At 41.9% G+C, this 60,948-nt stretch overlaps 2 protein-coding genes across 3 annotated transcripts in view; both read right to left on the reverse strand.

The window, feature by feature from the left end:
- Positions 1 to 7,808, reverse strand: part of mthfsd (methenyltetrahydrofolate synthetase domain containing) — an 11,182-nt gene extending 3,374 nt beyond the window's left edge. The window contains exons 1-7 of the mRNA XM_079466208.1: positions 7,698 to 7,808; positions 7,512 to 7,615; positions 6,958 to 7,071; positions 4,551 to 4,664; positions 4,161 to 4,251; positions 1,252 to 1,364; positions 997 to 1,122 (exon numbers count right to left, since the gene is read on the reverse strand). Coding sequence (XP_079322334.1) covers positions 997 to 1,122; positions 1,252 to 1,364; positions 4,161 to 4,251; positions 4,551 to 4,664; positions 6,958 to 7,071; positions 7,512 to 7,615; positions 7,698 to 7,725 — 690 coding nt within the window. The 5' untranslated portion in view covers positions 7,726 to 7,808. The remainder of the gene's footprint in view (positions 1 to 996; positions 1,123 to 1,251; positions 1,365 to 4,160; positions 4,252 to 4,550; positions 4,665 to 6,957; positions 7,072 to 7,511; positions 7,616 to 7,697) is intronic.
- A 12,119-nt stretch (positions 7,809 to 19,927) lies between these two features.
- On the reverse strand, positions 19,928 to 44,059 carry def8 (differentially expressed in FDCP 8 homolog). 2 transcript variants are annotated; one of them, XM_079466398.1, is made up of 12 exons: positions 43,890 to 44,059; positions 38,117 to 38,236; positions 33,767 to 33,864; positions 31,995 to 32,144; positions 31,552 to 31,693; positions 29,907 to 30,071; positions 29,446 to 29,573; positions 28,815 to 28,928; positions 22,422 to 22,502; positions 20,840 to 20,980; positions 20,631 to 20,740; positions 19,928 to 20,538 (listed from the first exon to the last, which is right to left on the reverse strand). In XM_079466398.1, exons 2-12 carry the CDS (start codon positions 38,220 to 38,222, stop codon positions 20,454 to 20,456), a joined length of 1,320 nt encoding a protein of 439 aa, XP_079322524.1. In that variant the 5' UTR covers positions 38,223 to 38,236; positions 43,890 to 44,059; the 3' UTR covers positions 19,928 to 20,453. The 2 variants fall into 2 exon arrangements, with proteins under 2 accessions (XP_079322524.1, XP_079322525.1); XM_079466399.1 differs by lacking the exons at positions 38,117 to 38,236; positions 43,890 to 44,059 and adding an exon at positions 34,223 to 34,321.
- Positions 44,060 to 60,948: the final 16,889 nt, after the last annotated feature.

A 60,948-nucleotide genomic window follows, 5' to 3' on the forward strand; every position in this document is an offset into this window, starting at 1 on the left:
TTCTAAATAATTGCACAAAAGCAACTCCCCAGATGTCAATCCCATATAGAGAACCTGTGGTCAATCCTCAAAAAGGGAGTGGTCAAGCAAAAGACTCAACATTTTGATAATCTCAGAGCACCAATTAGGCAAGAAAGGTTCGTCATCAGCGTACGCAGCGTGTCAGAGAATTACAGAGTTTATGAAAAACAAGGACCAACACTGTTTATATTGAATAATTGAATACATTATTGTTTTTACCAATAAATGCCTTTAAAATTTAAGATATGCTAATTTAAGATATCCAGTACAGTTTAGATACATCTAAGGTCTACAATACAGAAGCAGCTGTACAGTAGCAGCATTTTACGTATGTAAGTGCACGTTATATTTTTGACTTTGGAAATGCATTTCCGGTTCATGGTAGTACACTGGGGTTCAGGTGTGTAATTAGCGGACTTCATTATCAGGGTTTATGGACATGTGAAGATGGGGTGAGCAAGAGGGAATGCTCACTTCGGTTGACCGTATCACTATGTATTTGCTCTTAAATGTCTTCATGCGATTTGTTTAATATTGGATGTTCTCCGTCTCAATAAATGTGGACTTTAAAGCATAGACGCGTAAAAAATTATCACCCCTGTTACTTAGCCCCTCAGCGGATATAGGCTGCCACTAGAACATATATTATTGCCCGGTTTCACAAACAAGGTTTAGCATGTCTCAGTCTTAGCCTATTCTTATTTTCCTCCACTGTCCTGTATTTAACAGTGTCTTTCCCATTGTGTCCGATAACCCGTGACGTAATTGTCAGCAGTACTGCAAACCAGGTGCGCACCGTGGGACCTTAGCGGAGACAAGGATGTGATTGAGCCAGAACACTATCAAAGGAGTAACAATTTATTCTGACCTAAAATTTTAAACCAGTTATCAATATTGTATCCGTAGTACCTCATTCCACACCATGATAATACACGTGCTATTTCTCATAGTGACAGAAAGAATACACAAATATACCTTTGACCAAATGATGCCCTGAGGTTTGGGCCGTTTACATTCAGTTTGGATGATTCTCGATGGCGTTAGAATAAAATCAACTGTGAGGTCATGATCTTCAATGAGTTTCTCTGGAATGTCCATGACCTTAAGAAATTAGGCAAACACATCACAATCAATGTATTGCTTGGTTTAGATGTTTAAACTTTGATTGTTTTAAACAATACTACTATTACTCTTTTATGATTTATGACAGATTAAGGATACATTACCAACCTGGCAGTCATGAACCATAGTGACGATCATGGTGGAGTCACATACAGATCCCATGCATGCCATCATAGCATATTCCATGTCTGCGAAACCCTCACCTTTTCCAATTCTGTAACCTGACAATATTGCAAAACTTCCATCAAGATATACACTTAATAGCAACTTACTGAATATAAACATTGAGTTATACAGTGACTTTTGGGTAAAGCCTCCTAATTTAACTGCCTTGTGTTTTATTTTTGACCACTGAGACAATAGTATAATTCGGTATACTTTTAATCAAAAAGTTAGGAATAGAATCTTTAAACACGTAGTACAGCGTTTCTCAAACTGTGGGGGACTAGAGACGTGACAGGTGGGGCGCGCCAAACGGGAGGAAATGTTCCTTTTTATGCCTTATATGGAAACGTGAGATCAAATCTTCCGGAAGTTTGTATTCATGGTTACAAATGAAATTGTAGTGAGGTAGGCGGGGCGAGAGACGGGATTCGAGGCCGGTGCGTGAATGATTGTACGCGCACCGGTCTGGTATCACGGAGGAGATTGTGAAGCATAAGTGGACGAGCGACCGGACCGTCAGTGAGAGAGGACCGGGCCTCGAAGTTGTGTTTGTGTTTTGTCTTTTACATCCTTGTTTAAGACCTATTTGATTTGATTAAAGATGTTAAATGTTCACCGGTTCCCGCCTCCTTCCTTCCTTCCTTCCCTTCATGGAACTTACACTGGTGCCGAAACCCAATAGTATGGTGCACGTACTGCTGACGCTCGTTATCATTCACGCACCGGCCTCGAATCCCGGCTCTCGTCCCGTCTACCTCGCTACAGAAATTAACCTTTTGAGCGGTATCCGGTTTGGTCCCATATATGGGATATTATTTCCGTGCCCCTGAGAATACGGTCCCAGATATGAGATTTAGAATGTTCAGTGACTGCCAGATTCAAATTGTGCTTTCGCGCGTTGGTTTGCGCTGAGCCAGAGACGGACGAGCTCAGCGCTGTCATATATCACAACTATACAGTGTTTTCAACCTAATAATGTTTATTTTAGGTTTCAGCCATTTAAATACACATAAGCACAAGTAAAACAATACATTTGGAGTTTGTAAGATACACACTCATGTCTGTGGAAGCAGCAATAACAATCTATTCAAATATAATTTGATGACGTGTGTTATTCACATCAGACAGACATAGTGGAAGTAACTATAAAGTTTACAAGAGTTAAAGTTCTCGGAGTTCACCGGCCACTTTCTTGCATGAGAAACTGATGACAGACAAAACTCTCTGAACTGCGTCGTAAAGAAACATGGTGGCACCCGTCTCACGTCTAGATCAAGATTATTTATAAATGACCAAACACACTCACTTACACATTTTTGAGAATCGGAATATCAGATAGTTGATGACGTCGTAAGCAAGTTTGTGAACATTTTGAAATAAAAAAGGAAATTAAGGCGATCTGTCATAAGGTGTGGCTGCGGTGTGTCACGTGACAAATATGACGCGTCGCCATGGAAACATTAAGGGGTAATCATTACTAGTCTACATGGAGTCTATATTAAAAGAACATTAGATATGAGACCCCGAGAAAAATATAACCTGAAGCCGAAGTACCAAAATAACGTGACATCGGCATATTAATTGTAACGGAACAAACTTTCACAGCCATATTTAAATGTTTTTTTACAGATTTCAAAATGGCACTTTTATATCTTTTCTATTTTTGAAATTAGTAGTGCACAGCTGCACTTTTATTTTCTCTATTTCTTTATTTCATGAAAGTTATTATGACACAGCTTCACTTTTATTTTCTTTATTTTAGAACTTTCTGTTATTTGATGTATATTTGTATTTTAGATACAACTTGTTACTCTGATACTACTTTTTAGTTCAATAAATTGGAACATGTTAAGCTTGTTGCGCATTTTATTAACATTGTGTTGGGGCGATGGGGGCAGGTGGGGCTTGAAAATTCCCCCTTATCTAAAGTGGGGAATGACCAAAAAAGTTTGAGAACCACTGACGTAGTATTACAGATAATTTAGAGTTGCAGTTGAGTTAACAAATTCTACAGACATGAAAATTGTGAAAGGACATTACAGCAACAATGGCCTGTAATAAATTACGGTTCTAAAAATCAATTCCAAAGGGTCCTATCTCTGTTTTCACTCACTTCAAAGCAAATTATTTTACTAAATTGGTTAAACGAGTTGGCAAATTCTGAATGCTCAAACACACACGGAATCACCTGTTGTTTGGAACAGAAAACACTGAATAAAGTGAAATATTGCATCAAATTATTTAAAACCAAACCTGCCTCTGCTCTTTCATCATTTTCCAGTGACGCAGGTCTTTACGAAGTTTGACACTGAAGAAATAAAACACTACCAGGAACAGATTTGGGAACCACTGACTTCGGTCTAGTCCACACGGGTATTTTCATAAACTGAGTTTTTCCTTTCTCGTTTAAAAAAAGATCCGCATCTACACGAAAACGTTGTCAAAAGCATGCCAAACCAACAGGTGGCGATAAAACCCTAACCATAAAGCTGTGGGGGCCAATCAGAAGCCTGGAATCTGATGTCAAACGAGGGAGATAGCAGCACGCATTCCAACGTCACACACCAAATCTCAGTTTCTAAAAATCTTGACCCTGGCAGGAGATTTCAAAAAACTTGCTTGCGTCCCTTCCTCTCCTCCTCCTTCCTGTTTAGTTTTTTGTAAATATAGTTGTAAATACTGTAAATAACTCTTGCACATGTGTCACTATCACTACAATAATTACTTGTTTTGCACCATACCATTGTCTTTTTTACTGTCTGACACGTTAATAAAATATGTCTTTAAAAAAGTGTTATTATTCCCATAACCTAGGAACATCTGGGACATAGGACAGATATAGTTAGATTGACCTTTTTCAGATACAGCAACTGATCCAACCACGACAAGATTCACCTGAACACTGTCCTCCAAACCAACAGGGACACTGAACTCTTTAATGCCCTTAAATCACAGAGAATATTTTGATTAAAACATCAACAGATAAACTAAACATCAGGGATCTCCAATCCTGTTCCTAGAGGGCTATAGGCCCTACCATCCTGCAGACTGCGGCTCCAACCCCAATCAAACACAGCCGAAGCAGCTAACCGAGCTGTTCAGGGCGGTTTATTACAGACAAGTGTGCTGAAGCAGGGTTGGAGCTACAGTCTGCAGGATGAGAGCCCTTCAGGAGCAGGGTTGGATATCCCTAATATAGATCATCCAACCTCAGTGAAAGCATGCATGTGTAATGAAGTTACCCGTGAAGTCGAACAAACATGCAACACTTGTTTGGTTGCACCTTTTGGAGGAACAATCTTGTTAAACAATCCCATTTTCAGACGAGGTGTTGGAACCAGCAATGTTTTTCTTGCCTGTATTTGAATATAAAATGGGATATGAATTAATTGTGATTCAGTAGCTCAACTGATAGAGCATTGCATTTGAAGCGCAAAGATCATGCCGTCGATCCCCTGTGAACACACGTACTGGTAAAACGTATAGCACTGTCACTTTGAACAAAAGCATAAATCTTATAATGAATCATCTCTAATGATTATAACATGCTCTGTTTGAATACTCGATTCCGATTGGCTGGAAGGCGTGCATTTAAAGCGCTTATTGCAGGGGTCGTTCCAGTCAGTTTGAGCAACATCTGAAATTTACTGACACAAATAACATTTCACATATTATATCAAAATGGTAATTTTCACCTGTCTGATCAACATTAATAACAACTTTAACTTGGCAAATGACCATGGTATAAGCAGGATAATCCATGTCTAAACTTGCATTAAACAAATATAATGCACTTCACGGAGGCAAACCCACTTATCGTCGCGTCTGGTGGTTCTTGGCCTCCACGTCGTGCATTAAAATGCGTTAATTCAATTCAATTCAATTCAATTTTATTTATATAGCGCCTTTCACAATTTGCATTGTTCCAAAGCAGCTTTACAGGGGAAAAACGAAAAACCCAACAAAGGGTAAAACACACTACATGGTGTTTTATATAGTAAATCCAACTATTCTAGTAAATAATATCTAATGTCAGCATCTCCTGGTGGTTTATTTAGCATATTTGCATTAAGTGAATGCTTGGCTGAAAAGATGCGTCTTTAATCTAGATTTAAATTGGGCGAGTGTGTCTGATCCTCGAATAATATCAGGGAGGCTATTCCAGAGTTTAGGTGCTACGTATGAGAAAGCTCGACCCCCTTTGGTGGATTTAGTTATTCTAGGTATTATCAAAAGTCCTGCGTTTTGAGATCTTAGAGAGCGTGATGGGTTGTAGTATGATAGAAGCTCTGTTAGGTAGGTAGGGGCTAAACCCTTTAAGGCTTTATAAGTGATTAAAAGAACTTTAAAGTCAATACGATACTTAATGGGTAGCCAGTGAAGGGTTGATAACATTGGGGTTATGTGATGGTATTTTCTGAACTAACTGTAGTTTGTTTATTGATGATGCAGGACAACCACTAAGTAGAGCATTACAGTAGTCAAGTCTTGAGGTCATAAATGCATGAATAAGCTTCTCTGCGTCAGCAACACACAGAATATTTCGTAACTTGGCAACATTTCTTAGGTGGAAAAAGGCTGTTTTTGTGACATTTGAGATGTGATTTCGAAATGCAAGGTTGCTGTCTAATATAACGCCTAGATCTTTTACTGTATTTGTTGGAGTAACAGTACATCCTTCAACTTGCAGTTTATAATCAGAAATATTTGGTTTGCGTGTCTTTGGTCCGATAAGTAATATTTCTGTTTTATTAGAATTTAAAAGAAGGAAATTATAGGTCATCCAATGTTTTATATCTTCAATGCACTCTGCCAATTTGGGTAGCTGGGAGGAATCATCTGGTCTTGATGAGATATATAGCTGAGTATCATCTGCATAGCAATGGAAGCTAATTCCATGTTTTTTAATAATGTTTCCAAGGGGAAGCATGTATATGGAGAACAGCACGGGTCCCAGAACCGATCCCTGAGGTAATCCATAATTTACTTGCGTTAAATAGGATGATTCCCCATTTAGATGGACAAATTGATGTCTGTCTGACAAGTAAGATCTAAACCATTGTAGTGCCTGTCCCTCAATACCGGTATAATTGTGTAAGCGATCTTGAAGTATGTTATGGTCTACGGTATCGAACGCAGCACTAAGGTCAAGCAGGACCAGGAGTGAGATGTGACCTTTATCTGATGCTATAAGCAGGTCGTTTGTAATTTTAATGAGCGCAGTTTCAGTGCTATGATGCGATCTAAAGCCTGACTGAAATTTTTCGTGCATGTCGTTATTTTGTAGGAAAGAGCACAACTGAGTGCACACTACTTTTTCTAGAATTTTAGACAGGTATGGGAGATTTGAAATCGGTCTATAGTTTCCTAGTTCATTTGGATCTAAGTTTGGTTTCTTGATTAGAGGCTTAATGACGGCCATCTTAAAGGGACCTGGGACATGGCCTAGGTTAATTGACGAGTTAATAATGTTATAAATGGGCTCAATTAATGCTTAGATATCCGTGGATAATATCTTACTTATATTTGAAGTCAACGGGAAATGCTTTATAGAGAACTATATGAAACAGCACAATAGTGTGAAGGCTGTCTAGGCTACGTTAAATTAACCTTGCGCTCTACGTTTATTTACCCATCCAAACAATATACCTGCAGAGCAGCTAATCGAACCCCTTCTAGTGGTTTATCGGGATCCACCTTGACCACAGTGGATTTGGTAAAGGCCTCCAAGTGTGACACCCCACTACAGGCCTCCAGAGCCCCCTGCAGAGAAGGTTGACATTGGATTAGATCTTAACTGCACTTACACATAAAGTAATGAAGCGTGACTGCTCCTGAGGTCTGTCCGGGTTCACTTTGACCACTCTGCTGGACCTGAACTCGTGCAGATCAGTGAGTCTGTTACAAGCTTGAGTCGCATCCTAAACATACGGTCCAAAACACTTTTGTTATACAACAGATCTCTACAGAAATGATCAAATGAACAGAAATACAATTTATAGGCAAAGAGAAATATCTGAATTGTAAGAAGAGACCGGAGCTTTTAGGTCGGCCACGTAGGACTAAAAAGTGACCATTTATTTAGTGGGAAAAAAAATCTAATTGTAACTTGTCCTCTTGAGTTATTCTTGTTGTAACCTATTAAAAAATATACATTTAAAACGATTCACTGTAGTATAAATGGAGACAACCTTTCCGAGTACCTTAAAGTTGGGAATTCTGTTGTGTACAGGTCGAGGGAAATTTGCCAGATTTTCGTTCTCAATGTAATCCCACACTTTATTGCGAATGTCCCCTTTTTTGTCTCCTGTGAGGTAAAAGAAAACAGCATTTGAAGACAAACTAAATAAAATATAATAAAGAACACAATATATTTCTTTGCGATGGACCTTGGTTAATCTGTATTACTGGCTGCATTATCGTTCAACGCTGAGCCAATCGCAGACACATTAAACTTTCTGTAGGTTTCTCGTGTTTGCGCTGAAGCAACGACGTACGGTGTCCCTACAGAGACAAACCGCATCTCTCTCTCTCTCTCTCTCTCTCTCTCTCTCTCTCTCTCTCTCTCTCTCTCTCTCTCTCTCTCTGTCTCTCTCTCTGTCTCTCTCTCTCTCTCTCTCTCTCTCTCTGTCTCTCTCTCTCTGTCTCTCTCTCTCTGTCTCTCTCTCTCTCTCTGTCTCTCTCTCTCTCTCTCTCTGTCTCTCTCTCTCTCTCTCTCTCTCTCTCTCTCTCTCTCTCTCTCTCTCTCTCTCTCTCTCTCTCTCTCTCTCGCACGCACGCACGCACGCACGCAGACGTCTGGGCAATTAGAAACCATTCTGAAAGAGACTTATCGATGTTTTGTGAGATAAAAAAGGTTTACAAACCTCACACAATTCACAACCGAGCTCTCAGATTGAGTAAAAACACATTTTAAAGTGTGTTCTTTTTTATAAATGTATTTTTTGAAAAAAGTCAGAGCGGTTTTTGTTTTACTGTGTCTATATAATACCTCATACAGATTCTTTTCTGTTGTAATTGTTCTGATCGAGGTCTGAATGGGGTATATACTACGTCTGCCCATATGATGGCGCCAACCACCTGTCCAATTTTCTGAGCTTGTTTCTGAAACTGTCATTATTTCGGAACAGTTATTATTGCTGCTCTAGAAAGTGTTAGATTTACAGTTATTCATTTAGCGAAGAATCATGTATAGTAGACTATACATGTTTTCACATTTTGTCACTTTGAATAGAGGCATGTTGTCGAAAATGTAATGTAAATGTAATGTAAGTCAGTTTTCCCATCTTATACACGTTTCCAGTAACATCCTCCTATAAAGAAGATCAATCTTGTAAGCCTCACCGAGGCTTTGTTCTGTGTTTCCCATGATTCGCATCAACTGTGGCAGTAAAACGCATTATTGCACCTATACTGATTGTTGATGTATGATTAGTATGTCTAGTAGACTATATCTGGCAAGTTTGCATTATCATGTGATATAGGTCTGTTGTCCTGTAGTGTAAAAGCTGCCATAATTATTTACTCAATTTAACATTTACTCATTTAAACAAAGCTTGAAAATGCTGAGAGACGGTGTACTGGTTTCAAACATTCCAATGTGCCATTGTTTCTGGAGGTGGTGTATGTACTGTAATTAACCGCTGTGTACGTACGACAGCTGTGACAAATATATATATATATATATATATATATATACACACATACGCAATATATATATATATATAGATAGATACATAAACTGTATAAAAACAACATTGCTTAAATGTCTTTATTTTGCAACTGTAAGAGATATACAAGGGCCTTTGAAAGAGATTATTCACAAGATCATTTTAATCAGGTGGGTTTAATGGATTTTGGTGCGATTCAACTTTCTAGTTTGAATAAAGTATAAATGGATAATCACAAGTCTTAACCTATTTCATCACTTAAATTATATTATTCATGGTATGTGGGATGAATCCGGTAGTGAGGTGGCAGTTGGAGCTTGTACTTGCCCGGGATGATCTGCTAGATGATGGGGAACGGGCCAATGAACCTGGGACTCAGCTTCTTGCATGGCTTTCCTGAAGATCTGTGGTAAGAGCATTGCGTTAACAACGCAAGGTTGTGGGATCTTCCTCTCCGTTCGACTGGGGGTGGTATCCTGATGATAGGCTGATGGTCACACCTTGGAGCTGAAGAACAGCTTTCCAGACTTTATAGATGAACTGGGGACGCCAGTCTGAGACGGGAGACATGGTTAAACATGAGCTCTGCGGTAAATAAAGCAAAACAACAGTTATTTCTGTGGAAATGAAGGGTTAAGTCTTTTTGCATTTTGCCTTTTTTGCGAAAAATTGACATTTGGCATTTGATATTTTATATAAATATATTTCATTTTTTTTAAATATTATTACTTTATTGATTTTTATGTAATTACAAAACATGCTGATAACATCCAAAATCAATTTTTGATTTAAATGATTATTTGATAATGTTTGATTGGCATCTGTGTCGGGACTGTGACATTCCACTCACTTCTGTTGTGAGGTCTCAGCTCAGCTGTTATTTACATTATTGTTATAGCATAGTACATCACTATTGAAGCATACATCCAGGGCTTAGTGACATTACAATCATTTATTAATAATTGAGTTTAATATTCCAATTGTGCTGTATTCGAATAAACATATTCACATTGGATGACACAGGAAATACACACTATTTAAAGTATTTTGTATGTAATTGTAGTGAGGTAGGCGGGACAAGAGCCGGGATTTGAGGCTCTCGTATCACGGAGGAGATTGGGCCTTGGCCGTCAACATACGTAAGAAGATATATATCAAATGTGCCTGCTGGCTGGAGTTTAATGTCATCATCCCAGTAGATGTCACTGTCCAACTACTTATGGTGAGAAACAAAGTTGTTTTTACGGTCTAGGTTCAAAACTCATGACCCTGCGGCCCTGTGAAATCATTAAGACACTGCTCGTTGACATTATGCTGTTTTGAATTACATAAAAGTATTAAAACGTCCGTCTAAAAGCTTTCAAGCTAACGTGGCAATACCTAAAACTAATGGGATCAAGTGGCAAACCGGAAGTCTTAAGCATCAGCCCTGCGCGCATGTGCAAGGCATAATGGGTATTTTGCACACATCACGAAAAAGGTGGATACTCGGAGTCCAGAGTATACTCTGTGAACCTGGTCGGGAGCTTCTTTCGATCTCCTCCCCCTTTTTAAAATACAATTGGTGTCCCTAATTCATTCATTAACGATCATTCAAGGCACACTTTTTGATCAAATAGAGATCATCTCATTGACAAAATGTGCTTTTATAGAACATTATAATCTTCTTATTATCTCTGTTGTTTAATCCAGTTATTCATTCATTCATTCACTAATTTATTTGTTCGTTTATGGGTACATTTAAACACGATATTTTCAGATCTAACTCAAATCAGCCGCTGAAAGCAAAAACGTACAGTTTGGCAATATACTCAGAGTTCACATTTGAACTGGTCGTTGGTTGAACCTGCTTATTGAAACGGACCCCTGGCTTTTAGCTGGGATTGTGTTCGTACAGTGTGACAGAAAGCAACAATCACAGAGGACTATTCAAAACCACATAGTGTTCAAACACATGAACTCCAATGTTACATTTTAAAATGACACACAAAACAATTATACATTTGTAAATAAAATGCAATTAATGTAACAATTACATTTTGTTCTCAAATGTTACATTTATATTGTATTGTTTGTTTTACTTACATTATAAACTGTTACTACATTATGAGTTACTGACGTGTGCTCATAATGTTAACCATTGCTCATTATTAACCAGTATAAAGAAGAATTTTGCATAGTCGCAGTATAATTTCAGTTCATAATGCCGATAGAATATATGATGATTTATTGTTGAGGCAACCGCGTTGAGAGGAAGTTTGATATTGCATTATTGTTCTGAGCCAGTAAATCAGTGTGTTGGATTGTATCTCTAGATGAATTGCTGGTCTGTACTGATTTGCCTGCTGCTTTACAATACTGTTTACAGAGCAGAGCGGTCTCTGTCTCTCCTTCCCCATCACACTGTGTCCAATGCTGCTCCGTCTCCATTCTTTGAGCATCTCTTCATCTTGCACTTCTGTGTCTACTGCTGTACAAAACCCAAACTCACATTCTTGGCTTGCTGGATGGAGGCAAAGGCAGAGGATGAAGCAGCTAGCTCAGGTACAGAAACTGGCCCATTTTAAGTTCATCTACATAATCAGCTTGTTTTGACGAATATTTTAAGAAATGCTTAGTGGAAGGGACAGGGTTGGATGGCGAGTTGTGATTTGTAACTGTTGACAGTACAGGAATTCCCGGACATAGGGACCAGATTAAGCCAGGACTAGGTCTCAGTTTAATTAGAAAATGTAAGTAGTTTTAACAAACATGCCTGGCAAAATACCCAAAGTATTCGGAAATAATACAGAATTTCAAATGTCAAATCTGTTTTGATGTTAATATTCTGTACTAGAGAAGATACTAAATAAAATGGATTGTAAACTGATGACGGAGCATTTTACAAACATCCGTTATCATGCATTTCAAGTTTTAAAAGTGCCAGTTCAAAGCGTTTATTGCATGGCGTCGGGACCATTGTATGCGGGTGGAGAAGGACCCACTCACTTTTTACCACCAGTGATATTGGACACACTCTTTTACTGTATTTCATTCAGTGCAGAGTGCCGTCGGTCAAATCAATTCCACTTGAGGAAAAGCCTAATAAATAATAACTCGAAAAGGTTTTGTTCTGATCTTGACATATTTTTTACAGGAATAAAAAAATCTAAATTACAAAAATGCTAAAAACTTTAGGATTATGTAATATATATATATATATTTATTTTCTACTTATTTGTATTTTCTATTCTTAAATAAGATGTTTTCATGAATCACACGCGAACCCTTTTGTAAGATGATTTCTGTGCATGGATCTGTGCACAGTTTCTTTGTTAGATTGATAAATGAGTCCCATTGTCCTTGAAATACATATTGACTATCTCTCTGGACATCGAGGACTCATGAAATGGCTTTGGGTCCATACCAGAATGCATAATTTTCAGAACAGAATTAATATTCAGTTTCATCATAGTTCACAATAAATCATTCATCCCATGTCAACTCAACCAGAGATCCCCAGCTTGAATTTTTTGGTATTTTTACAGAAGCAAGACCAACATCGAAAGCAATGGAAGCCAAAACATTAAAGGTCATGGATGAAAATCTGAAAAGTTTGGTTGCAAATTGAGATTCATTTGTCAAAATTCTTGTTTTTTTAATGTTCATTACAAGTAATATCAATCAAACCAAACCTAACCCATTTTTGCATTGCAATTCATTAGCTTTACCGAGTGAAAGTGACCTATTTGTCAGTTAACCCATCCAGAGAGTAGTGAGCACACGCACAGCAAGTCGTGCACACACATACACCCGGTGCAGTGGGCAGCTATCACTGCAGCGCCCGGGGAGCAAGCAGGGGTAAGGTGCCTTGCTTAAGGGCACATTAGTCGGTACCCGCCGGCCCTGAGGATCGAACCAGCAATCTTCTGGACATGAGTATGACTCGCTAACCATTAGACCTCCCAAGTTGTCCGCTGCCCCTGTGCCACAGAGCTCACTCTGAGCTCCTACTGCTCAATCCTGGTGACCTCTACAACAACAAGGTCCTACCTCTCCTTCCAGCTTGCCTTGGACCATAGGATGGATGGTTCGCTCCATCCGAGGCCTGCCCGCCCTGTCTGGACCATGCCCACGACTTGTTGATGTTGTAGTCTTCCCATCACCTTCTGCACCTCCTCCTTAGCCCTCCATTTCCTTCCAGTCTCAACTCTGGCATTTGGATCAGCCACTGCCCTGTCTGAGGATTCTCTTAATTCCATCACCAGCCTTGCCTTCTCCTGCCTTTGCTACCGCAACTGTGCATCACTGTTGGGATTTCTCTATTTGGAATTTTTGCTTCTGATCTTCGTTCGCTCTGTTGTAATTATCTTGCTTATTGTCGCTGTGTACTAATACACTGCTATGTGTAGCATACAACATGGTTGTTGAATGCTTCAGTAGCAAATCGACGGAACTGTTTACAATCGCTTTGATAAGACAGGATAGGCAGATGAACTCCTGTGTGTGTTCAGTTGAGAAAGGAGTGATTAAATGAATTAATTTTTGTGTGAATTATTACCTTACGCATTGGAGATTTACAAAGGTTTACAAACCACTGTTAATGTAGCATCACCTTCAACTGTGTTTCTTATATTTTCACAGAGCCCATAGAGAGTAAGAGCCGGCTAGATCACATCGGCTCTGGAGATAATTCTCACCGTCACATTGGGGAGAAAAGTGACAGCACTGCAGGATCTCAGAATACAGGTCTGCAGCACGTTCCTTTACATGAGGGTAAATATCCATAATTATAATAAATACAGACATGATACATTACACAGCTACATTTTCAGTTTAAAATAAAGCTTAAATTTTGCTTGGTGGACTTTTATTTGATTCCTTTGCAGTGTTTTAGCAAAGTAAGTGTGAAGTGTCTCTGTGTTCTGTGACCTGTGCAGGCTGTCTAACTGTATTGATCATCAAATCTTTACAGGCCCTTTAAGTAGTGTGTCATCTCTCGAGGTGAACTTTGACCTGTTGGATCTGACAGAGCTCACAGATGTTTCTGACCAGGAACTCTCCGAGGTTTTTGTTGAATTGGAAGAGGAGGTCCACAGTGACTTACCATCAAGTGAGTGTCATGATCCTCACACTGCATACATTTCTGGTTTAGGTAAAACTATTAGGAAATAACTTTTTAAATGTGTCAACAGGAACAGAACTAATGAAAAGTTTATTTCTCAAAGGTTTTCTTTTGTAACTCAGAAGTTTTTGGGTTTTATTCATGTATTAATATCTCGATTTCTACTTTTCAAAGTAATTTCAGGAGAAATATCTGATACACATAAACACGAGACAGCATACATGATGGAGCCAAAAAAATGAATGCAGATTGTAGAGATGAAATGTCAAACTAATGCATTTTGTGTTTGACTAAATAATTGTAAAACTAATTAATTTAGATCATGTAGTCATGTTTTTGTTTTTATAACATACCATTTTCATACAATATCACAGAAAGTGACATAAAGCTGATGGATGGTTATCTTCTTTGTAAAAAAAAGTACAATAACTGAGAAAATGATGGCCCGGTTTCACATACAATGTTTAGCTTTAGCCATGACTAGACCTTAATTAAATTAGGAAGTTAGGGTTAGGGTTAAAAATGCCTTCGAAAAAAACAATGGCACTGACATACAGTATTTTTTCCCAAACTTTATTTATTAGATTTCACAAACAAATTCTCACTAACACCAAATTTGAAAAATGATATGACATACAGTATTTAAAGATGTGTCAGGGTAAGTTATTTTCAGTTTAGACAGGGAAAACGTTCATTTTAGTCTCGAAGGGATACTTGATCCCTTTGTGAATGAAAATTCTGTCATCGATTACTCACCTTCGAGAGTTTCCAAATCTGTATAAGTGTTAGATAGATATTTGGAAGAATCCTTATAACCAAAGAGATCTTGCCCCTCATTGGCCGCCATAGTAGGAAAACATACAATGGCAGTGAAAAGTGTATCAGAACGGTTTACTGTCCTACATTCTTCAAAATGTCTTATGTGTTATTATTATATCAAATTATAGTTCCCTTTCTGTCGGTCTCTCGACGTTGTGTCGACAGAATGGGGTTTGACTTGAGAACCTATCATCTCTGACTGACTTGAACAGGCCAATGAAAATTGGCGAATGAAATTTGCATGCCGGTCCCCGCCCCGGATATCCGGGTATAAAAGGGAGCCGGCGTGCTGCATTCATTCACCTTTTGTTCTTCGGAGCCTTCGCATCCTGATGCTGACGACTTTGTGGTTCTACTACAACTGTTGCTGGTCTTACGACGTGGTGCAGCGGACTGTCCCTTCTCCTGTGACTTCCCCTGGGCGTCTCGGCAACTTCCAAAGCTTCTCTCTAAAAGAGCTAATTTCTTCAGCGTGGCATGTCCCGCTGTGCTCGTGGGTGCAACGCACTCATCGAGGAGGGGGACGGACACGATGTCTGCCTCAAGTGTCTGGGACTCCGGCACGCTGAGGCAGCGTTTGTGGATTTGTCATGCCCGCACTGCGGGCGAATGATGATACAGACGTTGCGGTCACGGGACCGTTCTTTTCGGGAATCAGCCACCACCTCGAATGCTTCCTGTCTCGCGGCAGCAGTGGCATCAGCCCTGCCGTCCGCCTCGGCGAGCAACGATGGTGATAGGGGGATCACCGTGAGCCTCAATCCGTCAGCCCCTGGCTCGCGGACCATTCACGCCCCGCCTCGCTCGTCTGACCGTCCCGGAAAAGGCGGTACGCCGCCTTGCTCCTCAGTCATGCACTCGGACACGGGGCGTGACGACAATGAGATGTCGCTTGCAGCATCGGAGGGCGACCTCTTGGCATCCGACCCCGACGACTCCTTGGAGCTCCCTCCTCTGGGGGGTCAAGCTCAGGAGGAAGCGGACGTCGAGATGTCAACCATGCTTTCCCGGGCCGCTGCGAGTATTGGGCTGCAGTGCACCGCACCACCTCTTCCCCAGCGCTCGCGGCTGGATACGTGGTTTCTCGGCGCCGGCCGCGACTCTAAGCCGCGGTCGGCCCCTGTGCCATTTTTCCCAGTAGTGCATGATGAGCTCAGTCGGACCTGGAACGCCCCCTTCTCGGCGCGTGCACGTCAGACTAGCTCAGTCACCCTGACCTCCCTCGATGACGGGGCAGCTAAGGGCTATGTCGATATTCCCCAGGTGGAACATGCAGTCGCGGTACACTTGTGCCCGCAGACAGCTGCCACCTGGAGAGATCGACCAAGGCTCCCTTCCAAGGCGTGTACGTTTTCGGCATCGCTGGTGTCGTAGGCTTACAACGCTGCGGGTCAAGCTGCCTCGGCCCTTCACGCTATGGCCATCCTGCAGGTCCACCAGGGCAAGGCATTGAAGGAGTTGCACGAGGGAAGGACCGACCCAGGTCTTATGCAGGAACTCCGCACTGCCACTGACCTCTCTCTCCGGGCGACGAAGGTGACGGCGCGGGCCCTTGGTCGGACGATGTCCACACTAGTGGTCCAGGAGAGACACCTTTGGTTGAATCTTGCTCAGATGCGGGACGCTAAGAAGGTTCGCTTTCTCGACGCTCCCATCGCGCAGGGTGGGCTGTTTGGTTACACGGTAGAGGACTTCTCCCAGCAGTTCTCGACTGTGAAGAAGCAGACGAAGGCGGTCAAGCACATCCTGCCCCGCGGCTATACGCATTTAAGTGGCGCCTCTTCTCGTCCTGGTGTTCTTCTCACGGAGAAGACCCACGGGAATGCTCGATCGGGAGCGTGCTGTCCTTCCTGCAGTCGAGACTCGAGAACAATCTTGCCGCTCATCACGAACCAGTTAGTGGGAAGTCTCTGGGACAGCACGACCTGATTATTAGGTTTCTGAGAGGCGCGAGAAGGTTGAATCCACCTCGACCGCGCTCCGTACCCTCTTGGGACCTCAATGTGGTCCTGGCGGGCCTCCAGAGGCCCCCCTTCGAGCCCCTCGGAGACGCTGCTCTTTCTCATCTCTCGATGAAGATGGCTCTCCTAGTGGCGCTCGCTTCCATCAAGCGGGTAGGGGACCTACAATCTTTCTCCGTGGCCACGGATTGCCTAGAGTTCAGGCCCGGTCAATCTCACGTTATCCTGAGACCCCGGCCTGGCTATGTGCCCAAAGTTCCCACCACTCCCTTTCGGGACCAGGTGGTGAACCTGCAGGCGCTCCCTTCTGGGGAGGAAGACCCAACCCCTTCCGTGTTGTGTACTCCTTGGATCGCACACAGAGCTTCAGGAGCTCTGAGCAGCTCTTCGTCTGTTTTGGAGGTCAGCACAAGGGGAGTGCTGTCTCCAAACAGAGGTTGGCGCACTGGATCGTGGACGCCTTCACTACGGCTTACCGATCACAAGACCTCCCGTGCCCGCTTGCAGTGAGGGCGCACTCCACCAGGGGTGTGGCCTCCTCGTGGGCACTGGCTCAGGGTGCCTCTCTGGCAGACGTATGTAGAGCTGCGGGTTGGGCTACGCCCAGTACCTTCGCGAGGTTCTACAGCCTCCGTGTGGAACCGGTATCAGCCAGAGTCTTACAGGACACCGCCAGGTAAGACCGGCAGCCGGTGGGCGTATGCCTGCGATAGCGCCCCTCCCCAGGTGGGATATGGCGCTATCTAGCCTCTCCTCTTCCCCCCACTTGGGCGAATAGTAGGCATTCCATCCATCACTAAGCACTCCTCGGGGCCGGGCGGAGCAGCTCTGCCTCCCTTGGCCTGTTTTTGAGCTCTAGCAGTGGCTCTAACAAGGCCTAGTGCTCCACACGTAGTAACCCCTCCACAGGGCGGTTCCGTCTGATGTCTTCTCATGAATGGCTCTCACACGATGGCCCATGACCTCTCCCAGGTGTACTTTCACCTGCTCGCGACACCCTCTCGTGTCCGCATGTCTCCCACGTGCTCTCCCCTATCCGGCGAGACCGTGTGTGGATCTCCACTAAGCTCCTCCCTGCGTTAGGAAGTGGTCTCCGTAGCGCGTTCCCTCAGGGGGGAATGGCGCTTCCCAGTGGCCCTTATGGTGCCGGGCGGCTTCTCGCTGTTAAGAGAACTAGGCCTCCGTCCGTGACGGCCAGTGGAAGGGGCTCCCATCTCTTTAAGAAAGCTCTGGACTCCTTCCCTTCCACTGGAAGGTTACAATTCACTCTAGTGCTCACGTCTGACACGCCCAGGCCAGTCAGTGTCGCTTTGCGGGAGATTGTGACGCGGCACAGGTTTTTGTGGCGTTTTCCGAGGAACCCCATTCTGTCGACACAACGTCGAGAGACCGACAGAAAGGGAACGTCTCGGTTACTTCATGCCACAACGCTGGCCACCCGCTGCAGCAGTCGGGGCACGATCCTCAGGCTCCTCAGCACAAAAGGTGAATGAATGCAGCACGCCGGCTCCCTTTAATACCCGGATATCCGGGGCGGGACCGGCATGCAAATTTCATTCGCCAATTTTCATTGGCCTGTTTGTTCAAGTCAGTCAGAGATGATAGGTTCTCAAGTCAAACCCCATTCTGTCGACACAACGTCTTGTTCCCTCCATCAGGGAACAGAGGTTACATTCGTAACCGAGACGTATTTCTTCCTACTATGGTAGAATATGTGTTGTGAGGTATATAAATGAATTAAATGCAGTATAACTGTTACCCCAAAACGACTCATTCATAGTTGCATTCATAGCAATGATATTTATGTCTATTGTGCAGGTTGGCACCTGATACACCATGCTGTCTCCATGCCATCTCCTTCCTGGCGACATTGCAGTAAAACACAGCCGGCCCGAGAACAAAAGCACTGCAGCGATTCTGAAACTTCACCAGACTGAGACATACAACAGCTCTATTTGATTCGAGCACAAGCAGCTCAAAATGATCAATATCTTATGTAGCGCAGTGAAATGTAAGAACTGGGAGTGACAGATGACATAATATGCTAAATGTACTTGCAAATACATTTTAGGAATACCTTTTTATATCAGTGAACAAGATTAGATTAAACTGGCCTTTTGAAGAAACAGACAAAGCAATGCATGTTAACTAATTAGATTTATTTATTTCTATTTATGTTTTTGCTGAATCAAATCCAGAAACCAAACTGTAGTTGTTAAAGGCGTCATGATTGAGAAATCAATTGTAAACGAACATCCTATAAGTGTCTGAAGTGAAGTCGTCCTTGTAACTGAAATGACAACTTTTATTGACACCGGGCCCAGCGAAGACCAGGTCCTGTGTACCTATCTGCCTCCACAGATGAATATCAACGACTACTTCTCTAGCCCCGCCCACTGGTACCCCAATGACTTTAGCCATGTACAAAAGGAAAACACTCCCGCGCATTTGTGCCGATTGACCAACTGGTAACAATAGCATAGACATATTTTTCGGCTAAACATTCATTTTGTGAGTCAGTTTAAACTAAACCGTTGATACACGCTGCGTTGTGTTTATGCTCGGTAGACTGCATCACACAGCGCTCTTTTGCTGTGTTGCCATGTGCGTTATTAATAAGCGCTTTGATGCTTATTGTTTGGTCTTAGATCAAAAAGCCTCGGAACTAAGGTCTTAATAAATGGTAATTTGCGGATTTTTAATTTGTTTTTAGTCTTTTTAAGGCATTTTAAGGTTTATTATGTCTTGTCTTTATTTTTTTATACTTTCTGTGAAGATCTGGCAACCCTGTCGCTTTAGCAAAGGGCTCTCAAGAGCGGCTAGCCCTGTGTCATATGTGCAAAAGTAAGGACCCTCAAAACCAGGGTAGAAAATAGCCTATTACATTGATTTTGATGTTAAAATATAAAATAATAAAAAGGTCATGACACCTCTAATAATGCATTCAAACGTGGATCAGAAATGTGTCTTCATCTGTACAGGGGCAAGAAGATAACTGTGAAAAGTCTTGACTTTTTTACATTTTGACAAGGATCCCTGCGGTTAAAACCGAAATAAAAGAGTGGTGATTGTTCCAAGTGGTTTAATTCGTGCTTTATGTAATGACTGACATAATTATTGAAATACAATAAAGTTGCAGGTTGACAATTCATAATAACATGATAATTATATATTATTTTACAACAAATAATAATAATCGTAGTACAGAACATTTCTTTTTAAGATGTTCCTGACATTCCAGAAAGACATTTGCACATTCGCAGTACACAAAGGGTTGTTGGGATTTTGGTCTCCCCAAATGAACGAGTAGATTAAAAGTTGTTGATCTTATTAAAAAAGTAATTGGTAGAATATTATAGTCTACCAGTGCTTTCTAGGGACATTCCACAAACACGTAGTATAACAAAACAAAAAGACTAGACTGTTTGGTAAAATAACCATAGTAGAGTAACACTTGCTTCAGCGCAGACCTTGATACGATTCGATCCTCAAGAATAAATAAACTGTAGATCACAGGACAGAGAACACACGACTAAGGACAAAAGTTTGGCTGTGGAGATGTTTGTCACCTGGTTGACTCATCAGGCAAATCTATGGGTTCAGAGACTCCTCATGTTTGCGTTCCAGCATTCTCACACAGCGTGGACATGTAGTAGAGTTATCATAGTAACAATCCCTGAACAACATGAAAAGAAAAAACAAAAGACAGTTAATACGTTGACATTTATTTTATTAAGTGAATCTAATGTAAAGTGAATGCCAACAGACCTGTGGAAAACAGCAGCGCAGTCGTGACAGACAGAGGTGTGACTGTCGAATGGAAAGAGAATATCACCCTCTTTACACAGTTCACACATAAAGCCTTTGGCCTGGCATTTCTAATAGCACAGAAATAAAGAAAGGTGAAAGACAAAGTCATTATATTACATATTTTATTGATTTATTTAACTGTTTTTCTTCATTCGTGTGCTTCTCACCTCACAGTCCAGCTTTATATGTTTGGCAAAGGTTGTGTGAATCTCAGTGAGGGAGCAACTGAGACGCCCACTGGAGGTGTCAATTAGGTCCTGTAAGCTGTACATGTCATCATTCTCAACAAAGTGCTGGCGGTCCTGAAGCTGTGACAATCAAAATTGTAAGAACAATAATTGTACATTATAAGCCATGTTATCGTCAAATCATATAGATTTCAACATTACTAATAGCTTATAAAAATCCACAGGGACTGTGATGATATTGTAATGTTCACATTACATGTGTTTGTTTTCATGGATTTTGGCCTTCCCTAGTTTATACCATTTCTAAGGAATTATGGGTAATGTAGGATTAAAACAACTCGTTTTTTTATAGTTTATAGTGTTTACATTAACATTTATTCATGTACCAGATGCTTTTTTCCAAAGCAACTTTAGACCCCTTTTGTGCCGACATCACGCTTACGTCATGGCTTGTGGTCCTTTCACGAACCCATACCCTCTCTCACCCACTTTGCTTCCTGTCCTCTCTCTCCTATACTGCATTCATAAAGGCAAAAGGGCCAAAAAAGAATCTTAAAATATAACATTCTCACTTACAAACATGATACACACATATATATATATATATATATATATATATATATATACACACACAATACAACTAGACTCCCATCTGAACTGTAATACTAATAACAGTAATTGTTTACTTTTAAGGGATGAATTGAACTTACAGTGATAATGTAAAAGGTACATGAATCTGTCAATTTGTCATGTGTCACTAGAATATTTAGAGAAACAAAACGTACCTATAAACACACGCAAATCAAATAAACTAGGACAGATTGAGAATTGAAGTTAAACACGAGTATAAATCCACACTAGGAAATTAAACTATACACAGGTGATCATGACGGGTTACTATGGTGACAGAACTGACAAGAAGGTTGATAAGACACGACAAAAGGCAACTTGGTTCAAATGACCCAAATCAGATTTTTCCTCCTATCTGGCTCCAACTGGATATCACTTATTTTCCCGGCTTACACGTTTGTGGGTCATATCTAATTGAAGCCAGATAAATCTCAATAATATAAGTAATCTGACTAACAATATTACTTATATTATTGAGATTTATCTGGCTCCAATTAGATATGACCCACAAACATGTATGCCGGGAAAATGCACATGGATTCTGATATTTTTTTAGATTTCAATTTCTATGTGAAAGTAAATTGGATATGAATCGCACACACATATTTGCATCTGCATTATAGTCTGGATAGATCGGATAATGCGAGTATCAAAAAACAGCGGTCATGGACACCATCAATTCTGTTAGACACCACCTGTGATTACATCACTTCTTTCGAGAGAGGGAGTATTTTGATTTTATGAGTCATCAATGGTGCAAAGTTTTGCTACTCAATGAAATCTCTGTCCACTGCATATTGAGCCATTTTTCAGTAAGAGTTTCAGAGTCAGCATGTCTACCTTGGATTGTTTCGCCAAGTGTATAGCGTAAATGGAGATTTCCTTTTTGAAAGCCTGACCTGGGTGTTTAAGGAGATATTCCCAAACTCACCTGCAGCAGCAGTCGATCCTCCATGGCCTCCTTACAAGTGATGAAATATGGCTTCATGAGTAAGATGTCTTGACGTAACTTCTGTAGTGATAGAAATATCATAAGATTGATTTCATTGGATTACTTTTTTTTTCATGTGCAACAAAACACCTTGCAAATAAAAACAAAGTCAAGTTCAAGTTCAAGTTCGGCTTTATTGTCATTCCGCTACATGTGGGGACATACAGTGGAACGAAATGTCGTGCCTCTCAGGACCAAGGTGCTACATATATACAGACATACATAACTATCCTACTGATAGTTTGACAATAAATTACTTTATTTATACAAATGTTTCTGAGTCTTTTGTGCGATTTTTACACACAGCAGTGTGTAAAAAGTGTCTGGTGTGCATAGAGAGGGGGGGGGTGGTGGTCCTTATCTCGGGACGTAGGGGATGGTTGTATGGGGGATCAAAGAGGGGCGGGGGGATTTGCGTTCAGGGCTCTTACAGCTTGGGGGAAAGAGCTGTTGAGAAGTCTGGCAGAGCGGGCTCTGATACTCCGGTAACATCTTCCTGATGGTAGGAGCTGGAAGAGACTTTGGGAAGGGTGGGTGGGGTCCTTCACGATGCTGTTGGTTTTGCTGGAGCATTGTGTAAGGAAGAAGTCTATGATGGAGGGGAGAGGGGCACCGATGATCTTTGCAGCTGTGTTCACTGTCCGCTGGAGGGTCTTGCGGTCTTCTGCAGTACAGTTTCCGTACCAGGCAGTGACGCAGCTGGTCAGCACGCTCTCAATGGTTCCCCTGTAGAGAGTGGTGAGGATGGGTGGAGGGAGGCTTGCTCTTTTCAACCGGTGGAGGAAGTGTAGGCGCTGTTGTCCCTTCTTGGAGAGTGACATGGTGTTGGTTGTCCAGGTGAGATCCTCTGTGATGTGCATCCCCAGGAATTTGGTGCTGCTGACTCTCTCCACAGGCGAGCTGCCGATGGTCAGTTGGGGGTGGTCAACAGAGTTTCTCCTGAAGTCCATCACAAGCTCCTTTGACTTACTCACGTTGAGGGACAGGTTGTTAGTGCCACACCATTCAGCCAGCTGTGCCACTTCCTCTCTGTAGGGTGTTTCATAGTTTTTGCTGATTAGGCCTACCACTGTTTTGTCATCAGCAAACTTGATGATGTTGTTTGAGCTGAACTTGGCAGTGCAGTTGTGGGTCAGCAGCGTGAAGAGCAGCGGGCTGAGCACACAATTTTGTGGGGCACCTGTACTCAGTGTGGTAGTGCTCGAGGTGTTGTGGCTGATTCGGACTGACTTAGGTCTGTCGGTTAGAAAGTCCAGGATCCAATTACAGAGGGAGTTTTTTAGTCCCAGCAAGTTTAGTTTAGTTATGAGCTTTTGTGGGATAATTGTGTTGAATGCTGAGCTGAAGTGAATGAACAGCATCCTAACATAAGAGTCTTTATTTTCTAGGCCGGTAAGAGGAGAGTCGTTGGGAGGTGTGGGCAGTTTTTGTGCAGGTGTGTCATTCCGCATTTCAAACCGTGAATAAAAGTGGTTGAGTGCATCTGGGAGGGATGTGTCATCATCACAGCCTGTGGCCTGTGGCAGCGGCTTGTAGTCAGTGATAGTCTGAATTATGTAAAACTTTAACAACTTTCAGTAGAACTTTAGGAGAACCACTTGGACGATTGAGTAAGAAAACACCAAAGTCTGGCTTCTTCTGATTCACATTTACATTTATTCATTTGGCAGACGCTTTTATCCAAAGCGACTTACAAGTAGGTAAGGTGTCTTGCTCAAGGGCACTTCAGTCATGACTTGCTGGCACTGAGATTAGAACCGGCAACCTTCTGATCACAAGCCCAACGCTCTAACCCCAAGGCCACAACTGACCCCTACACTTCATGTAGAACACCCTTGATGGGCCCTGCCACATCTCCAACAGCAATGATTCTCTTTGATCCATTTCCTCATACTATTCAGATAAAGTAGGCTAAATGCTTGGCATCTACTGAGAAAATGGTCATCACTTTTGCAGAATACACATTGGAATTTCGAATGCTCCTCTCCTGCTCCAAGACTGGGATCTTGTAAAACACTAAAAGAATCATGTGGCCCTTTTTTTACTGGAACACTGCTTACCCCATGAAGCATAGTTGTATTCGATTGATACTGCCTTATTGGTTTCCTCTCCTTTAACACATAATCATTAGGTCTCAGAAGATCAGCACCGACTTGTCCAAATTGCTTGACAGTCTGCTTCGTCTTGAAGCCATGAAGAGAAACTCCTGGTCTAGTGATTCTGCAATGTCTGATATAGTGAGCAACTTGTTCAGGGGGAAGTTTAATTAATAGTTGTTGCACACAAGTTTATATTGCTGCTCCTTCCCCTTGGTCCCAAGACTGTAGCATACCCACCTCTGTAGGGCACAAATGCGAACAGCTAAGCTGCTAAAGAATGTCCAGTTCTAATGGTTGGGATGATCATAATCTCAGCCATTTCCCTCAGGACAAGTCGATGTGACTGACCATTTTTCTAATCGAGGACTGCCCATGCTTTACTGAATGGCAGAGGATGGTTAGAATAAGCCAGAGCTAAGTTATGTGCCGATTCAATTTCAAATGGTGCAGGAGAATGTGACATTTTGTACTGCTCAGTCTCATCATGAGGGAGTAATTTCTCCATAGTCATCTTCAACATCATGAATTCTTTAGGATCCTCTTTACATAGTTTCCTTGGGCTCTTGGCTGAAATCCCGATTGAGAGCTTGGAACAGACAGTTGCTCTAAAGACTGAGAAACATGAGGTATAGGTTAATTCTCTAGCACTTGGTAACTCCGTTGCTGCGTAGTAAGTCTCACAGTCAAAAGAGAAGGTAGATTTGGTGTAGTTATATACATCTGCAAACCATATATATCTGAACTGAAGACTGCACATCTTGAAAAGTAGTTCGGACTGCCATCGAGCCAGTCAATATGTTCCCTGATATACCAGCTTGACTTTCCCGCTGAACACGATTAGACATATTTCCAGTTTGAACTGTAAGTGGTAGAGATGATTGAGTAATCATGGCAAATGCTGAAGCTGAAGATGTAAATGGAACAGGTGACTGATTATTAGAATGGTAATTTCCATCTACTGGATTTTGTAGAGCCTGCTGAGAGAGTTGTGGAAACTGAGACGATACAGAAACATTCTGGAAACCTTAGTATTTTCAATTTTTCACTCTTTGTTATATTGCAACCATTTGCTAAAATCATTTAAGTTCATTTTTTTCTCATTAATGTACACACAGCACCCCATATTGACAGAAAAACACAGAATTGTTGACATTTTTGCAGATTTAGTAAAAAAGAAAAACTGAAATATCACATGGTCCTAAGTATTCAGACCCTTTGACACTCATATATTTAACTCAGGCGCTGTCCATTTCTTCTGATCATCCTTGAGATGGTTCTACACCTTTATTTGAGTCCAGCTGTTGAATTATACTGATTGGACTTGATTAGGAAAGCCACACACCTGTCTATATAAGACCTTACAGCTCACAGTGCATGTCAGAGCAATGAGAATCATGAGGTCAAAGGAACTGCCTGAAGAGCTCAGAGACAGAATTGTGGCAAGGCACAGATACGGCCAAGGCTACAAAAAGATTTCTCCTGCACTTAAGGTTCCTAAGAGCACAGTGGCCTCCATATTCCTTAAATGGAAGACGTTTGGGACAACCAGAACCCTTCCTAGAGCTGTCCGTCCGGCAAAACTGAGCTATCGGGGGAGAAGAGCCCAAAGATCACTGTGGCTGAGCTCTAGAGATGCAGTCGGGAGATGGGAGAAAGTTGTAAAAAGTCAACCATCACTGCAGCCCTCTACCAGTCGGGGCTTTATGGCAGACTGGCACGACCGAAGCCTCTCCTAAGTGCAAGACACATGAAAGCCCACATGGAAGGACTCCAAGATGGTGAGAAATAAGATTATCTGGTCTGATGAGACCAAGATAGACATTTGTGGCCTCATCACCTGTCCAATACAGTCCCAACAGTGAAGCATGGTGGTGGTAGCATCATGCTGTGGGGGTGTTTTTCAGCTGCAGGGACAGGACGACTGGTTGCAATCGAGGGAAAGATTAATGCGGCCAAGTACAGAAAATCTTCTCCAGAGTGCTCAAGACCTCAGACTGGGTCGAAGGTCCACCTTCCAACAAGACAATGACCCTAAGCACACAGCTTCACAACAACTCTGTGACTGTTCTTGAATGGCCCAGCCAGAGCCCTGACTTGAACCCAGTTGAGCATCTCTGGAGAGACCTGAAAATGGCTGTCCACCAACGTTTACCATCCAACCTGACAGAACTGGAGAGGATCTGTAAGGAGGAATGGCAGAGGATCCCCAAATCCAGGTGTGAAAAACTTGTTGCATCTTTCCCAAAAAGACTCATGGCTGTATTAGATCAAAGGGGTGCTTCTACTAAATACTGAGCAAAGGGTCTGAATACTTAGGACCATGTGATATTTCAGTTTTTCCTTTTTTAATAAATCTGCAAAAATTCAGTGTTTTTCTGTCAATATGGGGTGCTGTGTGTACATTAATGACAAAAAAATGACTTTAAATGATTTTAGCAAATGGCTGCAATATAAAAAAGAGTGAAAAATTTAAGGGGGTCTGAATACTTTCCGTACCCACTGTAGATTTATTTTCAATTTATTCATTCAGGCATTCAATGTGCCTAGTTATCAACGGTCACCTGGGGGCGCTACGTACGCCCAACGACAATCTGCTTAAAACAGTGCTCTGGAAAGTTGCATAATATTGTCTAAAATAAATTGTAAATAAAAATAGATGGTATTATGATGATTATTAAAACTGTTACATTAAAGATTAAGGTACAGAGCAGTTTCTACAATACAATTATTCTTGAAATGAACATAGTTAAAACAATTTTTATTTAGCAATGGTTTAATAAACTTATACAAGTTCTTTCTGGTTCTCGAATCTGATTGGCTGAGAGCCATGCAATATTTCACTAGGATCATCACAGGAACTGACTGTTGAAACGCAGGTAGGGGGAACATTCCCTAACCTACCGGGAACGTTCTATTTACGTCCAGGAAACGTTAGGTTATCTATTCTGGGATCCAAAAATTGTTAGCTGGGTGAGATCTAAATCTCAGCCTTGCCCATGTATGGAATAACAAACTTCAACACTGGAAAACGGCCACTAGGTGGCGACTATACACCATGATGGTGGAACACCCATCTAAGTTAAACTAAGCCTTGTCAGTGTTGACAGTATCTCTTAGCAATTTATTTACAGCGCTCTGCACTCATGGTTTAAAAAAATGACATGTGGGGGTCTCGATCACATGCTTAAGATTTGGACATTTTAAGGTGAATCGCTTTTTAAAACTCTCTCTCAGCACACCATCAAAAGAAGTGACTTGTCATGCTGTCATGGGCTGGAAATCGTGGTGGAAGAAAGTAGTTCCCCTCTTCCTTTAAAAAGCGGCTGTGATTTCATTTTGCAGGCGGCATGTGGCCTTGTGACTCTGGCCTAATAACAGCCATCCTGATATAAGAGCACTATGTACACTCCTAATCAGGCACGTGTGGAGGGGCACCTGCCTCTTTGGCCCTTAATGCCAAAAGTACCCTTTTGTCGAGGCAAACAAAATCATTTTGTAATTAAAGGCCCTTTTGTGAAAGCCCGCTCAATCTTAATATTAGTCAAATGAATGAATAATAATAATGATTGAACCCTAAATAAAATGACCCAGGTGATGACCTTTCACCTGACGACCTCATCTGGGATGACCCCACACATTCTGACGCCTTCAGTAGTTTAGCTTATTTCCAGGATACAGACTTATTAATAGGTGCAAATAAAATATTTTGTAACTTTTAAACATTAGAATGGTCTTTTCTGTTCTGTTTCAAAACAGCATTATGGCATTTGCTGCTGTATCAATACAGAAGCATCCATATTGATACACTTATCAGCAAGGAATGATTCGCGATATACAGTATTGCTGTATTGATGTTTCGCCCCTTTTATACTTTGAGCCTCTGCCCTTTTAAAGGTCTCTGCACGGCACTGCTCCTACTCGAGCCATATTGCATTGATATTTTTGACTAAATGTAAATGTATATGATGATCTGTACCATTTGCTTGATTCATACCCTGCAGGTGTACTCCACATCTTATAAAATACATATTTTTGTAACTTTAATTAACCATATTTGAATATAGTTCATTGAATTTGAACTTCTCTGGCATTGAGCGAGTTAAATAACTCCACGCCTCTGACTGGTTTATGCAGGACTGCACATGATCACAATCCATCTGCTCACAGCCTCTTTTTTTTAACCTGTTCAAATATATGTCGATGTTCAGTGAAGTCGAACTTTGTAAATACTCACTCTGATTTCCACCAATTCTTCCACAAAATTGAAGAGAAGAGGGTTCATCTCCTTCAGCCTGAGCACAGGTCTGGATATCATCAGAGCCAGATAGCGCATGGATGAACGACACACCTGACACACACACACAATAACCACTATATGTACAACTTTCTTAAAGTCAAACTTGAGCAAAGTCAAAACTTTGAAGTGAACTATTGCAAAAGACTGCAAATTATGTGCACTTTTTTACATTTATGGTCCAACTACATGCAATAACTACTAATAAATAATGCAATTGCTCCCTGTGTGGATGGAGTGTGGTAGTGGTTTTGGGCAAAAAGAGAAGCATTGTAACAAGATGTGTTGGCGTAATGAGGTTCTGTACACAGCATTGTAAAGAGGATTTTCTTTCATATCGCTGATACACTTTCTTCTTTTATTTAAAAAAACAGCCATAGCCGTAGGCCACATAATCTAGATGATGGCTGGTCAAGTTATTCCTTTTTAACTAAATATTATAAAGACGATCATAATATAACATAAATTGATGAATAACTCAAAACTAACACCAGAACCATGCGTAAAAACTGCCAGATTTTATTTTATGTTGATTTTAAAGTTAATGGAGCATTTTTTATTGTAGGCCTACCTTGCGGGGCTCAAACTCCCAGTTGTGTATAACTCGAGCTGGAATAATAGCCGCGTCATTCCAGTGGCAGCTGCTGCAGTAATACTGACCCGTATAATCACACTGCCGCGCCTCGCTGGGAAGGCCTCCTGCACAACAACACAACATTACACAACTTCCTGTGCACAAAGGGAAGTCTAAATATCGTTTGACACCTTCTCTGCATTATAAAGCAGAACCCTGAAACAAGCAGTTCTGCCAATAGATGCGCAAATGATTCAGTTAAAAGATTTGGGAAATAGATCAATATAAAAATGACTAATTATAGTGACAGAGTAACCACTAGAGGGCAGGGTATATACAGAAATAACGGAGCAGCTATATTGTATATCTATTAAGACCTTTTTAAGACTCTTTTCATACATTTTAATAAATAATAAATAAATAATAAAAAAACATCATGTATTTGGATACACACTTACGTAGAGAAATAGGTGTTCGGCATTCTGCACATCTATAGTCCTGTTTGTCCAGACCAACCTCAGGACAAATGTTGAGTTCATACTCAGACTGGTGGCTGACCTTTGACCTCACACATGGTTTCATAATGAGTTTCATGCACTTGCTATGGCAGCGGTAATAACATCCTGAAATACATAACAATCAACCATTTACCATCTTATAAATGTAAATATAAAATACTACTTGTGTATACATGTGGTGTGTGTGTTTACCACTGTGTAAAATTATAACCAGAGTGAACCAGCGCGCAGTAATATTCTAATCTTTAGTGTACATTCACTTTTTCTTGCGTACCACAACTTCACACATTTTGCCATTCCGATTCAAAGCATCATTGCATGGGTGAGTAATAGCAAGGACATCAATAAATGTTGTTTTTTGTGTGATGCATGATTGACTGGAATGCATTGAGGGGCGGCGGGGTAAGACGATTTATAGTATGTTTTATCAGCAACATCTTGAATTGCTGTTTTTACGGTGCACAAGAGGTTTTTTTACCCACTTCAAGCACTGATTATATTCAACATTCTGTTAAAGTGCTTAAAGTCACCATGAAACGGGAGTTGCGATTGACTTGCGGGGCAGTGCTTTATTTTGCCCTCCCCGTTTGATTGGTTTGTTGTAAGTTGGGCCTGGAAAAGAGGGCTAAACAACCTGGCCATTGGACAGTCAGTATAGTCCTTTTTTGTTGCTGATGTCATGTGGTGAAGAGTTGATGTTGAGAGGGCAGAGGAGCTTAATGTTTTTGACTAAAGATTACAAGTATAAATTAATAAAAAAGAATGGTGTGCACGAATAAATCATTTATAAAAATCACTGCAACACTGTAAAACACTTTTTGATTTCATGGTGACTTAAAACAAAACAAACTAAATGTAGCTGTTAAACCCTCCAACAGTATTATGACAGTAAAAGCTTTTAGTTTTTCATTGCACGAGTCATATGAATGGACTTTTGTGAAAGACAAAAGGCCACAGACTATGGAATTATATTTGTGCCAATAAAAATAAATTCAAACGGTTTTTTGTATTGTATTTTTTTGTTTTAGTGTTTGTACTTGAGTTCCTTTCTTATTTTGTTAGTATATTCGCAGGGTTGCCAAATCTGACGTGAGCCAATCATCCAATCAGCGGGAGATTCGTCCCAGAAAGGGGTACGAAAACTGAAGAAGCATCAACGATGAAAGCGCAAAAGAAAAATCTACCAGCACAGTCTACAGTACATTATATTAAAAGTAAATTCAAGTGGGATGGTGTGGTCAAAAATATTTTGGTGACATGGGGAGGTTATGTGAGGGCTTACTGTAAAACATGGTGCTATACAGCACTAAAAGTGGTTCTTGGATCGTAATCTTTAGGGGGACCACTTTAAGTGCTGTATAGAAGCATATCTTGGTGCTTTAGTGGTTCCCACGAATGGTTTGAAGAAGCTGGATTTTGCCAGCTCAAACATAAACACAGACGTATAAGCGTTACATCAGGTGTTTGGGAATAAAAACAAAAGCATTAGCAGCAGGTGATTTAAAGTACATTCACATTGGGAACAATGCAGCGCACAAGCTTAAAATATAAAACTATATTAAAGCAGTACAGTAGATTGTCTAACCTGTGCAGGTGTACCAGGTCTGAATAAGACCCCATATAATGGTGCTGCACTTGTCACACATCTGTTTGACACTCTTGCTCTTTTCCTTCGTGAAGCGATGCTCTAACACAACCTGCAGGTTAGGCTCGTCTTCCTCTGGGTCCTGTGTACACATCAAACCCAACAGCACAAACATCATTATATAAGTTCATTGACATGAAGTTTAAGACATTTTCTCACCAAAGATGACAACATCAAACTTTAAAAGTCTTTTTAATTTAAGAAAATATCCAAGTCCAAACCACAACTATAACAATAACGATAGGCAGTAAAAAAATAATAAATAAATTCATTTGCAAACACACCCAGCATGTGACCTCCGCCTTAAATAAACATATCTGCTGATGAGGATGTTAAAAGTTTACATTTTTGGTGTGAACGGGCCCTTAACATGTGTCACCCACCTTTAACTCCTGTAGCTTAAGTCGGAGGTGAATGAGTTTGACCACTGTATCCTTTTGTTTCTCAGAATGTTCCGGCAGTTCTTGTATCAGTCTCTTGCACTCCTCTATCGCCTGTTTCAGATGCTCTATATCAGATGCCACAAAAGAGCCCTGAAGGGTTTAGACATTAACAAACAACATTTTTTTATTTAAAATGGGGAAAATGTTACTATTTGGCGATTTATTATTTGATATGCATTCCATTTTAACAATAGAAATTCTTATGAAAGATAATTTAGTTTCATTTGATTTATCTTAATATCAATAAAAAAATGTATATAGTCTAGTTCTTTAGATTTTTTTGTCTTGCCCTTTCCAGTGTCCTGTGCCGTTGCTGTTTTGACTCTCTGCCTCCCTACCCTGCTTTTTGCAGTTTCCCTGCTGGCATTCTGGTTTCTCCGGCTCACAACACCCTTACACCCATGCGGGTTTCATATCTCTGCCAGCGACTGTTCCTACACTCAAGGCATCTGCCTTTTTTACCCCATCCTTGGCCATCCGAGTGGTCGTGCCTGCTGTCCTGGCCCAGACTGTCCGCTGTGTTTGCTCCCTCGCTCAGTGATCTCTTAATACCTCATCACAACACTGCTGAGAGCAGAAAAAAATCTGAACCTAAGGAAAAGGGCGGGCTTGACCTCGTTGCTATGGATGATGTGACCATGACCACAGTGATTGGCTGATAGGGGATGGGTCTCTGTCAGTCATTTATTCATTGGAATATTATAGAATGAGAAATCATGATCTTAAAATGAAAATGTACTCTTACTATAAAATAAAATATTTTTAAATATAATTGTTGCCCTTTTCAAATTAAGATCATAAAATATACAGTTATTACATTTCAAAAACAAATAAACAAACAAGTGAGGAGTTCATTTCAAAAACAAATAACTAAATTTTGTATTTTCAAAGTTCATGTTTTTATTGTGCATTCCAATTGAACAATAACATTTTTATGTTTTTATTTTGATTAACATTAAGAAAGCCATTAATACATTAAAACACAATAAACATGATTTTTGAAACATTTGAAAAAATATTTTGCAAATAAACTATACTATGTTCATATAAAGTATATGTTCAGCTCATAGACAGTTAGCACATAGTCTTCATGGTTAAGCTCACTGTCATGAAATCTTTCTAAAATGTTGACGTTTCAGGATTGTTGCAGATTTGTTTCAGTGAGTGAGGATCCTCTTCATCCTAACGTCTCACATGTTTTTCTCACAAAATTAAGGAGTCCTAAAATTATGACAGACACGTCCATTATTTTAAGACTTTCTCCTTAATCGGCAAGTAAGGAGCTACTTTTAGCCTTAAGATGTTTTGTGAATACGGGTCCTGATTTATTTTCAGATACTCCAGGCTTTTCAATCACAACACTCTTTAGGGAACTTCACTGCTAATGTCTGTGATTTGAAGTCTATCCTTTCTGTAGCAGGCAGAGATAAAAAGAGAGAGACTATGGAAGTCACTGAGTGTTTATATTTCACTTCTTTCACAGTTTTCCTGAACATTCATGTGCCATTGGTCAAAACTGATAGTCAAGCCCTAACTCCTAGCACTAGTCCAGCGTTGTTGTGCCTAACCCGCTGAAATTCTCCATAAGAGAGAAAAGAGTGATAGAAAATCAACCATTACAATGCTTTCCCCGTAGATAACTCTGAACATGAAACTTGGAAAAAAGACTGCACATAACATTCAAACAGATTATCTGCTGGTAATCTACTTACAACAGGTCGAGAGAAGTGGTCTTCAGCCAAGCCGAGGTCCATGGCACTGTCTGAACTTTGTGCTTTGGATTCAGAGGAAAAGATCTCTGACCTCACCTCTGTGGACATAACATATTGATTTGTCATACACTTCTGCACTTTCATTTAACTCCTCTGAGACGAGCTAAACAGGTGTTTCTTACTGATAACAGTACTGATCATGTCAATGTGACACACGTGTGCTTTCACTAATCATTAACAAAAGTTTAAGCTGTGGTTAACTGACTGCCTTTAACATGTACAAAACAAATGCTGAACTGTAAATTATATTATTGTTCATTGACCAAATAAACGTTGGCAGTTTACATTACAAATCATAAAACAAACAAAAAGTGCTCGACTCATTATAATCATTGGACAACTCCAAAATTAATATAAAACCATACATAGATATTTATGGATACTTTTTGGACTAACCTGCATAAATATCACAGCACAGCATTGTTGTTAAACTAATACAGATGTTATAGAGGACTTCAGATCATGAGATCGAGCTGCAACTCTTCACATTTGCATAAGAGTTTAGGAAGTGATACAACAGCCAACGCTTTTGTCATGAAGTTTTAGTTCTCTGTTCCCAATGACTCTCCCCTCTCTGTACAACTGAATGTCTCAAAACCATAAGACATGACTATAATACACTTTGTTTATCGTTATTAAGTGAAACTAAACACAATTGATGGAAAACTCAAAGTACCCTCAAGTACAATTTCAGAACCGTTAGCTTTTCCTTTGCGTTTTTGAAAAGTTTCACGCACACATGAAAACGCTGGCAAAATTATCTGGATTTATACACGTCCACGAAAACAAATCATGCATGCCAGGCCAAAAGTCGGCGATGTCCCTTATGAAAGAAATACTACATGCTAGCGTGCATACACATATCCAAGTTTTGCCCAAAAGGGCTATTTTAATAACCCTTTGATTAAAGTGTAGCGAATAGCAATAATGTGTTACCGCCGTTCTTTTGCTGCAGAAATTGTAATAAATATGTAACGTAGCAAAAGCACACAGGACTAGAGACTGCCATTACATACGCCATTATGCATGTCTATAGACTGTACATGTATGCAACAAGAATGATTTGGCGGGATGGTGAAAAATGTCTTCATCTCAGGGTATTTAAAATGTCACAGAATTATGTTGAGAAGTACATTTCCACTATCCTGTATGCACTGTATTCCACTGTTTGAACTGGTCGGACTGAGCACCTTCTCCTGTCTCTTCTCAATCTCTGAATATACTTGTTGGCTGGTAAAGTGGCAACAGAGTCTGATCTATAATTTGCTATAATATATATATATATATATATATATATATATATATATATATATATATATATATATATATATATATATATATATATATATACAGTATCTCACAGAAGTGAGTGCACCCCTCACATTTGAGTAAATATATGCCACTTTCCATCCCCGATGTCTGTGATTTGTTAGTGTTACAAGGTCTCGGGTGTGAATGGGGAGCAGGTGTGTAAAATTTGGTGCTCTCACTTTCTCATACTGGTCTCTGGAAGTTCAACATGGCGCCTCATGGCAAAGAACTCTCTGAGGATCTGAAAAAAAGAATTATTGCTCTACATAAAGATGGCCTAGGCTATAATAAGATTGCCAAGACCCTCAAACAGTGTTAAAGCACGGTGGGCAAGACCATACAGCGGTTTAACAGGACAGGTTCCACTCTCAGAACAGGACTCGCCATGGACGACCAAAGAAATTGAGTACATGTGCTCAGCGTCATATCCAGAGGTTGTCTTTGGGAAATGAGTACAACGCTGCAGAGCATAAAGGGGTGGGGGGTAAGCCTGTTAAGGTTCAGACCATATGCCGCACACAGCATCAAATTGGTCTGCATGGCTGTCATCCCAGAAGGAAGCCTCTTCTAAATATGAAGTAAAAGAAAGCCTGCAAACAGTTTGCTGAAGAAAAGCAGACTAAGGACATGGATTACTGGAACCATTTCCTGTCGTCTGATGAGACCAAGATGAACTTATTTGGTTCAGACGGTTTTAAGCGTGTGTGGTGGAAACCAGGTGAGGAGTACAAAGACAAGTGTATCTTGCCTCCAGTCAAGCATGGTGGTGGGAGTGTCATGGCCTGGTGCTGCAAGAGTGCTGCCAGCACTGGGGAGGTACTGTTCATTGAGGGAACCATGAATGTCAACATGTACTGTGGTATACTGAAGCAGAGCATGATCCTCTCCCTTCTGAGATAACGACCCCAAACACAACTCCAAGACAACCACTGCCTTGCTAAAGAAGTTGAGGGTAAAGGTGATGGACTGGCCAAGCATGTCTGTGGGACATCCTCAAACGAAAGGTGGAGAAGCGCAAGGTCTCTATCATCCCTCAGCTCTGTGATGTCACCATGGAGGAGTGGAAGAGAACTCCAGTGGCAACCTTTGAAGCTCTGGTGAAGCCCGGATCAGATTCAAGTCACTGATGTTTGCATACAGGACTATCACTGGATCTGCGCCGGCATACTTTCACACCCTACTACACTCCTACACCCCATCAAGAACCCTGCGTTCAGCAAACCAGTGGCGTCTTGTAATGCCTTCTCATAAGGGCACTAAATCCCTTTCCCGCTCATTCTCCTTCACAACTCCTTCCTGGTGGAACATCCTTCCTAACGCGGTCCGGTCAACCACATCTCTCACAACCTTCAAAAAACTACTTAAAACACACCTCTTCTGTGAATACTTGACAGACAAATGAAAACAAAAAAACACTTACCCTCTTCTCTCAGCAGGCAGTGGTCTAGCTTTTGTTGGAACTAGTAACTTTGTATTAGCACCTATTGTACTATTACTCTTTTATGACATATCGCTTATTGCTCCCCGAACTCTTTGTAATGTAAATGTAAATGTAAATGTAATATCTTCAGTGTTGTCACATGAAAAGATATAATAAAATATTTACTCAAATGTGAGGGATGTACTCACTTCTGTGAGATACTGTATATAAAGTATATATATACACTCACCTAAAGTATTATTAGGAACACCTGTTCAATTTCTTATTAATGCAATTATCTAATTAACCAATCACATGGCAGTTGCTTCAATTCATTTAGGGGTGTGGTCCTGGTCAAGACAATCTCCTGAACTCCAAACTGAATGTCAGAATGGGAAAGAAAGGTGATTTAAGCTATTTTGAGCGTGGCATGGTTGTTGGTGCCAGACGGGCCGGTCTGAGTATTTCACAATCTGCTCAGTTACTGGGATTTTCACGCACAACCATTTCTAGGGTTTACAAAGAATGGTGTGAAAAGGAAAAAACATCCAGTATGCGGCAGTCCTGTGGGCGAAAATGCCTTGTTGATGCTAGAGGTCAGAGGAGAATGGGCCGACTGATTCAAGCTGATAGAAGAGCAACTTTGACAGAAATATCCACTCGTTACAACCGAGGTATGCAGCAAAGCATTTGTGAAGCCACAACACGCACAACCTTGAAGCGGATGGGCTACAACAGCAGAAGACCCCACCGGGTACCAGTCATCTCCACTACAAATAGAAAAAAGAGGCTACAATTTGCACAAGCTCACCAAAATTGGACAGTTGAAGACTGGAAAAATGTTGCCTGGTCTGATGAGTCTCGATTTCTGTTGAGACATTCAGATGGTAGAGTCAGAATTTGGCGTAAACAGAATGAGAACATGGATCCATCATGCCTTGTTACCACTGTGCAGGCTGGTGGTGGTGGTGTAATGGTGTGGGGGATGTTTTCTTGGCACACTTTAGCACCCTTAGTGCCAATTGGGCATCGTTTAAATGCCACGGCCTACCTGAGCATTGTTTCTGACCATGTCCATCCCTTTATAACCACCATGTACCCATCCTCTGATGGCTACTTCCAGCAGGATAATGCACCATGTCACAAAGCTTGAATCATTTCAAATTGGTTTCTTGAACATGACAATGAGTTCACTGTACTAAAATGGCCCCCACAGTCACCAGATCTCAACCCAATAGAGCATCTTTGGGATGTGGTGGAACGGGAGCTTCGTGCCCTGGATGTGCATCCAACAAATCTCCATCAACTGCAAGATGCTATTCTATCAATATGGGTCAACATTTCTGCAGAATGCTTTCAGCACCTTGTTGAATCAATGCCACATAGAATTAAGGCAGTTCTGAAGGCGAAAAGGGGTCAAATACAGTATTAGTATGGTGTTCCTAATAATCCTTTAGGTAAGTGTATAAATATTAATAATATAAAATAAAATAATATATTATTACCAGTTTACCACACCATAGGACACAATGTCACATCTCAATAGAAAGTTTACTTACCGTGTTTTGGAGGATCTTTTCCCTCTGAGTTGCTGTCAATCTCTGTCCTGTCGAAAGGGTTGACGTGGCCCTGACGAAAGCGGGCAAGTTTTTCGTTATATTCCATGATAGTGTTCACATCTGCAGAGGAAAGATATCATTAAAGAATAACACTCAGCCAGAACATGACCACGTTTCTTACAGTAGGCGCAGGTCGGAACTGTAGCGTTAGATACCGACGAACGTCAGTCTGAAGAGCGGGCAAAAACAGGCGCGTTTTCTCTAGACATCTTGGAGACCCATCACCAAAATCCCACCAGCTCTCAACATAACTCATAAACTAGAACAAGAATCCATCCCCTTTCAGGAACAAGCTTGTGAATCAACCCTTAGAAAGAATATAGCGAGACGTAGGAGCTAGCCTCCCACGGAGCATATGCCCTGTCTACCGAAAAGAGCAGGTAGTGAATGAGAGCGAGCGAGACTTCCGGACATCAAACAGGGCGTCTTTATAGCGGTTGCCCAACCTACAATCAGCAATCAGCGGGACGCAGCACAGCCTCTAGGGGAACAGCAGCAGCATAGCCGCAACAAACAGCATAAATACCGTTTACTTCACTCTGCATAGTGTAACACACACTTACATCATGTAAATCACCTACAATCTCCTGCATTGATCCTGATATGTTTTATATTATTATGCAAAAATGCATGTGATGATTACTCAGAAAAGGCAACAGCAACATCTCTTGCCCCTTAGACCTACTGCATTTTAACAGAGCTTTAATAGGACATATAAAAACATGTGAACATATTTGTTTTGTCTCCATGTCGAATAACCAGGTTCCCAAGATACCAGAAACTTACTGAGTTAGCTCTTGTTTGGGCAAGAGATGTCCTCTGGTAAAGCCTGGTTTCTGCCAAGGCCACGTGGGTTCACAGAAGTCTATTTAGACACATACATTTTCTGTTAATGTATGTGTATGTACTTCATTGTTTTTAAATGTTGCAATCAAAAATCATTGATTGCTAAATGCCTACAGACATTAAAATACAGACGTGCTCAAATATGTTGGTACCCTTACAGCTCATTGAAATAAAGCTTAATTTCTCCGGAAGAGTGATGAAAAGCTATTGTATCATGTATACTTGCATGGCTTTGGTATCTCATACAATAAAGCAAAGAAGCTGTGGAAAGAAATTAATTATTGCTTATTCTACAAATATATTGTAGAGTGGCCTGAACACATTTGTTGGTACCCCTTAGAAAAGCCGAACTAGAACTCCAAGGTTAAGGTACTTCAGTTTCTGATCGCACCATCCGTCGCTTTTTGAGCAAAAGTGGGCTCCATGGATGAAGCAGGACATAAAAAAGAAAAATATAAAAAAACTGACTAGAATTTGCTAAAATTCATATTGACAAGCCACAATGCCTCTGGAAGAATGTCCTTTGGACCGATGAGTAAAAACTGGAGCTTTTTGGCAAGTCAATCAGCTCTATGTCATGTCATGGGTCCTCCAACAAGATAATGACCAAAAACAGCTAAAATCACCCAAGAATGGATAAGAACAAAACATTGGACTATTCTGAAGTGGCCTTCTATGAGTCCTGATCTGAATCCTATTGAAAATCTATGGAATGAGCTGAAACTGGAGAAGGTACCCATCTAAACTGAGACAGCTGGAACAGTTTGCTCAGGAAGATTGGGACAAACTTCCTGTCTCATTGAGAGCTACAGAAAAAAACTTTGCTTGCAGTGATCACCTCTAGAGGTTGTGCAAAGAAATATTAGGTTAGGGGCCCATCATGTTTGTCCATGAAATTTACATTTGTTTAATTATTTACAATATTATGTTGAATAAAATATTTTTCTATTTCAGAGACAATTGTGCATTCTTCGTTTTTTGTGGAGGGGTAGCAACACATTTGAGCATGTCTGTATGTGGCAAGTTCTGCAGTTTTTTATAATATGTGTTCTGTAAAGCTACTTTGAAACAATAGAGGGCAGGCATTGGTATCACTTTCTCACATGAACAGGCCTGAACACACCCCCTTGAGTGGCAAAGCAAAATAGATGCTCTCAATAGGAGAAACAAAGAAACCGGGACTAAAACATGAAATTATTTGCTGAAATAAAAAGCTTGTTTCAGTAAACTGCTGCGACACATTAGCTTTTTTATGTCTTTTGTCCGTTTTTAAAAATAATCTACAATTTTCTGCTTAATCTGTATACAATCAATCACACAACAACATTATCCCGTTATAACTAGAGTACAGGTAGCAGTAAACACTGCTGCATTCAGTCTTTCTGCCACTCAGTCAAGGTGGTGCCAAACTGATCTTATACACACTCACATGTAGGCCTACCTTTAAGTGGATTAAAAAAGCACTTGACTTTACCTATTAAAACTTTGTTTGATGAAAATGATAATTATTAAGTTAAATAAAACATCACTTCAATTCAAACAAACATAATTCTTTATTAGATCATTATTATTCTTTTTAACTAACTTTTCAGCCCACAATAGCTAACTAAATTAACCTTCTTACTAAATGAGCAAAGCTCATTCACATCCTGCGTTCTCCTGTGGTTCACTGTTCTTTTATATTCGCTAGGGACTGAAAAGTTTCAACAGACAAAAACCTTTTTCTCACTAACAAAATAAAGAAAAAGTGTCATTCAAACTAAGTTACTAATTTTACCCTGTCAAACATTCCAACAACAAAACAATGTTTTGGGTCTTCCTAAAAGATTAAACAAATATATGGATACCATTTCACCTTCACTAAATAAGAAAGCTACTAAAATGATTTCAGTTTGTAATTTCATTCATTTATGTACTGGAACTAGGGTTTGGTAAGTCTACAACACTGGCAATGGACCAGAGTTGGCGTCAGCGGAGCGCTGAAGAGGGGCGTATTAAAAATGTACATTTTGCACGTTTGTCTTTTAATCTTACAACATAAACTAAAAACATAGACATATATGTATATATTTATTGCAAACAGGGCTAGTTGGATCTCATACATTTTATTGAAAAGTTTGAGAAGAACACAGGAATAACAATGATAACAAGGTTAACACACATTTGTACGTGCAGACACGTAACGTTACACACGGTTTCTAGAAAGCGGTTCTGAATTAACCAGTTTTGAAATCTCTGTACGGGTGCTCTATCCAAATAGCCATGCAGGTTAGATGCTCTTTACTGTAAGCATTTTTGCAAAATCAGTTCATCTTATCTGTTGCATGTTTCCATTTGCTAAAACCAGTGGTTGTAAACACGAAGTCACTCCCACTAAATTTCCGACAGGAAAAAACTAAAAGCCGAATCTGTTTATTCTAAATACTCAAGCCCTTCTCTATCCTGATGAAATGAGTCTTATGTTGTTGTATTTTTGGAAACGGTTTTAGTCGGACCTGGGCTTATCTTTGCCAAGGTCCTCTGGCACACGGTACTTTTGGCGGGCGGAGTGACAGTGGTGAGTGCTGTAGACAGGCCTAGGTCGTTGTCCACCCTGCAAAATGTCGGGTCTTTTTTTATCAAGTTTCGAATCTCCATGATTAAACGAGATAATCCATTACAATCGCGAATTTATGAAATCCACGTAGCCTGCCTGCCTGCTTTCCATACGTAATGGTCTTAGCGTGGTATATGAAACAACCAATCAAAATGCAACTTTGCCAACAGAATGTCCTTAACTAAATATTAATTTGTATTTGAATATCCACAGTAGAAATTCAGTACAGTTTACAAATGAAATTTATAAATAAAATGTAAAAAAATCGATTAATTCAAATTCATTATGATCTGAGAGGGCGGGTTAATCTCAGCGAGGGGGTGACGCCAACTTTTCTCAGTCCCTTGTTGGATAATTTTCCTGGAAAAGCACACCCACCCGTCAACCAGCGAGAGCAGGAGAAAGAGCACGCCCATTAATGCGCTTCGTTCATTGTACTAAAGTTCAGCTGTTTTTGTAAGATCACTGCATTTCATTAATGAATGTTATATAAACGATGGATATAACGCTGGATTTGGAGATCGTTTGAAACTGATGGATGGAGCGTCACAGCACTAAAAGATGCTGGACATGAACTGCACACGGTAAGTCAAACTGTGACAAATGTTTGTGTTTTGTTGCCAATCGGCGAGTACGTGCATTTTGTAAACAACACAAACTTATTCGAATCAATAGTTATGCAGGGATAATGCAATGATGTATTGTGTGCTTGCGCTGTAGTTCCGTACCAGTCCCCCCCTTGCATGCCTTCAGGGGCTCGCCTGTTATCAGAAATAATCATAATCAGCAATATAGTTTTCACAAGATTTCAAAGGGAATGAAGTGTGTTCTAACAGCTCCGTATGACAATAAATATTTTTTCAAGTCTAACCATCTATTACTGGAGCCATTACGTTTCTGTACTTCACGTAAATAATAAAGTACTCAAATTAGTTGAGAAATGAAACAATTTTTGTGTTTATATGCAGAAAACCACTGCTCCACCATTCACTTGTATATGTTTATAGTCGGCTTTTGCCCCAAAGCAATATGGCGGCGGCCTTCACATACAATCTAGGTATTATATATGTACCCTAACTGGAACTGACGTATAATTTAAAGGGAAAGTTCACTCCAAAATGTAAATTCTGTCATCATTTAATCACCCTCAGATCTGTATAAATATATTTGTTCTGCTGAAAACAAGGGAAGACGTTAGGAAGAATGTCAGTAACCAAATAGATCTCATACCCCATTGACTCCCATAGTATTTTTCCCCTACTATGGCAGTAAATGGGGATGAGATCTGTTTGGTTACTGACATTCTTTCAAAATATATTGCAGTATTTTCATTACTGTGTGAACTGTCCTTTTAATGTCTTACCCTTGTGTTTGTTCTTTTCTTTTAATATTATTCATTCTATTTCCTATATTTAATATTTTGCTGTTTGATGATACTCTCTTTCAGTGAAGCCCAAAATATTTTTTCTGGCTGTCTGATCAAGGTCTCGCAGCATTCTGAGTCATAAATTGACACTTTACGCATTTTACGTAAACATATTATCTTTGTACTTTTCTATTTATTTCGAAGACTTACAAAAACAGAACTGAATTAAGAAGATAAATATACTTATCTTGAATTAATATGCATTTTAAGAACACAATGAAACCTGACATCAACCCTACCTTAGATGTTTTTCAGTCACAGTGATTCAGCTACCACGCATGCGCAAAGGTTGGAAGCACATCACAACGCTACAGTGACAGCCATTCAAAGTAATACAAGTCGGCGCCTTAAAATGTGATGTTTTTGGTTTAAGTCGCACCTGAAGAATGTGATTTTACAGACCGTTACATACAGACGACGACATTTTCGCTGGAGCCCTGAACGAGTCTGAAACTACAACATAGGGTTGATTTGAAAAATGACCATTCAACAAATCCCATCCAAATAGTGTTATATCATCTGAATGATGTGTGACTGAACAAAGTGACAGCTGGTAACCACACACACACGATATAAATACATTAAAAACAGCAGCAGTAGCTTAAATTGTATTAACTGTGTCCAGAACTGCAAACCAACATCGCTAGCAAGCAAAACCGAAGCAGCTAACAACTGACAAATCCATCATTTGACAATCAGTACAGAATAGTCAGTTTGTATATTATCAATATATATCATGTAGTTCACAAACATGTTGTGCTGACAACGTAAAGACAGTTAGCCAGCGCGTTAGCCTCTTAGCATCACATTTGAATAATAAATAGGATCCATTATGACGGCTTTACCCAGATTCAGCAGAGCTTCATCGTCAACATCGAAAACGGCGGGCTCGTAAATCACCGACTGCTGTCAATACTTCCATTTATTTTAAAACACAGTTTGCAGTAGTATAGCCTGTGTTGTTGTGATCATCATGAAACGGCTTTTCTAGCATTATAGCGACCTCTAGCGATGTAGTGGTACAGTATCAATACATATCATGTAGTTCACAAACATGTTGTAAAAAACGCCTAAAACGCATCTCTTCCGTCAACACGTCGCTGATTGATTTATCCTCATTATTTTCCCTTTCCTTCTTATTCCAAAATTCTTAGCTTTGTATACTGTGCTAGGCTTTAATGGACTAGTTTGATGCACTTATGTATTTTGTTGCCTATGTTGTTATAATTGCTTCCAATGTTTCCTCATCTGTAAGTCGCTTTGGATAAAAGCGTCTGCTTAATGACTGAATGTAAATTTATGACAATACTTCATTACGGCCACAATCAGAGTTCACCGCAGAATGCTGCGAGACGGGCAGAGAATCTGAGTTTTGGGCTTCACCAAAAGAGAGTTCATTGGTAATAAATGTCTTTGGGTTATCAAACCAACACATTTTTTTAAATAACTGCTTTATTCCAGCGTTATATTTTTCAGTGAATGGCATTGCTTGTTTAATGTACACTTGGTTCTGCCTTTTTCCCATAATTAGACCTTTTCATTTACAGACAAAAGAAGTGAGTTTTAAAATAGGACACTTCGTAATATATTTACATTTATATGCATTTATTCATTTGGCAGATGCTTTCATCCAAAGCGACTTACGAGTAGGAGAGATTTTATATCCCTCGTTCTCATTGTTCATGTTTGCCAATACAGTGACAGTGATTTTACTTAAAGTGTGTTTTACCTAAACTACATCCAGTGGCGGTTCTACATTGAATTGCACCCCGGGCGAGAATATCTTTGAGCGCCCCCCCCCCCCCTCGAAAAAACTAAATTATGTCATATTTTTCTTGACCTAAACTACAGTGGTACAAATTGAATTTGTCATTAAAATGTAATTGTACCACTGTAGTTGAGGTCAAGAAAAGTATACATGACATTGTTATAAAACAATTTGACAGAGTATTAACACTTAATGATATTTTACTGACATTCAATTTGTACCACTGGAAAAAAGTGGTCAGAAAAAGATTCATGACAGTTATAATGGCCTCATGACGGCCAATGTCAAAACCAATATGACGGTTAACCCAGCTGTAGTGGCCTTAATTCATTTATCTTCTTATTGGTTATTTGTAATCACGTGTTTTGTTGTGTTCACTTCCGTTTCCTTTATATCCGGTGTGTTATATTGTTTGTCGTGGTTGGTAGGGGGTGAGCGATGGGATGGCCAACTTTCTGTTGACCGTACAAGTAAAATGTTTGTTCTGTCAAATAAAACAACTGTGACGCGTACAGAAGTGTCTCTAAGGCAATATGGTTAGATGCCGAAACACCAGCTAAGTAGTGTCTTACATTCAATTATTAATCTGCTATGTCATGTTTTTATGACAATTATGACCGGTTAAGATGTATTGGTTAATGTAAAGTTGTCAACAAAGAACTCAAACAAACAATATTTGCATTAAAAATGTCATAATTGAGCGAATGACACTTAATGACAGTTGTCATAAACATGCATAAAACCTTCATATTCATGACATGTGTGATGTAGCAAATAAATAGCAAAGGTTATGTTCCTCTTAGAAACTAGCTACAGATTGGAAAATTCTGTTTGCTCATTACGGGACCTTACGTTAACCCAACTGATGGAAATAAATAATAATAACTGAACTTGTAACAGTTTTGTTGCAAAGCACAATATTATGGTGAAATTAGATCTCGTGTTTGTTGACTTAAAACCAAATTTGTTGTATAAGTGTTGTCGGTTACCTGCCCTGCGCGGGCCTCGAACCGGCGTCCGTCCGAATGAAAGTCTCTAACGACTAGGCTAAACAGATGAAAACATGGATACAGTAATCATAACACAGTGAGAACATTATAGTTGCATACCTTTATCTTTTCAGCATGCAGGGGCGCCAATTTGCCAATTCCCCACACAATGAATGAATGATAGATAATAGATAACCGATTTGCGGCGGCCCAGAGTTTTTTTTACTGCTCGTGCTGGTGCCGCCCCCTACGTGACATGAAAAAATGCCGCCCCGGGCGACTGCCCGGTTCGCCCGTGCCTAAAACCGCCACTGACTACATCGTTCATCTGTAATCGTTCGCTTTCTATTTTTCTTGTGCTGATCTGGGTTCTTCCGCACTAATCTTTTCCGTGTTGTTTTTCAAACCACAAGATGTCGCTGTGGACTCAGAGCTTCGACCGTGTCTTCACCAGCACCCTGGGTGCTTCTCAGGCTGCGTCCAAATACCCCCACTTACGAGCAGTGTCTGAATTGTCCTATATCAGGTGTCTGAGATTGTTTGTAGTGATATCGAAATTCTGAGTAAACAACTCATTCCCTTCATTAATTCACTACTTTTTACCTACAGTTCATTCTTTGCCACAGTGCATTCACAGATTTTGAGTGTACATCCAATGTACATTCGTTATTTCACATGATACAGCGCTAATCAACAATCTAATTAGAATCAGCTGGTGGAGAGTGACCGTTAATGCCATAGATATCAGGGGCACATTCAAGCTCAAACCGGTTTCCGAGAATTAGTGTGCAACGTTGTGCAACAGGCTTTGAGAAACATTCCCTTTCGAGAGAGGTCTATCTACATTGCGTGAAGCACAAGTGGAAAACCCTGCTCCAAAGCTATACTGAAGACTTATAGCACAACGCCAGTGGAAATGAAAATGGAAGTGACCAATATAGGCCAAGACGCCACTTAGGGGAGGAGTGGTCACCGCCCTTTTAAAGTACACCGTCTGGATAGCATATTATCAGAATCTTTCTCCTATTACCTTCGCATGCTGTTGAGGATACACCTAGGAGATGAGGATCCTTATGCTCATGTGTTCCAGCATGCCTGTGTGTGCCTTATGTTATGGGCCCATCGACCCACAGGACACGTATGGATACTGTGGGCTCTGCCTGAGTCTGACCTATGCAGAGGCGGCCTTCGGGCGCGGGTGCTTAAGGCTCAGAGATTCGCCCTGGGAGATTTTGTTAAGCAGAGTCCTGTCGCCACCAGCGAGCTACTGGACAAGACTGCCCCCCTCCCGCCCCGGGGGAGATGAAGTGCCAGAGCACCGTCAGCGTTCCCTGGGTCTCCAGTGTTCTTCGCCGATGAGAGTCTCCGTCCCGCGGAGGAATTCCGTTTTGGCATGTCGGGGTATGAGGATTAGCTCCTGCTCTAGATGGGTCTTTAGTCTAGATTTAAACCCTTCAAGCCATGCATATATCAGGGGCCCTGTAGGAGGGTGTTTAGAGCCTTTTTTCTACGAGGGAGATCTGGGTTCGATTCAACCATTACTTCTTATGGCGAAATACACTGTGATGTGTTTTACTTGTGGATTACTTGTGTGTGCCTGGTGGTTAGAGAGTTGGGCTTGTAATCAGAAGGTTGCCGATTTGAATCTCAGTGCCAGCAGGTCATGACTGAAGTGCCCTTGAGCAACGCACCTTACCCCTGATTGCTCTGCGGTAATGTGCCACTGTAAAAAACTACTTGTAAGTCGCTTTGGATAATAGCGCCTGCCAAATGAATAAATGTAAATGGATATGAAGTGTCTGTTATACCTGTGTATTCCCTCCAACCCAGAGCTCATTGTTACCTATGCGCGCTGCTGTATCTCTTGTGTACCAGCTTCATGTCGGAGACAGTGCTAAGTGGTATGTGGTCGCGGGGCACACCTATCCAATCCAATCCAATTTTATTTGATTGAGCGCTTTACACAGCCAAAGCTGACCAAAGTGCTGTACAGAAATTAAGACATTATATTTAAAAAATCTAGAAACTCGCACAATTTGCACAGTTACACATATAATACAACAATAAAACATTTTTAATAAAACAGAGAATCTCGGCGCAATAAGCAATCCCAAATAAATATTATACTGGAGTATATAAAATCAACATCTTACTAGGTATAAAAGGCCACAGTGTAAAGATGGGTTTTAAGACGGGTCTTAAAAACAGGCAACGAAGAAGCCTGCTTGACATGAAGAGGCAGATCGTTCCATAATTTAGGAGCCGACACAGCAAAGGCACGGTCCCCTCTGAGCTTCCGCTTAGTTTTAGGCACACTCAGGAGGAGCTGATCCTCAGATCTGAGAGAGCGGCTGGGTATATAAGGGCATAGTAGCTCTGAGAGGTAGGGCGGGGCAAGACCATTTAGAGCTTTAAAAGCAAATAAAATAATTTTAAATTTTAAATTCTAAATTGAATGGGCAGCCAGTGAAGTGCAGCTAATATGGGGGAAATGTGCTCATGCTTACGTGTGCTAGTTAAAAGACGTGCAGCAGCATTCTGTACCAACCGGAGACGGGCGATGGAGGACCCACTTACCCCCACATATAGTGCATTACAGTAATCCAGCCTAGTGGTAACAAAGGCATGGATTATCATTTCAAAATGCTGCCTTGATAGTATTGGCTTTATTTTTGACAGCTGCCTCAAGTGGAAGAAACTTGCTTTAACAACCGCATTGATCTGACCACTAAACTTCAGCTCCCGGTCTACTTTAACTCCTAGGTTTTTGATGCTAGGTTTAATGTACTGGCCCAAGGAACCCAAATCTACACGGACCCCCCCAGGAGTGCTACCAAAAACCACTATGTCTGTTTTTTCATCATTGAAATTTAAAAAGTTCAAAGCCATCCAAGCCTTTATGTCATCAAGACACTTAAGTAGTAGATTGGCAGAGTATGAATCTTTCCTTTTCAGTGGTATATAAATCTGACTGTCATCTGCATAACAGTGGAAAGAAATGCCATGCTTCCTAAGTATGGAACCAAGTGGGAGCAGATAGAGAGAGAAAAGAAGAGGGCCAAGTACTGAGCCCTGCGGAATCCCAGACATAAGAGGAGCCGAGGAGGATACACAGCCAGCAAGGCTGACACAGAAAGTTCGATCAGCCAAGTACGACCTGAACCACTCCAGTGCTATGCCCCCAATGCCCACCCACTGCTTCAAACGTGAGATCAATATCTCATGATCCACCGTGTCAAATGCAGCGGTTAAATCTAAAAGCACAAGGACAACACAGTCACCAGAGTCAGTAGCTAAAAAAATCATTAAAAACTCTTAAAAGAGCTGATTCCGTGCTGTGCAGAGTTTTAAACCCAGATTGGAAAACCTCTAGAATATTGTGACCTTCCAAAAAGGCTATTGCTTGATTGTGCACAATCTTCTCCAGAATTTTTGCAAGGAAAGGCAGTTTAGAGATAGGTCTGAAATTAGCAAGTACAGATGGATCTAAAGCAGGTTTTTTAATCAGAGGTTGCACTACTGCATGTTTAAAATTTCCCGGGACCACACCTGAGGACAGACTACTATTTACGACTGCAATAACAGATGGTCCTATAGTGGAGAAAACCTCTTTAAATAGTCGGGGAGGGACAGTATCCTTTATAGAACCTGAGGGCTTCAATTGATCAACAATGTTATGTAAAAGGGAAAGGGACACAGGCTCAAATTGATCAAAAACAGCAGAGCAGGAGGCAGGGATTGAGGGATCATAAACTGGAGATGAGATTTGAGCCCTAATAAAAATTACTTTATCAATAAAAAAGTGAAGGAAATTTTCACACACAGCAGTGGTTACCTCCATACAGGCGGTCTGCGGGGCATATAGAAGTGAGTCAATAGTTTTAAACAAAATTTGACAATGCAAGTGCAGCAACTGCTGTTGGGAGCATAACGCATTTTGTTTAAAAGTGTGTAAACACTTTTGTGTAAATGTCACACTCACTCTCGACTCAGTCTTGCTACAAGCTCATCTGTGAGGGTTCAGGTGGGCGACGAACGGTTCCCCCTATCTGATAAAGTTCACCGCTTCTCTTTAGCAATTGCTATTGGGTCGACAGAACACCCCAACTCCGGGATGTGTGGGTAGTGTTTGGGGATTAGGACTGGTTGCATTGTCATGATGTGTTTTGGATACACTTTGGACATTCAGCCCCTCTAGGAGGTGTGTTCATGCTCTTAATAGGGTGTGTGTATTGTGCATTACGAATGGCTATAACCTGGAGCGTGTCAGACATTCTAGCCCTGTCTGCGGTGGCAAGAGCAAACTATTTTTACTAAGGCTTTTGTTGCGGCAATTGCTGCTTTTTATGCATGAACTTTCAGTAGGAAGAGCGATCCTGTATTCAGATCTGTGAGAATAAGAGAATGGCTGAGACCCTACACCCTCTACTCCAGCCTGAGATTTTGCCTTAAGGGTAATGGCTCTCCCACTGATTGATCTGCTGCATGCGATATCTTTGGGGAAGCTTCCGTGTAAATACCCTGCCTGTTTTGGGCATAGGGGATTAGCAACACTCTCGTCGGGTGCCGTCGCTCGGCATGCACCGTATATATTTAGAGCTTGCAGGTTTGCGTGACCCCTGGTTTTGGGGATGATGAAGTGCGGCTGTAGACGCCACTGGACATCTCGGCCGAGGGGACGGTTCGATCGCCTTCGCCAGAGGGGTGGCAGCCCCGGACTGGAGCACGGGAACATCCCTGCCTCTGCTGAGGTAAGAGGATGCCCAAAGCCCGGCGGAGGTCTGGCGAACTGGATCGAATGCCGAGACGGACCACACTCCCAGCCACCGTGATGGTTTGAAATGCTAACCAAGCACCCAGGGACCTCACAGGGGGGGCTACGATCTGCTTCATCAACCCGCGGGGGTTGGTTCAATGACTAGCAGTGCTGGTCCCACCCGGGGGGAACAGCTCCGCTAAATCACCTGCCAGGTGATAGCGCAGCTCGACGCACCGTCGAAGTGAGAGTGCTGAGGGCTGCTTTATACTCGCCATTGCGTGCCGCCACGACGCAACGTCGAGTTGCCGAACACCATTTTTCAGAGGGTGAGAGCGGCTGCAGTGGGACCCAGAGAGAGACCTCTCCTTGTGAGAAGGCGGGCACTAGGCCCCCGAAGGGGCCCAGAAGGTGTTGGGACGCGGCAGGGACCGCCCCAGTCCGACCATCCAGCTACCAATGCTGGGTCGGGCCCGATGGTTCGATCTCTCTAGGTGGTCCTTCTCTCGACGTCTTCCTCCGGGGGGCCACCTGCGGGGGCACCAGAACCGGAGTCGACGCTGGTGAAAGCCGGGGCTGCTGGGGGCAGACCACGTGCAAGACCTCGACGGCCGAAAGGCGGCCGGGTCACAGCAGGCCGGTCTGTTTCTACACTGTCAAAAGGCTGCAGGAGCAGTCCTTGACAGCGCCACCAATCAGCCGACCTTGCGAGAGGGGAGTCGGGAAAGTGGCCTTTCTCGACATCGCCCACCTGCGCAAGATTGAGTCAGAGGCGTCTTTCCGGGCCACTGATGTGGACATCGTCCGACCCAGCCTGCGCTGCCACCGTGGTCCCCGGAGGGCCAGTCGGCAGCGGCACTACTTGGGTTGGTCTTACCCCGTGGGGCTCTCTTTAGCGCCCTGGTCTGCAGGATGGCCATGGCGTAAGAGTGGTGGCAGCTTGGCCCACGGCACTGCCAGCCTCAACACCAGAGATGTCGAGACCTTACATGCCCTGGACGGTGAGTCTAGGTCAAGCTCCCCAGGTGGCCGCCATCTGCGGATACCCGCGACTGCATGCTCCACCCAGGATGCATTGACATAGTCCCTAGCTGCCTCCCCGCCCCGAGGGAAGAGAGGGCGATAGAGTCAGCTAGACAGAAGCGCGCCGAAGGGGGCGCTCCAGGTCTTACTGAACTCCGTATGCAGCTCGGTAAAACTTGGCACTTGAGCCGGGCACGGCTTGGAGTCGCGCCCGGGCCCAATGTGCGAAGTACCCAGCCGCGAGCGCCAGGGCTGCGGCGCACCGCAATCCGACACTCACGGCGGTCCGAGCGAGCATGGCTGACATCTTGACGTCTGCTCTCACCTGTGCTCGACCTCCCGAGGGAGGGAGCTTCAGGGAATCGCCAGAGTCTGATGTCAGCAGGTCGCGCTCCGATGTTGCAAGAGACACCTCATCTCAGCTGAGGAATAAGATGGCTAAGGACCATCCTTGGGGAACTGCTAAACAAGCGAGACGGGGCGCGAGCGGTCCGCGAGCCGGCCGGCTGACGGATTAACGCTCACGATAATCCCCACATCACCCTCGCTGCTCGCCGCCGCTGACGGCAGGGCCGTAGCCGCTGCGGTCACAGAACGGGAAGCAAACGAGGTGTTGGCTGGATCTTACAGAACACAGCCACCGTGACGCAACGTCTGAATAGCCATCCGCCCGCAGTGACGCAACGTCTGAATAGACATCCGCGCGCAGTGACGCAACGTCTGAATAGACATCCGCGCGCCGTGCGGGCAGGACGAATCCACGAGGCTGCCACAGTGGTCGGACCCCCGAACACCTGCGGCAACCACCGTGTCCGTTCCCGTCCTCGATGAGTGTACTGTACCCAAGAGATCAGCGGGCAATGCCACGCTGAGGAAATTGCTCTTTTAGAAAAAAACCTCTGGAACTGCCAGGACGCCCAGGGGAATCTCCGCTGCACCGCGTCGTAGAATTCGGCAATTCGAAGAATGTCATCAGATGCGAAGGCTCCGAAGAACAAAAGGTGAATGAATGAGCACGCCGGCTCCCCTTTTTAAACCCGGATATCCGGGGGCGGAGCCCGGCATGCAAATTTCATTCGCCAATTTCATGGGCCTTTTCAAAATAGTCAGAAGATGATAGGTTCTCAGGGGCGAACCCCATCTGTCGGTTCGACACAACATCGAGAGACCGACAGAAAGGGAACTGGCGGGGGTCCACCTCCACCTCCTCTCACCCCATCTGAGGAGTTGGCTCTTTCACTTAATAAAGGTCGCCCTGTGGTCGATGGTATTCCAGAGGGCACTTCGTCAGACTTTGCTACCTCCCACAACAACTCAAGTGACTTGGTACAATGTAGGTATACCATATTAGTACTTATGATTATTTTGTCATACGTTTGGACAAAACGATCATTACCTCTTGTCATTAGGAAGAAGGCTAAATGCTTCCCAAATGCAGTCATTGTTTCACTTGTGCATTATGCATACATATTCTATTTTACAGCATATGCTCTATACAGTAATCTGTTTTTTTGTTCTTGCATGTTCCTAATGCCTTTATTCAGTGTCTGTCATAGTTTAGTAATTTACACATTGGGTATATTTTTTTCTTGCAGTTGCTGATGGACGCATTGTATTATTGGATCCTCCTGAAACCACACAGTCTGTCACAATTGTTAGTGATGCATTTTCAGAACCAGTTGCTATAAGATCTTTCAGTTTGTCTGCCAGACAAAGTAACCTTGCATATTTCCACTCTAGGATGATGATGAAGAGACCACATCTGCTGTGACACATAACCTTAGCAGTGTAAGAACTTGTCCCTGGTTGTCCTTATTTACATAATGTTACTATGTGGCAGATTTTCTTCTTTAGCCATCTTATTTACTTTGCCTTCCTAGTTGTCTGCAAAGGAGCTGCATAAGGTCCATCTATTAAGGCAAATTAAAAAAACGGACATGGACATGGACCTTATACAGCTTCAGCTAGAGGAGAAAAGGCTGGCCATTAAAAAGGCCAACCTTGAAATAGAACTACTGGAGCATCGCCTTAAGGTGAGAATCATATGTGAACATGAATGTTATTTTTTGTGTGTGTGTGTGTATAAAGTAATAAATACAAATCTATCATGTCTCTTTTATTTCAGGATATGAAGAAATAGAACACATTAAATAAAAGTGATTTTGACTAATCATGTCTCTAAGCATTCTGCCATCTCTGTGGTCTGCTAGATTCAATGGGTGTTGTTCTAGGTCATCTTCATCAGGACAGGGGGGATGCCTCTCTCCTCTTATTGTGGCAATGTTGTAAAGTGCCACACAAGCAACTGTGATGTCACATGCCCTATTTGGAGTGACCCTGAGCCCACGCAGACACTGAAACCTTGCCTTCAGAATGCCTATTGTCATCTCCACCTTGGCCCGTGTTCTGCTGTGAGACCGGTTGGAGCGTGTCTGTGGTCCGGGCTCAGGATCAGGGTAGGATGTCATCATATAGGGGAGGCAAGGGTATCCTCTGTCTCCCAGCAAGTAACCATAGAAGTGTCCTGTAATGTTTGAGGTGTTTTGTAAATGTAATAAAGACTACAAGCATTTGTCTAACAAAACGTACCCTGTTGAAATTTGTTGCACAGAGATGACTCTCTAAATATTCTGGCATCATGTACAGACCCAGGCCATTTTGCCTCAACATTAGTGATGAGGTGGGTTGCATCACATATTACCTGTGAAGAACAATAAGTTTATTATTTGTAACACCAATATTAAGGAGCCAAAATATAGCTATTACCTGCACATTGATGCTATGCACAGACTTCCTATTAATATCATTAATATCCTGGCAGGTGATCATCCTATTAATATAGTCTCCCTCATTGATTGATGGAGCTTTAATTGGAATGTGGGTGCCATCAATGCACCCAATCACGTTTGGGAACCCTGAAATTAAGATTAATAACAAGTTTAAAAAGTCTGTGTAGCCTTTACGTGTATGTGTGTGCAGTCAAAATAAACCTATTAAGAAATGTCATTTAATTGAAGTAGACCTGCCACCCTGTGGAATTTTACTTTAATAAAGCGCACAGGTTTATGGCCAGGGAACTGTACAAAAGTGTGTAGAAACCGTTTCAGTGCCATGCATACTGTACGAACTGCTCTACACACTGTTGCCTTTCCCACATGCTCTGCATCGCCCACATTGTAGAGAAAACTCCCCGTAGCAAAAAAGCGCAGAGCAATACAAAGAATTTATCCGGAGCAGGTTATCCTCAGAGAGTCAGTTGCTATGGTTACTTACATAACCGAAAAGTTACCTCCGTTTTTGGAACCGAAAGCAGAGGTTATCCGCTTACTTACTCCTAAACTTACCCAGGTGAGTCACATAACCTGCTTTCTGGAATACACCCCAGTAAATCTCTCTAAGCCCGACAGTGAAGACGGTTTTATAGAAACCAGCCTAGCCGCAAATTAGTTGTTTAGCCACTCACGGCAAGCTGGGTGACGTCAGAGGGCTACCGTAACTGCAGAGGGACAAACTTCAACCAGACAGTGACTACTCTGCCGGTTACACTGTGTTTATTATTGATTGGTTTTGTATGTGTGTGGTTTGGGTTTCCTTCTATAATTTTGTAACTAATCAACTGTTCCACTCTCCCAATTTTGTTTGTTTTCTCTGTTTATGTATGTGATAAGCCAACGTTGCTACTAGGCATCTTAAATATTTAACTAAATTAGGAGATAATAAAGAATTTAAATTTATACCCACATCCGTTGCCTGAACTGTTCACTCTAGGTATTTGAACCTGTGTGCCCTAACTAGGGTTATTTCCCCAAATTGTGGGGTGGCGTAGTCAATTACTAGAGTATTGGGCTTTTGTGCCCCTCTACTTTCGCTCTGCTACATATGTAGTGCAACTCAAAGCATTTTACAACACACATAAATATATACAAACAGAAATGAGGTTAGTACAAAATTACATTCTTTCGGTGTCACCTCTGACATCTGTTCCTCAAGTACGCCGTATTTCCACTACTTTTGCGCTACTGTCTGATTTCGTGTCATGGGCATGCTGGGGGAAGTGCAGGCCTCGTCTGGGGGAAGTGTTGGCTGGGTGTGGTGGGTACGCTGGGTACAGCTTGCAGCTCTTGTTTAGATTGCGACTGTAATAGTTAGTTTTTTACTATATAGGGATCGTTTGTCCACTTTTATCTTGAATTTGGAGGGCAATTTTGTTAACCTTATTGTCATTTTTTTTCCAAAGCCTCTATTAATTTCTGACCCTGGTGTAAACAATGTGTGTGTTGGGTAATCATCTGTAGTGATCATTGTAGTGAGGTAGGCGGGATGAGATCAGGGAGGCTGTCGTCCCGCCTACCTCACTACAAACTTATTTAAAATTCATGTGTATTTCTAAAGTTTGAATGAAGTACACCGGCCTAGAATGATGAAAAAGGGGATCTCTCCCAAGACTGCATATATCTATCAAAGGTTAGAAAACGCTGGGAAACATAACATTTATGCAAAATAAAGGTTTAAAGTTAGAAAGAAGGTAGATAACACTATTATGGTATGGTTCAACAAAAAAAGTACCTGGCTAAGTCTGACTTGAAATGGCTAGCAAGTGTATATGTTTTAATATTCAATTAGTTTAGCAAATTGCAGCAATTCATTTGCGTCTTCTTTATCTTTTGTTAGACTTTAAAATTAAATCTCGAATTTTGCGCGCAGATCTACATCTTGTTTCGCCCAGACAATGCCACTGTAGCAGCTCGCATAACAGCCTGCCTTGATGACATCTCAGCTTGGATGAAAGAGCATCACCTGCAGCTGAACCCGCCCAAGACAGAACTACTCGTGTTTCCGGAACACCCCACGGTAAAACACGATCTCACCATCCAGCTTGGCAATTCCACTATCACTCCCTCCGAATCAGCTAGGAACCTTGGAGTCATATTTGATAAACAACAAAGGTTAGACCCTACCTCACTGAGCATGCAGCACAACTTCTTGTCCAGGCCCTGGTAATCACAAGGTTGGACTACTGCAATGCGCTCCTTGCTGGTCTTCCTGCAAAGGCTATCAACCACTTCAGCTGGCTCAAAACGCAGTAGCACGCCTCTTCTTCCAACAGCCCAAAAGGGCTCATGTGACACTCCTTTTCATCTCTCTCCACTGGCTACCGGTTGAAGCCCGGATCAGATTCAAGTCACTGATGTTTGCCTACAGGACTATCACTGGATCTGCACCGGCATACTTTCACACCCTACTACACTCCTACACCCCATCAAGAACCCTGGGTTCAGCTAACCAGCAACGCCTTCTAATGCCTTCTCATAAGGGCACTAAATCCCTTTCCCGCTCATTCTCCTTCACAACTTCTTCCTGGTGGAACGTTCTTCCTAACGTGGTCCAGTCAACCACATCTCTCACATCCTTCAAAAAACTACTTAAAACGCACCTCTTCTGTGAATACTTGACTGGCAAATGAAAAAAAGTACACAAACCCTCTTCTCTCAACAGGTAGTGGTCTAGCTTTTGTTGAAACTAGTAACTTTCTATTAGCACCTAATGTACTATTGCTCTTTTAGGACATATCGCTTATTGCTCCCCAAACTCTTTGTAAGTCGCTTTGGATAAAAGCGTCTGCTAAATGTAAATGTCAAGGATTGATAGACCTCGTGTTACTCTCTAGTTTCTCCAATTAAATTGGTACCTCTGTCCGAAAACAGTTCAAATGGTTTACCTCTACGAGATACAAACGTCTTAGCGCCATTTAAAAGGAATCTATGTTCATGTGATGAGTAAATCCAAGTGCTCACAATGAGTGGTCAGACATATAAAGATTACCCCCCATCTCTTCTCAGTACACCTACAAATCCCCACAATATAGGGTCCAAAACAGTCCATGCCAGGAGAATAGAATGCAGGTTTATGAAGGCAAAGGCGAGCTGTAGGAAGATCTGCCATCCGAGGAATAAGAGGTTGAGCACGAGATGCTGACATTTAGGACACATATGCTGATGCTTTCATACCACCTCATGACTCTTCAAAATCCTAAACCGCCTCCTTAACTCGGCAAAAAGCCTTTCTGACCCAGGGTGTTGTAACTGATCATTACAATCCCTAATAATAACTTTAGTAATAGGATGGACAGGATCTATGTCTGGATGAATGGCATCAAGGGGTAGATCAGTACTCTGCTATAACCTTCCTCCAACTCGGATGAGTCCTGTGGCTGAATCTACTGTAACTCTGGAGCAAGAGAGAGTAAACAGCTTTAAGACAATAAAGGCTTTTGGTTCTGAAGGGAGGCTAAATCGTTCGCAAAGGGAACCCGGGCTTGTCTTAAGATGGCCATTTCAGCATCCCGTCAGTTTTCTGCTGATGGAGGGTAAGCCGCCCCATGTAGAGACGAAGCAGTGCAGTCAAGGAGATCCTGAAATGTAGCAAAATGATTGGGATCAGGAACATAGGTGCTTAGGCCAATGGATACAGCACCACAGGCTTACGCAACTCTACAGAGTCATCAAACTGATTTATAGCAGGACTAACAGGCCACAGATCCGATGATTGAAGCAGGAAAACAGGCACTTGGGTCCACCTACAAGGTCTATAAAGTTCAGACAACAACTTCCCTCTAGTTAGTGTCACGGGGTGAATAAACAGCGGAGGCAAAAGCAAGTTAAATGGATATTTATTGCCAAAATCAAAGTTCAATATTAAAAAAAGACAATACACAAAGGCTCAGTCTCTCAACTAGGTGTTTGTCACAGTCAGGCAGGACCGTAGCGCAGGCTTGCACGGGACGACTCAGTGATACGAAGAACTGAAGAGTAGTGTGAAGTTCCCTGAGCACAATGCGATCTGGTCAGGAACCCATCACGTAGAGACTTCTCATTCTAGGACAGGAACTACCTTGCAGAGACGCGGGGAGAGACAGAAGCTCACAGAGAGTCCACAAACAACGATCTGACAAACACAAGACAAAAGAGGTGAGTATAAATACTCTAGTGGTGATTAGAACCAGCTGGCACTGATTCTCCCGGAGGATCATCAGCAACCACGCCTACCCATACACAACACACAGCGCACAGAAGAGTCAATGAATTCCTCAACTATGACAGTTAGGTCATCCGCTGGGTTATTCTGAGGATCTACATAATGCCATTCTGGTCTTCAGTGAGCTCATTCAGTTAACGCAATGCTCTTACAACTGAGCTACAGGAAAGCTTCTTCTATTTCAGGTTATAAGCCTCAGCCTGTTGTGTATTTTTGAGAACACTGCTGTGGAGACGGACATTACTGCCTCTTTGGGGGCCTTCAGGAAGTGTCACGACCCTGTGCGAAGAAGAGGTGTGTCATTATGTAAAACCCCTTCTACAGGTATTCTGATAGTTTGAGTCTCGAGCTGCAACATTGCATCTTGATCCTGTTTAGAGCAAAATACAGATTTCAGACTTCTCTGGGGTAGCACATTCAACTGACTTCATTTCTGCACGTTGTGAGACACAGGTAAGCTCAGATCGACCTTCCGGGCCCGTGGACTGATAAAGACTCACGAGAGCTTGCACTCTAAGAGCAAATTGATCTAAGCCCCTACCATCACCTATGCGAATAGTGGGCGAGCTGCCTAGGCTGACCATAATGCTCACATAAGGCTCGTTTAGCCTGAGTATAAGGATCTGGGGCATGAACATAAGCTAATGCAAGTCTTCTTACCTGATCTACCTGTAAATGATCCAGTCGATATTTATACTGTTCTCACTCTCCTGGGTCCAACAAATTGGAAAGGGCCATTTTTAGCATCACATATAGGCTCTTTTCTCTAGTGAAATCAGGAAACTAAGTGACTTCTATTTCCTTATAATGTGACTGCAGAGGACCAGTAGGAAGAGCAAACTGAAGGGGGGGCTGAAGTAAAATGGTAGGGCTGAACATTAAGCGACTGATAAGGTAGCTGAGCCACATGAGGGGACACATGAGGCAGCACTTGAGAGATCTAAAACACAGGAGGCAGCATTTAAGGCATATGAGACACATGAAGCAGCACTTGAGACATCTGAGAGACAGGAGGCAGCATTTGAGGCATATGAGACACACAAGGCAGCACTAGAAACATCTGAGAGACAGGAGGCAGCATTTGAGGCATATGAGACACACGAGGCAGCACTTGAGAGATCTAAAACACAGGAGGCAGCATTTAAGGCATATGAGACACATGAAGCAGCACTTGAGACATCTAAAACACATGAGGCAGCATTTAAGGCATTTGAGACACATGAGGCAGCACTTGAGAAATCTGAGGCACAGGAGGCAGCATTTGAGGCATATGAGACACATGAGGCAGCACTCGAGAAATCTGAGGCACAGGAGGCAGCATTTGAGGCATATGAGACATATGAGGCAGCACTTGAGACATCTGAGGGACAGGAGGCAGCATTTGAGGCATATGAGACACATGAAGCAGCACTTGAGACATCTAAAACACAGGAGGCAGCATTTAAGGCATATGAGACACATGAGGCAGCACTTGAGACATCTGAGAGACAGGAGGCAGCATTTGAGACATATGAGACACATGAGGCAGCACTTGAGACATCTAAAACACAGGAGGCAGCATTTAAGGCATATGAGACACATGAAGGAGCACTTGAGACATCTGAGAGACAGGAGTAAGATGTTGACAAATGAGCTTGTAAATGTTGAATACTAACCCTAGACATACATGGCTGAGTTAATCTTCCTTGATCCTTTACTGCCTTTATCAATTGCTGTAAGAGCACAGACAGAGTAACAGAAGTAGGAGCAATTGTAGAACCATCAGTAGTTCGAGCCCTCTCAGATAAGATGGATGAGGGAGAGGATGGAAGATCTTTCTGAATGTTTCTTTCCTTTGATAGTTCCGGGTCCTCTAATTCTTCCTCATGTAACATGGCAAACTAGGTAATTGGTGGTCATTGACACTTTCGACCACCAATTGCCATTCGGTCCTTACTATTTGAGAGCTGGTTGGCAATTGCCTGGTGTGTGTCACGTCCAGACCCTCCCCGTTGATGTTGGTCGACTGTGGTTTCAGTCTGTCCGTGTAACTAAGAGTTCTCCGTCGGTTGCTTCACTAAATGGACCTAATGACTGCCCTCCCTTCAGTCTAGCGAGTTGCTTATGTGGATTCGTGACCTGACTAAGAATTTGTATACCCTTGTTTGCTCAGTCGCTGCTTATGCTATATACGACAAGATGGCTATATGACATTTACGTAAAGGAACTACTGCTCACACTTTCGTGGGATTACTGTTGTCGTTGTCCAGATTCTGGGAAGTATTGAGTCAGGGCGAAGGAAAATCCACACCTGTCGTTCACCTCGAGTCCTGTTCTCCTTGCGATCCGCTTGG

This window comes from Barbatula barbatula (assembly GCF_947034865.1).
Source record: "Barbatula barbatula genome assembly, chromosome: 10".
Taxonomy (NCBI): Eukaryota; Metazoa; Chordata; class Actinopteri; order Cypriniformes; family Nemacheilidae; genus Barbatula; species Barbatula barbatula.

What these genes read in the sequence shown, in the direction of transcription:
- def8 (XM_079466398.1), bottom strand. Translation starts at nt 38,222, where the DNA reads ATGGAATATAACGAAAAACTTGCCCGCTTTCGTCAGGGCCACGTCAAC. An exon ending in TTAAGCTACAGGAGTTAAAG is followed by an intron (nt 31,694 to 31,994) that starts GTGGGTGACACA and finishes ATGTGTACACAG; the next exon opens with GACCCAGAGGAAGACGAGCC. An exon ending in GACCTGGTACACCTGCACAG is followed by an intron (nt 30,072 to 31,551) that starts GTTAGACAATCT and finishes TATGTATTTCAG; the next exon opens with GATGTTATTACCGCTGCCAT.